We start from the raw sequence: 55,618 nt of genomic DNA, 5'->3' as shown, positions 1-55,618 counted from the left end.
AACAAGTCCTGCTCACTTCCAAAACTTGCACGGGAAAGAACCAAACCAGATCCTGGATAGAAACTCCATATTTGCAGGACCAGACCCACACCCTGAATTGGATCCTACCCAGAATCAAGAAGAACCAATAAACCAATTAGACCTACATTGATAGGTCTGCAAATCAGTCCAAGTTCTGATCTACTTCGGGCCATATTTTTGGACCTAGCAAACATTTGCTCAAATCCGGGTCAGATTCGAAACAAATATGGTATAAACTACCGCGAACCAGGTCAGAATAGGGTGATACAAATGTAATCGGTTCTGGGCCAGAGTTTATCCTTTCATAGTTTAATAGGTTTTACCCATTTCAATGTATCCAGCACTACATCATAACTGGATCAGGGGTTCCACTGTGTTAACCGGATCGGTATCCAGATCCTCACAGGACCTACTATAGTACGATCTAGACCCGGGTCCAGTATTGGGCCAATCATGATCCACCACATATCCGACCCGTTTTCAGGGTCCGTGTTCTGCAGGGTACGGAATCTACGGATAGAGCCATTGGACCGGACAAGACCTAAGATAAGATTCTGACTCTCTCTCTCTAAAATCTAATCACTGACGACTCGGATTGGCCGAGACACCCGGCGCTAATTTTTTTTGAAATTTTAAAAATAAGTTTTTTTTTTTCATTAAAGAAAGAAGGAGAAAAGGAGGAGACTGAGAAAAAAGGAGGGGAGGGAGAGCGTGGGGTTTGATTCCTAAAAAAATATTATATATATATATATATATATAATTAAAAAAAGGGGAGGTAAATATCCCGCTCAGAATCAGATCTACGAACCCTAATTCCTCCCTTCCCCCGCTCTCCCGGTTTTCCGGCGCCCGGTTTCTGGTTTTCCGGTGGGTTTCAGCCATGGGCCTCTGGGAAGCGTTCCTCAACTGGCTCCGAAGGTGCTCTCTCTCTCTCTCATCTTTTCCTTCATTTTTTTAACAATTTCCTTTTTTCCCCGTTAGTCTCGGTTGTGGTTAGGATCTCTCTTAGGGGTTATTTTAAATCTTTCTTTTTGAAGTTTTTTGGGTGTTCATGGTTGATTAATCAACGTGAATTATAAAAAAATTCTCTTGAGCTGATGTTTTGTATCTTATTTTTTAGTGTTTGTATAAATTTGTTGTTTTTGTTTCTAAATTTGCACGATACTCGATCGGTTTCATTGTAGCTAATTGAGTTCGTGAGAATTGAGGGTTACCAATGCCTCGGTTGATTCAGAGTATAAGGAAAATTGCTTTTTTTGTGTTTTTCTTTGTGCTGGAACACGGGTTTTCAGTTTTTCCCATCAGTTTGATTTACGTTGTTCTTTTCTACAAGCGTATGTTGGGGAAAATTTTGTTTTTTTTTATTGTATGGGTGATGGGTCGTAGTTAATTTTTTGTTTCTGAGAGAGAGGTTTGAGGACTCCCTTACGGATTGGCGGTTTTATTCGATCTTTTTCTGACGGGAGGAGGTGTGCGAGTTTGTGACGGTCTTCAATTGCGTGAAGTACTTCTTCTGATTGCTGTTGTTTGGTGGGTGCAGCCTATTCTTCAAGCAAGAAATGGAGCTGTCCCTTATAGGACTGCAGAATGCAGGAAAGACCTCGCTTGTGAATGTCATTGCGGTACACATTCCTGCCTATTGAATTCGGTTTTTCTCTACTTAGATGTTTTTCGAGATTTTTTGCTGTATTCTGTTTTTTCAGTAACTGAATATGGCATTGATTGACTTGGTTCTTTTTTGTTAGACTGGTGGATACAGCGAAGACATGATTCCCACTGTAGGTGATTTTTGTATTTGACAAAGTACATTAGTTGTTTTGCAGTGTTTCTATAGTTGTTTCCGTTGACATGTAAAGGTGTTGTAGCCATTCATGATTGCTGTGTAAAGGTTCTACAACCATTAGTAAATGGCTATCGTTCTTTTCATATATGGTAATCTGGTTTGGTTCATGCTATTAGATTCTGTTTGAACCCAGAGGTTGTTATCCCTTTAACTTGCAGGTTGGATTCAACATGCGGAAGGTAACTAAAGGAAATGTCACTATTAAATTGTGGGACCTTGGAGGTCAGCCGAGGTTCCGTAGCATGTGGGAGCGGTATTGTCGTGCTGTGTCTGCAATTGTGTATGTTCCGCATTGCGTCTATTTTTATTTACTTTTTATCACAGTGTGTTCAGTATTTGTGCTCTTCAAATAACTCTCCTTTTTGTTCATGTTATGTTAGGACAAGAAATAAACAAATTTCCAAATATATTGATTTATATGTATAGGGCTAGTTTAAGTGCACCCTTAAAATGTCATTTGGGTGTCATAAATGTGGGTTGACATCTGTTTTGTACCTTTAGCTCATCTAGAGTGATTGTGCTGTCTTACAATCATATGAGACTGCAAAGTTTTCAGCCATTTGGGCCTCAATTGTACGTGGGTTGCAATTAAGAAAAAGATAATTTCATCTCATGAAAGATTTCACAGGCATTGACTGGAAGTTGCATTTTGTTTCTTGACCTGGCATCATCATGTGTTAAATACATGCAGTGTATTTGTGAAGAAAAAATGATATAGCCTATCTTGAATAATGGTAAGTACATAGCATAACAAAGGGCATCCAAAGGCAAACCTCCAGAGCCACTTCCTGTATGATGATGACTTAACTGAAAAGGAGTAGAAGCTTCCACATTAGTTAAACTGTATGAACCTAACGTGCTTCTATAGTTGGCAAACATAACAGAAAAGGAACCAGTATGGACATTGAAAATGACTGATCATTCCCTGCATAATTCATTTAATGGAGTCAACAGCTATACTGTATCTCCGGACACTTCACTTAGCATGTGTATGTTGTGTTGACATGACACAATACTCAGACACTTCATGGACACAATCAAACTAGTTTCAAACATAGTCAACATTGTGTCATTAACTTTATTTATTTCCTTTTATGATCTTACTTATTTTGTATTCATCTGTGTTCTTTTTCTTTTAAAAATTGTCAACAATTACATCACATTTCAATTTCAACCTAGCTTCATTGTTTGATGTGCCTAACTACAGTGATTTAAGATTGCATTTTTATATACATACATATATCTATGTGTATGTAGCAGTTGTGTCCCCGTATCCTAATTTTTGAAAATTATCGTATTGTATCAAGAGTATCCACATCATATCTTGTTCCCGCATCCTTATCCATGTGACATAGCCTATTGCATCGTTCAGTGGTTTGAGATGATGATGGCTCATCTTCATCTTCTAAACCAGGGATCGCCTCTGACATTTTCTCTTCGCAAATATTGCACATACTCTTGCCTTTCTTTTATCATCTTCTATAAGACTAGTAAGAAGCTCAACACGAATATTAGTAGGAATGCAATGTGTACATAATTTTAGGATGGAGTTGTTATACCCTACAACATGATATTTAAATCTATACAATCCTCCATGCATTACAAAACTACAAAAGTTAAACTTCATTGTTCCTTTCAAACATATATTCAAGTCAACTGGTATACAATATTTCATTGCAGGATCCTTTGTTCTAAGACCTCCACCCTCCATCGACTTCTTAAAGCACGGATTACTAAATCTAATCGCTAAAAAGATGTAAAACAATGTTCAATTGCATACTTAGGGACCAATTTTGAGTTCTAAGGGCAAAAAAATGGGATTAAGGGTAAAAACAATTAAAAGTAAAGTAATATATTTTAAAAACATAAAAAAAGAAAGGAACTTACCCTCCTTCAACTTCAATCGTACACAAATAAAACAAAGAACACAATTTTTTACCTTATCTCACTTCCTTGAGTGAAAATTGGGTAAAAATGTACCTTTGTTTGCGCAGATATCGGCCCCCAAATTGCACTCACGACTCCTAGGGTGTGTGAATACCCCTCTAATGGTCTCTACACAAATGAGGGAGTCTGCTCTCAAGAGGTATTTAAAACCCAAAAAGAAAAAATTATGATTCGGCCTTTTTTTAAAGAGCACCGAAGGTGCATCGTACGGTACACTATGTATAGTATGATACAGTACAGTACATGGCTGTGTCGTATGATACAAATACAATATCATATCATTATTTTTCATAGTAACGGCACGTATCGTACGGTACTTACATCCTATGCCTTTGGTATATCAATTACAAACTTAGTTTTCTACTTAGATGCTTTCGGTAATTGTTTGCTTGTTTAACTACATTCATAGGCATGATAACTAGTACACCAAAGGTGTGTTTTTGAGCTGAATTTATGATGAGGATGCAATTTAAACAAGAAATATTACCATCAATAGATAAGCACCTCTTCCCTATTTATAGAGATCAGGATGTAGATTTCTGTTTTTTGTTAATGTTTCCCCATGAACCTGATCGCTATGGGCTTCTAGTTGTTGGAACTGGATGTAGGCTCAGTTATCAATTTCTATTCAAGTCTCTACAATGTTCTGTTGTGGCCTACACATAGTGACAAAAGTTTAAAATGGCAATTTATCAGCTGAATTTCTCGTGAGATTTTCAAATTTTTTATTTTTGTCGGGTTTTTATTTGCAAAAACTTGGTAAAAATTAAAACAGCAAATAAAAATAAATTTAATTATAAGAGGTATTTACAAAATTAATATTTCATGTGCAAAAAATGTATAAAATCTATTTCCACATAATATGCATATGTTCAATTAGGGATGTAAACTATATGGGTTTGGTATAAGCTTTCAGATTTGATCAAATAATTGGGTTGGATCCAGTTATAACACATAAAATCCAAACAGATTCAGATATGAATTCGGATTTTTTTGATCTCCAATCCAATTTTTGCAGCTGTTCAGCGTTAAACCTAGTGCATGGGTTTCAAGCGGAGCCCATAAAGAATAGTCAGCCATGCTTTTGAGAATTGTCGTGAAAGGGGGGTGGGCCATCTTTCTAAAACATGACACCATTAAAAGGGCAGCCAATCCAGACACTTTTTATAAATTGTAAAGGAAAAATAGGAAACTGTGTAGTTATGGAAGTGCATGTGGTGCATTCATTTTGAAAACTGTGATGGTTAAAAATATTTAATGATTTTAAAACACAAAAAGTTGCCAACTTGCCATTATGTGTACCAAATATTGACCCGATATCTTGCTTCCTTTTCAAAATATTGCAATATTATCACGTTTTTAAGTAAAAAACTATAGTATCCTGATATTTTGTAAAAGATGCGAGATTTAGAAGTTCTAAATGGCTGACCTTATTTTCGCTTTTTTATTAAAAAAAAAGACACCAATATTTGTCACACTGGGCTTATAGACCCTGTGATTTCTTTTTTGTAAAAATAGGTTTTTTTATCCTATTCTTTCACCATTTTCCTTATCTTCAGCCTTTCGAATTTTTTCTTGATGACAACTTTTTCGTTTTTTTTATAACTCCTCCTTACCCATCTTTTTCCTTTTTCAACCTTTCCTAAACAGTCTTTCCCCCTTTCCTTTCTTTTCTTTTCTTGAGAGTTACATGCTGTTCTTGCTAATCTACTGATATTTTGAATAGTTCTTTTTACTTAATAAGTTAATATTATATTTTTTTTGCATTTTTTCTTTTACTTATTTCCTTGGCAACCTTTTTCATTTCCTACCTTTTCTTCTGGCCATTGTTTTTTGGACTTTGTTTTTGCCACACTCTTTCCTCTCCCTAAAGTGTGAGATCACCTCACCCTATTTATCTCCTCTTCCACTGAATTTGAATGTATAGTACCTAAATTGAAAAATACTTCATGTTAAATACATTCCAAATTCTAGGCCTATCCTTTGATGGTCAGATCTATTCAAAGCAGAAGAAAAGTGGGTTATCATGCACTGCATTTATTTCATGATATGTTAACTCGCATATTGTGGCATTTTATAACCACAAAATTTCTATGGAATTTTCTTTCTGGATATCTAGTTTTGATAATTCATTTTGCATGTTCTTTACCCAACTCTTTGTCTACCTCAATGCAAATTGATATTTTACTTTTATCATGCAATGAAATATTGGTCTTGCATAAATACATGTTAAATAGGTTTTCATAAGTCCTTCTAGAGTTTAGTGTATGCAGGTGACAAGTAGTCACTGGGTGGAAAAGAGTTGAAAACCCATCCTTCACCGCCCCCCCCCCCCCCCCCCCAAAAAAAAATAGATAGGGTGCAATTTCTGGCTTCAAGAAAGCCCTATTACAGGAAGCATCTGAAATGATCCTGTAAAGTTACTCCATCACACTAGCTTCTCACTTCCATCATTAAGTTGCCAGCTTGAAATCCAATTCATGAAGGTTCCCCAATCACTAAATTTGTTGTTTGTAAATTTCCTTTCAAAGAGGTCATTCCAGTTCCTATTGCCAGGACAGCACTCCCAATCTTATGTTTTGGTTCCAAACATTTTCTGCCAATGGAGTATGCCCACGCCAATGGTCTTACCAAAAGAGAAGAGTTTTGCTTCATCTTGATTTGGCATTGTACTTATTTAAAATCTTTCAAAATAGAAAACCACATTTGCAATAAACCTGATCCAACCCTCCATCAAGATCTCCGAACTCCGTGGCCACTTTTTGATGTCATCATTTTTTTAAAAAGACTAGGCTAATATGCCATCTTCATGGAACATTGACTGCCACCACATGTAAGACTCTGTTCAACTCCATGCAACCGAACAACTCTCAAATCATTGTTCCTTTTTCATAAGAACATCCAAAGTACCTTTTTTGTCTTTTTCAAAATCTTAAACACAGACACAAGAGGTGAAGGGATTCTTTACAGCACATTTTTGACCAAGGTGATCGGACCAGCCAGCGGTAGGTATCTTGTGGTCCTATTGTATCTTCCTAGGAACCATATCTTTTTTAAAGGAAATTGTCAAGATTTGAACCAGCAATCCCATCTTCAATCACTGATCGGTGAAAATCTCTCAAGCGACCTTTTGAAAATGAATGTTTCCAGCTATTCATAAGAGGTCACAGTCTACAACCAAAAGATTTCAGCTGTCCTAATCTCTAGTCCCAATTTTAAAATCTAATTCAATATTTAGATTAAGACCCATGGCCATCGTAAAGGATTTTAGTATCAGTCAAGCATGACACATGCTATGTAGGAGGTCACAGTCTACAACCAAAAGATTTCAGCTGTCCTAATCTCTAGTCCCAATTTTAAAATCTAATTCAATATTTAGATTAAGACCCATGGCCATCGTAAAGGATTTTATTATCAGTCAAGCATGACACATGCTATGTGGTAGATATTAGATCTTTAAATCAAGGCCCAATTCAGTATGTTTATTATTATTTTCTTTTCTGAAAAAAAAGAACCTTGTGGACCTTGAGATGAAGATGGGACAAGATGTTACATTGGATGGATGGGTGTGCAGTCACTTGTTTTTGTGCATGCACATGCTTATGAAGTGTCAATGTGGACCGAATGCAGACTGTCATTTTTTGTTGTTGTGTTAGTTTTCTATTTTTGGCGACCACATTTTTGGATTAAAAAACCAAATCTTGGTGTTTCCAACTGCACAAAAGAGGTCGTTTGTTGGGTATTAATTAAAAGATATTTGTAACATTGGAAAAGGCATCTCTAAAAGCTTAACACTTAATTTGTGGCACCACACTATTGGATCACCTAATCTCAGACTTCATGGTGTCCAGAAATGTGCACAAAACACTTTCAGGTCATGACTGGAGGATAGAACTGTTTGACTGTCATCAAGCTATGTCTAAGAACTGAAAAACTCAAGGGATATTCTCTAGACTACTACTATTAGATTGGTGAGTCACTAGAGTTCCAAACCTAATAGAAAAGGCTCGTCTGATTTCTCATCTTGATAAGAATCACCTCATTAGCTTTCAGTTTGTACAAAATGAAACCAGATTGGGTATCTTAAAAATGGAATGAATGTGAAACTTCAGTGATGTGGCTTTTTCACATGATCCATTGATCTATTGGTTTCATTATGAAGTAAAGACAACCTTCATGTGTATCTTTTGTATTCAAATTGGGCAATCTTACAATGATTTTGGAAGGCATTATCATTTGTTTGGACGGTGTAAAATGGTTGATAACATTGTCCAAGCTCTGAAAAGATCTCTACCTCTAGAAAGATTAAGTTGATGCTTTTCCCATTGTAACTAACCACCCTGAACCTGGGGCATAAAAAGAAAAAAAAATAAAAGAAAGGAGAAGGCTTTTTCTTTTGTATTTTTGACTGGATTGTGTGAAGCTATGTCACATGGACACTTCACTTACCTCATATATTCCATTTCAGCACGTCATAACTAACACCAGATACAATACTAGAAATACCACGACACTTCATGGACAGTCAACACTTTGTCCTTAACTTTATCTATTTCTTCAGGATAACTATTCCAGATCCCTGGTCATATTGTCAGATTTTTCTTATGGAACACATGGAACTTTGGGCTCTAATTTTCTCCTTTATGCAGATATGTGGTTGATGCAGCTGACCGTGATAACTTGACTACTTCAAAAAATGAACTCCATGATCTATTGAGCAAGCCTTCATTGAGTGGGATTCCGTTACTTGTGCTTGGTAACAAAATTGACAAGTCAGAAGCACTTTCAAAGCAGGGGTTGACAGATACAATGTAAGCACTAAGCAGCTATTGCTCATCTTTGTTGTTTTCCGTAGCAACTTAAGGGTGGCTCTGTTTTAGAAAACTATACATCTTTGGATTTCACAGGAGTCATTGACACCGAAAATGGCAAAACAGAGAATAATTAGAGAAAATTCATTCCTTGCTTGAATGGTTCCTTAGAAATCTTTCAAGGCTTCTCTTTTTGTCCATATTTCCTTAGATGTGATGCATACAGAGGGGTTACTGATGATTGATAGCAAAATTCTTGATCCTCTGGAATCTCTGAAGAGTTTTGACCTTTTGCTTCTCATGCATCTCTTGATTACAGATGGTGGAAAACCAAGACATAAGATTGGTCTGTGATGCCACTTACGTAACTTTTCCCTTGCACAACAATAAATCCTATGTTGAAGAGAACCCCATATAGACATTTTGCTTTAAATTACGGGCTCATCTATCATAATTTAAAAAAGCAGGCATTCATGTCCTATGGTGAATTAATATAATATCCAGCAATGCGTACATGAATGATCTGGGGGAGGGGTAAATCTGTTGCATATGGTCATGCTTCTTGCTGAAATGACACATCTTGGCTAGTTGAACCTCTGCCAAGTAAATCTTACTTTCCATGCATTGTCCTGAGCCTTCCAGAACTGGTAATGGGTGGTAGTGGTACCATGGTGATGTTGGTGATATTCTAGCATCATGTTTTATGAATCAATCATTGGGGCCACTGGTATGGTATAGACTTGTTAAGGGGGACCCTAGATGGCTCCACAATAATCTCTGAAGTGTTTCATGGCTTTGCTATTTTACCAGTAGAATCATTCTGTTTATTCAATTAGTAAGTCTATAGTTTCTTCCTTCTGTTTTACAACAAATGTGGTCTGTGATACAGGGGACTGAAGTCTATTACAGATAGAGAAGTCTGCTGCTTCATGATCTCATGCAAGAACTCGACCAACATTGACTCTGTTATAGATTGGCTTGTGAAGCATTCAAAGTCAAAGAACTGAAAATGGAGTTTCATGCGTCCATGGGATCGGCGGCTGTGTGTGTGCCTTTAGGCAATTGCTTTCTTCATATATTGTGTGAATTCTTGGCTAACCAGGCTTCTGAATGTCTGACCTGTCTCCTGCTTGCATCAAGCAAGATTTTCATTTCTTTCCTGTTGGAGGATCTTTGGGCCGTTGTGATTTATAGGTAATATGTATTTTGAAGTTGATCTCTCTATTGGGGCTGTGGACATGGTTTGGTTTGTCAAATTTGTTACTTTTTTAGTTAAATTGTGAATAACAATTATGGGCCAATGTTTTGTGAAGAAACCGGGGCATATCACCAGTGTCTTTTATCTGTTTATGTTTTCATATTTAATTTTCTCGGTTATTGTTTGTGTGTGTGTGTGTGTGTGTGTGTGTGTGTGTGATGAGAGAGAGAGAGAGATTACGTTCTACTTTTAATACTTAATTACCTTCTGTTTTCCCCTTAAGTATTGTTCTCTTGAATCTTGTCCCCATCGTTTAAGGGTACATAGCTTGAAATCGGCCCAGGATCTTACACAACAGTCACTTTCGAGTCCAACTTCGAATATAGGCTAAATTTCTCGGCAATCACAGGCTGCACTTGGACCTGAAGCTACTTGCTTGGCTACAAACCTTATTGAGTTGGTCCAAGTAAAACTAGCCAACCAGCTCCTGTCTACATTAGGACTGTCAATGGTTCCGATACGTGTAGTGTATCCAACCCCACCTGAAGTCAAATCCTAAATATTATGAACGCAGAAGGGTAATAGGTATAAAAAATTAGACGTTTCATTACTTTTTTTAAATTGATATCGTTGCCATGCTATGTGGCAATGTCATTAAAAATTTGTTTGTTCTTCTTTATATAGTTTTAAAGAAAAAAGCAAAATCTTACATGGCATATTGTAAATTTTCAAAACTCTTGAGTTACCATATACAACTCTCTCTCTCCTTTTTTTCCTAATTGTCATGTAAAACTGATTCACTTATAAAAATATTTGTTTCTTTCTCTCACATAAAATATCTCTATAAATCACTCTCTTTTCTCATTGGCAAAAAAAAAAACTTGTGCATAAGGTTGGCCAGCCCCATGCATAACGTTCTCAACAAAATGTGTTTGAAATGCATACATTCTTCTATGTGTTTGTTAATCTTATTTATCATAAAAAATTAACATAATTTAGGCCCATCCATATGGATGGGCCATTATACTTTATAATTTAAATATATATTAAGCTATATAAAAGGGTATTTATTTTCTTTAGTTATTTAATTTTATTTTTCAAAAAAAGTTATAACGTGTTTTAAACACACATATATATATATATATATTTATGTTTTTATTTATTTATTTGTTATAAAAAAGTTAATATAAACATGATTTATCTAGGCCAAGCCATATGGGAGGGCCGTTAAATATCTAGTTTATTGTTATGGGCATAAAAGCATTGACGCCAAGATTATTGGGGACGTGTTCGGTAATTCGGGATGGTTCATGTGGACCATAATCGTCCGGTGCCCAACCCGTTGAGACCTAAGTTGTCTTGGACCAGCATTATCATCAATTAAAATCGAATCCGAATCGTACCGGTTCTTTTACCCGGATCCACAAGCAAAATCCAACAACAAAAGATCGCAAGAAGAGTCAATGAACCCTTGGAAGGGTGAAGATTCGACTCTTCGGCGATGGCATCACTCGCCAAACTGATTCAGCGCCACCCTGCCTTAGATCTGCATCGAAAGATCAAGGACCCAACATCAAAATGTGTCTTTCTGCTTGCCCAGATATCAACTTCTGCTCAGAATCTATCACCACCAACACCACCACCTCCCCAAGCTCAGGGTATGGAGTCTTACCCATTGTTGCTTAGCAATCTTTTTGGTCACCCACCTTGGTTTTCTTGCTCTTCCGCTCTTTTTCTAGTGATTGGTATTGTTGGTATTGAGTTTTAGTACCTGAGGATTGGAAGATTTTTCCCTTCTTATTCTTCTTTCATTTTTTGGTTTGTTGGGATCGATCCAGATAACAAAAAATGGAGATGGTCAAGTCTGTTTCTTTTCATTCCTGGGGCAATCACGTTTGGGCTAGGAACATGGCAGCTCTTTAGGCGCCAAGAGAAGGTTAAGTCATACTCGCCTTCATTTTTCTTAGACGTGTATTGCAATTTTGTGTAACTATTATTTTATATGCTGAAATTTATCATTTTTTTCAAGTTTATTAAACTTGAGCTGCTGTTATTTTGATGATGGTGATGTGTGTTTCTTTTAAGATTGATTTAATACCTCTTAATGTGGCTTTTAAATTTTAATTAATATAGCTTCACAGAGAAAAAAAAGTTAGATTGTCTAGTTGATTACCTTGTATTTTTCATATGTGATTTTTTATGCGTTTAGTTTTTGGTTCTCAGATGGTCAACATCTTCAGTTTATATGCGCCTACTTTTTACATGAAGTTGATTGATCATGTTTGTAACGAGATGTAGTTATGATGTATATGTAATAGTTATAGAATATTTTGTCTTTCTCTTTGTTTGCAACAGATTGTAGAACTGGAGTATAGAAAGAAGAGATTAGAGATGGAACCAATTAGCTTGAATATCATCTCTTCTCAACTACCCGGGCCTATTGGTGATGAGGACCTAGGTTCTTTGGAGTTCAGGAGGGTCTCATGTGAAGGAGTTTATGATGAGAGTAAATCAATTTTTGTTGGTCCTCGATCTAGAAACATTTCTGGTCTAATAGAGAATGGCTACTATGTTTTAACGCCATTGTTGCTGACTAAGGAATCTGGGAGGTACCTACTTTCATCCTTTCTTATGGATGTCAAGAAATCACTTGATCTTTGTTTATGTTAGCTTTAGTGAGTTGATTCTATATATTCCATGGGTTGGCTGTCTGTGATCAAGGCACGGACAATTAGACATGCATTATGCGCTTGAATTTGTTTCCATGATGACAATGTCAATATCCTAAGCTGGCAAAACTGTTTATGTAATTGATTTATCTTATTTTTAAGAAATATATGCCTTGAGTCTTGTACCATAAGCTTTCTATACTAATTCTGTTCTCTCCCTATGATAACGTATCCTCCACTTTTTTTCACTGTCGATTTTGAAAAGCAGCTTCTCAAATGCACCTATCTCCATCTATCTATCTATCTATCTATTTATTTATCATACACACATACATAATATATATAGGGCCACTAGAATATGTTAACTGGAAATACATGAACTGGAGTGTGAACTAGGCATTTCCGACACTTTTTTTGCAAATCAAACCCTGCAGCTATCTCCATTTGCTAGGAATCGACTGTTGGATCATATATTTTTGTTGAAAAAAATGTGATTTTTGGATGCTTGAATATTTACAAAAATTCTGAGCTGTTGATTTTCAAGCTTTAAAAGATCCTTCTTACGGATCATGATCGGATGATCCAAGAATCTGTTTCTCTAAAACCAATCATCCGTAAGGTGAAATTTAAGATTTTTTTAAAAAAAAAAAACCATGAAAATCTCAATTCATACTCCAGTTCACACATTTCCAATTCTCCACAATTGTAACAAATAAGTTTCTTCTTCCTATCTTCTTTTTCTTCATAAGTTCGAGTTTTTTCGAAATTGTTATTTTTGTAGAAGTGTGGAGGCTTATATGTATGGGAATTAACACCCGGTCTTCAAACGGCTAGAATATTATCCTTGGACTCCTTTGATTTGGTTTGAGATTTTAATCTCGTTTCTTCTATGCAAACTTGAGCCAAAACTTCATGAATAGGTGGAAATTCTTTTTGCTTTCTATGGAGGATGTTACTCCTCATTCATTCAAATTCAGGTCGTAGACCCCTCATAAATTGAAAAAAATGTTCATTCACAATTTATTTATTTCTTTGTTGAGCATCTTTTGGGGTTTCTCAAATAGGTTCCATTTTTGTCATTTGATCCCACAACTTTTTGAGTCACATAGTACTTTCTTACATTTTTTTCACCCTTGCTTGCAACTGTGAATTTTGTTTTGCGACTCCCATCTATACGCGGCATCACTTTGAGTATAGGTTTATTTAATAAAGAGCCAAGCTTCATCGGCTCTTTCAGATTCTAATATGGTCTCACATGTGTCCTCACTCATGCTTCCCATAAATAAAAAAATGACCTTTGCATATCCAATCTCACATTCTTTCATGACTTTCTTATAATTTAAGAGTCTTTTTTCTCTCTTCTCCTTTAAGAACCTCTTCTTTAGTAGTCTCATCCTTTTCGCTAAGAGTCTTTGTGAGAATAGGTTGTGGTTCCATTGAAGAACTACCAACATATTCCCACAAGCCTTTTCTGATTAGGATTCTTTTGATGGCGGTGACTCATAAGTTATAGTTATTTTCATCAAACTTAATAGAGATCACCGTCACCACTTCCTTGTCGGCTATTTAAGAGAGAAGAGAAACAAAAAACAAAGACGAACTCTTCTACTCTTTAAAAATCAGTCACACGAGCATCAATCTTCAAGTGAGGCTATGGGTATGCTTCCCGAGGCTCTATCCGATCTTCTCGATCTCCCACGAGTCTCTTAGGTACCTCAAAACTGTCAAAAGAGCACCAAAGCATTGATACCATGTAATGAAATACAAAGGTGTCACTTATGGACATACACAATCACAATGACCACTAATGAGTCAATTACACAATCACGAATCCATACAAATCACCCACTTAAGGGCATACAACAAACATAAAATAGGATTCGTATTCACCAAAAGCTTTTAACAAAAAGCCTTACATGATATGGGGTTTAAACCCTTTTGTATATACAAGGGAACCAAGAGAAAGTTGTTGGGGTCTCCCCAACGGCTAGAAAATATAGCCGTTGGGGATATTCCAATGGCTCTATGGTCAAAAGACCATTAAGCCCAACCCTAATTTAGGATTTGCAAAAATACAAATAAAAAGAAATATAAAAACAAGAAAAATGTACAATGTGTACAATGACCACAATACCCTTGTATTTACAAATGACTAAAATACCCCTATATACATTAACATTACTAACTGGAGGCCAGTCAATGTGCAGTCAATGATGGTTTTTTTTTCCTTTGTATTATTCAAAAAAAAAAACTTGGAGGAGGCTGATTTCTATTACCATTTCAACAAAGGGGCTGTATTTAACTCTTGCCACATCCTTACTCCAAGGCCACCTTTCTCCATGGGTCACTTCTCCAATCATCAATTGGCAAACGATAATTTTAACCTCCATCTGATCCTTTCCAGAGAAAGGTTCTGAAGTTTTGCATCGGCCACTAACTAGTCTTCTTGAGCAATAATGCCAAAATAGTTATAAATGTTTTTTTTTTTTTATCTTGGAGCTTGCAATTGATTATTACAAGCTAATAGCTTCTTTTCATAAAATGCAAATTGTTTGTGGCATGAGAATCACTGCTTTGATGTGCTAGTTTTGGATTTTAAAAAGGATGTACAGAACAAATTGTGAATTCGTATTTTGTGATAACTTTTCTGGTGGAAGTTCTGGACCACGCATCATACCATAGCATATAACTGTGATTACATGGCTAGTACTAGAGTCTGTTCTGTTCTGCTGCTTTCCTAGTTCTTGCTCCCAGGTCATTTAAGTTGGACATGTTTGTATTTGTCAAAGCAAAGAGTACTCATTACCAAAGTTACGATTCCCAGATCCTTTAGCTGATGTTTTGACATCCCAAATCTATTGATGAGTTAACAGTCTTTTTTTAACATCCATCAATACTGTCAGCTTCTGAATATCCAAAATTTGCAATGTTATGCCGTTTCACTTGGCTATCGGTTTTCACTTTTTAGTAAGAAAGTACCTTGCCAGTGTGCAGTTATCTGTTCTGGTTAATAGAGGATGGGTTCCACGTAGTTGGCGAAACAAGTTCTTGGAAGATTCTGCTGAAGTTATACAGTCCCCAAATGTAACAACAGTAGATGAGGTAGAAAATAAACATGGTCCATGGTGGAAGTTTTGGCGTAAGCAGCCTCCAGTTGCCAAGGTGCTTGTGAGTCATCAGAATCTACTGTGACCTACCTGCTCATACTTCAAGATCATCAAAGAACTGTGTCATATTCCTGAAAAGTCAAACTGGCTCTTTCCTTGCAGGATCATGAAGAACACAATACCCCACAAGTGAAAGTTGTTGCAGTAGTCCGTGGGAGTGAAAAGCCAAGCATATTTGTGCCAGCTAATGACCCCAGCACAGGACAGTGGTTTTACGTGGATGTTCCTGGGATAGTGCATGCTCTTGGGCTTCCAGAAAGTGCAATTTATGTAGAAGATGTCAATGAAAATGTCAGTGCAACTAAACCATATCCAGTCCCAAAAGATGTCAATTCTTTAATCTCTCACTCAGTCATGCCTAGGGATCATCTAAACTATGCCTTCACTTGGTATGTTTCTTTTTCGCCAGATTCTTGTCTTTTCCTCGGACTTCTTTTTAGGTGATATCATACCTTTAGATTTATTTTATTTCAATTTTGTACGCATGCAAGGCTTTTGTGAAGGATTAAAAAAATTAACTGATATCCCTTTTCTCGATTTCAAAATATTTAGTGCAACCCTAAACTAGAAAAAGTTGGCCTCATTTTCGCGTTGCAGGTACTCCTTATCAGCAGCAGTGGTTTTCATGGCAGTTAAAAGAACATTGCCCAAGAAAAACCAGAGATAGCAACTTGCAAATGTAAGATTGTTCTCTATTCATCGACAGCCATGAGAGTTGTGTATGTTTCTGCTCGTGGAGTATGCTAGCAAACTCAAATTTTAACCTCTAGACAAACAAAAGAAGGCTATTGATGGCTCGTTTAGTTCTGCTACAAGGCCAGATATTGGAGATCTATTTGGTGTCCCCTTCACTGACCCTTGGTAAAATAAATTCCAACTTCAGATCTAGTCAGTGGGCCTTCTTTCCACTTTATGGGTTGGTACGGTTTCAAGTTTGCAGGTTAAGTGTGTTGATGCCACTTCAAAGTGGTTATGCATTTCTCATGCAGCAGACTGTTTTAAAAGGATCTCCAGTTTTTTCTTTGAAAGCTACATCCTTTCACAGCATATGGAGCTAAATTATGACTGAAATACAACAACAACAACAACAACTACGCCTTCATCCCAAAACAAATTATGACTGAAATAACATAAATAAAAATAGTAGCAAACTTTTTGTAAAAGCCTAACATGTTTTTGGTTTGGAGGAAGGGAAGAATCCTGATTTAAGTGGAGTATGAGTGGCTACGCCTGGTTTGAAGGAAAATGGTGTGAGGTCAAAGCCGTTGTGCATCAATGGTAAGAACTTGTACACTGAGGAAGAGGGGTTTAGCCCTACTGCCTGGAGTCTTATATGTCAAGATCTGCCTCTGACGCCCGGGTCAGGTTCTCCATTGTTCGCTAAATTGGGGGGGATAAAGAAAAGGCAAAAAGGATGTAGGTTACCATGACCAGATGTGGAAGTATGCTTATTATCATCCTTTTTTGTTTTGTTTTGAAAAGCAATCTGGTTTAGGCAAACCCCTACCAGATATCTCTTAAGCCTCATGTAACAGTGGAATTCGAACCTGGGCCTTCAGCATGGCACAGGACCCCGCTTATTATCATCCTTGGTGCTACCCAAGGTGGATGATTCAAGGAAATTTTCTGGTTACTGCCACATTGAGTCAAGGGTGGTCAACAGCCAGCCAAACTCAAGCCGAGCCCAATATGCTGTGGTCCAACATTTTATTCTTTCAATTTCCTTAACTGATTTCTGGACAGGCCCAGCATGGCCGTTGGGTCAACCTAGCCTATCCCAGTTAGATGGTGTATCAGTTTCAAGCCTGGTCCTTACCAGGGCAGGGCTGAATTTGGCCCAAACCCAGCTCAGGCTGGGCTTGTCCCTTGGGCCACTGAGCTAACCGACCTGGTTTCCTACCTAGTAGTATGTGATTATACATGCATGTTATGGCCTATGTTGATGTTATTCCACTTTCAAGAACCTAACCGACAAGTCCCATCAGTTGGTTCAACTTGGTTTGAACCATGGCATACTTGGAAGGTCTTGCAACCATGAAACCCACTGGTTCACAGGTGGTCCAGATATTACTCTTGTCTTGGCGTCTAATGAAATATCTCGAGTTCATGACGCTCAACATCCTTATGGTTGTTCCGCTTGTCTGGTAGGAGCAGCTAGTGTGCACGTCACCTTGTGTTGGGACGTTGCAAGTTCAAATCCCAATGGTATCGTTGTATAACTGGTAGGGGTCTGCCTAACCCCAGCTTGCCTTTCAAAAAATTAAAAATATCCTTATGGTGTCTATATCATGAAAACATACGAGTTAATGGTATTGCTTTGAGAAACTTTTGGGGGTTTAAAGAACTTGGTCAGGCCCCATATGATGCGTATGAAATAAATTGGTCACACCCCATATAATGCATAACTATATCCTAATCACTATCCACATCTAAAGAGGAGAGTGCCCAACAAGGACAAAGTGATGGCTGCAGTGTAAAGATGTGCTACCCCTCATGTTAATCATGTTAACCATCACCCTTAACAGTTGCATAGTTTCAAAACACATGGTTCGTACCGGACTTGGTGTTTGCTGCTCAAACATGCATTCCTAGAATGAAACATGATAGCTATCAATAGCATGACTGCATGACTAAGGGGGGAAAGACATGGTGGTTTGAGTTCCCATGATGCATAGTCGTGAGCTCACACTCAAACCTTTTTTCGAGGAAGAGTTGCTGCAATTTGGTCAAAGATATTGAGTTCAAAACCTGTTGCTGCGCATCCCCAAATGAAGTCATAATGACAAGCTAAAAGCAAGCATGGGAAGAGAAAAGTTTGAGTGATTCACCTCAGAGAGAGAGAGAAAAGGTAAAGAGAGAAAGAGAGCAAAAAGTCCTGTCTAGGAGGGGAACTTTTTCGAAAAGATGGGTTAATGATATATATCAAGGTGAGAGGGAGTCCTTTTGAAGTTCAACAGTGAGTCCAGAGGGCCATTTGACAACCACCCTTCTCCTGGCCCCATCAATTCTTGATGCCTGATACTGACATCATGACACACATCAGCCACATACCAACATGGCCATCTCATCTTCCAACAAAAAGATGCACCATGAGATCGTGCTCCACACAACTGTAAAGGAAAAGGGGTTTTGGTGATTGGGCTCATTGATGCATTACTTCATCTTGAGCCAACCAAGTGAGCCATAATTGACTTCACCAAGGCCCTGTTTGGACAATGACCATTGGAGGTCACTAGAGTACTAAGTGTGGAATTCCCACTTCTAAAACTCTTTGCAAGCTAAAACAAAAAAAAAGGTCAAAAAGTGTTGTAAATTTTGAGTGTGAAAATGGAATTGTGGGGATTCAATTCCCAATAGTGAGACAGGCACAAAGCATGTTATGTCAGTCGCTTTATTTAAGGTAGTTTTGGTCTCTCACAATGATACAAGAAGTTTAGATATCTACCTTAAAGGATACAAGTCAGCTACCATTGTTTCTCTTTTAATCGGCTTGCATGACATTTTGAAACATAAATAAAAACACCAAGGAAGCACTTGATGAGCCTTGAATTTGACAAGATATCACAATACTTAAATATTCTCTCTACTAAGAACCCAACACAAAAGATATAATTGAAAAATATGAAGAAATGAGAGAGTTAGAGTAAAAACAAGAAACTAAGATAATTTTGGTGTGGTTTGTTATTCAGATGACCTTTTATAACGGAGCAAAGGCAAACTTGTCAACAATTACTACATTCAAGACCCACCCTTTAAAAGTAACGGTAATGGTTTCAACAGTTAACCCATTCAAATGGTCAACTCTTCCAACAAACTGAACAATTTTGACCCTCTTTGAAACTCTTATAAAGAATCATGAACGGGCATGCCTGTGCAGAGACAGTCATTATGGACATAAACACAGTGGTCAAACTTATTTGCCACAAATCCTAATAATGTAATAGCCTTATGAAACTTTAAGTACCACTGACGTGGTGATTGCTTGAGTCCGCATAGGGATTTTTTCAACCTATATACTTTATTTTCTTTTCCTTTTATTGTATAGCCTTCAGGTTGCTCCATAAAAATGGTTTTCTTAAGCTCACCATTAATAAACGTAGTTTTAACATCCATTTGATGTAGATCTAGGTCGTAGTGAGCTACTATTGCAAGAATTATCCTTATCGAGGCGAACTTTGCAATCGGCGAGTATGTATCAATATAATCCAATCCTTCTTTCTGAGAGTAACCCTTAGCAACTAATCTTGCTTTAAATTTGTCAATGCTACCATCAGATTTGAATTTCTTCTTTAATACCCATTTACAACCAATGGCTTTTCTTTCCTCAGGTAAATCAACTAATTTCCAAACTTAGTTTTTCTCAATGGACTCAATTTTTTCGTCCATGGCTTTTACCCAGTCTGTTGACTCACGTGAGTTTATTGCCTCACCATATGACAAGTTATCTTCCATGTCATCCATGTCTAAAGCATAACACAATTTCTCTGATAGATAGACATAATAGTCATCCAAGTAAAACGGAGGAACTCTAGACCTTTTTTGTCCAACCTGAGACTGTTGCGAAGAAGAAGAAGAATGAGTGATTTCAGCAGGTTCGCCATTACTTATAGGTTCTTGTAAGTCATCTGAATCATATTGTAGATCAAGAGGATCATCCTTATTTATTTATGGAATAACTTCTTCCATGTTTTGATCTTCCAAGAAGATAATATCTCTACTTTCGATTAAACCCTTATCTGAGTAATAGAATCTATAACCTTTGGATCATTTGGGATATCCGATAAAAATACATCTTATAGATCTGGTATCCAGTTTATCCCTTGATCGTTCTATAACTTTTATATGAGCTACAGAATCCCATCTACGAAGGTGGCAGATAGTAGGTTTTCTTTATGTCCAAGATTCATAAGGGGTTGTGACAAATCAATAGCTTTACATGGAACTCTATTTAATACATATGTTGTTGTATGTAAGGCTTCTCCCCAAAATACTTTAGGTAAAGAAGTGTTAGATAACATACATATAACCATATCAAGAAGCATCCTATTAAACCTTTTAGCCACACCATTTTGTTGAGGTGTGCCCGGAGTAGTAGTTTGCGGTCTGATCCTATTGGTTGTGCAATATTCAACAAATTTAATTGAGGTATATTCTCCCCCCCCCCCCCCCCCCCCGATCAGACCGTAAAACTCTAATCCTCCTACCAAGTTGATTTTCAACTTCTTGACGATATTCTTTAAATTTATCTAATGCTTCAGATTTATAAGTTATAAGATAAACATAATTATACCGGCAGAAATCGTCAATAAAGGAGATAAAGTATTGCATTTCTTTATGCTTTGGAGTCCTGAAGGGACCACATATGTCTGTGCGTATGATTTCTAATAATTGAGATGCTCTAGTGACATTTTGGGGAAAAGGTTTTCATGTCATTTTTTCATAAATACAAGGTTCACATCTATAAAATGATGATTCATCAAAGTCTGGTATTAATTGTAGTTCAACAAGTTTTTTCATCTTTTTTAAGTTAATGTGTCCAAGTTGTTGATGCCATACATTTACATCCACATTAAGGTCAATATCAATATAAGCAGAAGTCAAAGCAATTTTATTCATGTTTGAGTCACAAATTTTAAATAATCCTTGGTTCTGATCAAAGACCTCATCAAACAAGACTCGACCATGTTTTTCTATAGTAACTTTTCCTGGTAAAAAGTGAACTTCAAAGCCCTTGGCAACCAAGGTCGGGACAAACACTAGATTACGTCTCATTGACGGTACAAACAGAATATTGGACAATAAAACATTATTTTTGGCGGTTTCAATCTGTTATGTCCCAACATCCATAACATCAGAGTAGGTGTTGTTGCCCATGTACACTCGATGTTCATCAGGTTTGTAATCAATTATGTCCATCATTCCCTCCTTTGTCATAGCAATATGTCGCGACTCGCGTTGCCCCAGAGTCCACCCACCAACCTGAAAGAGCTTGGTCTGCATAAGAGCATTCCGATATCACACAGATAATATCCCGCCTCTCTTTTTGTTGATTGCTCTCATTGTTTCTGCCATTTTGATTATTTATCTGGCTCCTGCAATCTCTCTTGAAGTGTCCAGTTTTTTCACACTTGAAGCACTTCACCTGTGAGGCGTCTGACTGCGGCTTGCGGAATGTTGGACCATTTCTCTTATCAGATTTGCCATTGCTTTTAAAGTATTTCTTCTTGAATTGTGGGCGTCTTGAAGGGTTATAACTTCGAGAAGGTCCATCTTTAGCAAAGTGCAGTTCGCTCTTTCGGTCTTATTGCATGTGTTGTTGCTTAATTTTTAGTTGAGCAGGAGTTCTTCCAAAATTAGATGTTTTGAATTCAACCTAAGAGCAGTTTGTACCATTCTCCAAGAGGATGGTAAACTATGCAGAATTATAGATATCTGCATCCGGTCAAGAATCACATTTCCAACAATTGCCAGGTCTTTGGCCATAACTAGTATTTTGTTGATATGGTCAACAACATTGTCATTCTCTTGCATACAACAGGAATTGTATTGTTCCAAGAGAAGTTGAATGTGTGTTTATGAGGTTGTGTCATATTTCTTGGAGATAACGTCAAACATAGATTTGGCTGTAGGGTAATCCTCAAAAACCCTAATGAGATCGTCATCCATATTTGTTAATATGATAGTTCTAGCCAACATGTTATCTCTTTTGTATTTGGTGTATGAGGTTTTAACCTCGTCAGAAACAATAGCACCAGGGTCACTCATTTTAGTAGTAAGGGCATTTTCGATGCCCTTCAGTGTCAGAACAAGAGGAATCCTCCTCTTCCAAATATGAAAATTTGTACCATTGAGTTTATCAGTTTTAGCTAATTCAGTAGCACAAACTCTACTTGTCATTTTTCTGTTGGTTTTTGAAATATGGCATAACATGAAAGGTTTAAATCCAACAATCAACAAGCAGAATAATAAGACAATATCAGTCATGAATGCATAAAAGAACATGTTCATAATCAAAGAAAAATTCATGATCAATAGCTCGATTTCATGCAATAAAATAAAATGTATGATAATTATGTTCTTGATTGTAATTGAAATTGAGCTAATTTGCACACTTTGACAACTTTTCTGTAATTTCAGAAAAGTCAGAAGAAAGATTTTCAAGAGTAATCCTAAAAAATAGGAACTAAAAAGGAAACAAGGGTTTTCTGCAAAAAAAAAAAAAAAAGCAAAAAGCTAACCCTGTTTAGAAAATGTTCTGAAACTGAGTGCTTTTCTGAGATTACTAACAAAACAAGGACTTCTGTTGTAATTAAGGGATACCGAAGTAATAAATTATAAAGATTATAAGTCTAATGTAATTTTATAGCAGAAGGATATATCTGATAATTAATCTAAAAACATGGGTATTTATGTAAATTACCAGAAAAAGGGATATGACCAACCTTTCTGAAAAAGACCAGGGATAGAAACATAGTTTTCTCTAGAAATCAGTATATAGTCGATCCCTTTTTTTTGAAAAACTGACAGAAGCTTCGCGATGAAGCTTCTATTTTTTTTTTTTTGATTTTTCTGCAGGGGAGAACACTGCCGGACCAATTCGCCGAAAAAGGAAAAGGAAAAGGAAACCAGCGATGGAGTCGGATCTGCCCAGAGGTCGCTGGAGCAGGTGTTTTGGGAGTCGCAACGGCGAGGAAGAAACAAAAAAAATGGTAATCCCCATTTTCTAGTTTTTTTTTTTTTTCGTTTCTCAAAAGGTGAGAAAAACAACAGGCAAATCGCCAAAGGGAGAGAAAAAAAAGCCAAGGTGTTGTTCAGTCCCCGAAACAGCCTTGTCGCTGTTGCAGCGGTGAAAAAAAAAAAGATTCGAACCATTTTCGGTCTTTCACCGGAAAGAGGCAGCAGCGACGGACGGAGGGTAGATCGGTGTTTTATTTTTATTTTTTTATGTTGTGACAGTCGACGATCGCCGTCGGCTAGTTCACCCAAAAAACAAAAAATTTGATGGAACTCGGGCAACGTAGAAGCCCAGGGATCACCGAAGAGTTATTGATGGTGTGGCAACGGAGAAAAAAGTTAATCCCCTTTCCTTTTTTTTTGACAGGAAAAAAAACCCACCGATAGATCTCCGAAAAAGAAAACGTAAGATCGCCAGATGTCAGTGACCTTTTAAACGAAACCAGAGGTCGTCAGTGACTGGCGACCCAGTGAAAATTTTTTTCATTCCCCTTTTGATTTTTTTTTACTTGTTTTGCTTTCTGAGGTAGCCTGATGCCGGCAACCTCTAAAGTTTTTTTTTTGTTGAGGTCGCCTGCTGCAGGCGATCCTTTTATATATATATATATTTAAAAAAATGACCCCGATCTCTTTTGTTTTGATACAGAGGTCGGAGGATCAAACTTTTCTTAAAAAAAAAATATTTATGTATTTGCTGAGGCCGCCGAATGCCGACAACCCTTTTTTTGTTTAAAAAATGGAGTCTCTATGCCCTTGAAACCTGATGTAGATCCCTGATAGGATCTGTGTTTTTGTTTTTTTTTTTGCAAAAAAAACAATGCAAATCTCTCTTGCCTGATATCGAAAAAAAAAACTAATAATAGCTTTGACCTTTTTGTCTTTCGATCTGTTTTTATTTCTCAATGACGTCTGGAGTCGATCGCATGCACACCACCGAACCTGGCGCACCACCAAAGTTGGCCCTGCGAACAAAGGATTTGAGGTTAGTTATTGTAAACAAGCTACTTCAAAGGGGGTTTCTACTCACACATCGCATACACCATTGAGTAATCCCTTCTCCATAAAATAGAGAAGAGTTGCTGAAAGATTTACCTCCTTTTGGGTAGCCGTTTATCCTGACAACAACTTCTTGTTTCATGTGGAGCTTATCTAGAATGAGAGGATCACTCTAGATAAAGCCACACTCTCAATCGTTAGAGAAAGAGTGGGCCCTCCTCTCTTTTTAACGGTTGAAACAACTCCATGAAACATGGCCATGATTACTTATACTTTCAACCAACGGGGGGCTTCACTTATCTAGTTGGAGTAGTACACGTCACCTTGTGTTGGGTCGTTGCAGGTTCAAAACCAAATGATATAATTGTCTGTTGCCGTTAAAAAAAAGGGCATGGATCTTTTAACACATGCAATCTTCAAATTTAAAAGCTGTTGCCGATGCTTAAAGATTGTGCCTCAAACTGATCCAACTTCTCAACTTTATGGTTGATGTACATCCAAAAAAGTAATGGTAGCTATAATTAAATGTTGTAAAATTAATTGTTAAAATTATAGAATTCTAGGGATTCAATTCCCAACAGTGGGACTACTGACATGAGGCACGTTACATCAATTGTTTTCTTTTAAGGCAATTTTTGTCTTTCACAATGCTTAAATATTGTCTCTCTACTATAGATAATAAACAATATTTTCAGCAACCCAATGCAAAAAACCAGTAAGAAATGAGATAGTGGAAACAAAAAACTAAGGTAATAGTGATGTGGTTTGCCCATTTTAATGACAACAGGACTCTGCTTGTATGGTAGAAGCGGTTAGTGCATGTTACGTTGTGTTGGGGTTGTTGCAAGTTCAAAATTCAATGGCATAGCCACAAAAAAAAATTATGCTTTTTTACAGCAGACTAGGAAAAAAAATATCAATAGTGACTACATGTGGCCCTTTTGTAACTCACTTTAAAAAGCAATCATCATAAACAAATAAAAAAATAAATAAAACTTATAAAGTCCACAAAAAATCTTCTCCCTATAATTTTTAACTTGTTAAATAATTTGACGTAAGTCTCCAAAATCATAATTATGCAATAGAGCTCAAGAGAAAGACATCAAAGTCAACCAAAAATTATCACACTAAAAGACAAAAGATGAAGCTACACAATTTTTTTGAACATTTACATACCTCAAATCAAATTTAAAAACAACATAAAAAATTTTAAATATTATTTTAAAACTAATTTGACCTTTGATCTTTCAATGATCACACTGGCGACCTTTTCAGTTCATTTATGAGGATAAAAAGTAAAAAGTGCACCCAACTAAACCAAACTCTATAGGGTTCGGGTATAGTGATAAATAATATGACCTGATTAAGACCTAGGTTCAAATCGAAAGGTTCCATTAATACATGAACCTGGGTATAATTTGTGAAATTTTATGTCAGACTGAGGCCCAACCTGAGTTCTAATTAAGATCCACAAATTTTCAATGTAAAAATGATAAAAAATATTATTTTACTGGCTATAGTCTGAGTCTGGTTCATGTAGTTCTTATCGGGTCCGAGTATGGTTTCTCTTTTAATGGACTCGATTAAACCTGGGTCCAAACTCGATACCATACCCAAAAAATTGAACCCAAGTCTGATTCTACCTAAGTCCTAACCAAACCCAACCCGTTGACACCCCTAATCCCAACCAACACGAGTACATAACCATGATAGCGAGGAATTCCTAATGGATTTTAAAGAATATTCCCGAATGGCTCTAATGATTTCCTAAATCCATGACTATTACGAAATCCATAATCAGAGCCTAAAGAGGTGCTTTCCCTTTACTAGATGTCCCTATTAAAAACATTGGAATTGTCCACCGAGGTGGTATCCCATGTGGTAAGCGGGGTCTTGTGTCAAGCTGAAGGCACAGGATCGAATCCCTCCGCCACTTGGGCAGTTGCTGTTCTGGTAGGCTGTCTGCCTAACCCCAGCTTGCCTTTAAAAAAAAAAAACATAAGAATTGTCAATGGATCCTGTTCCAATCCAATATCCATTTGGGATTGATGTTGTTCACCCGTTTAGCCCCTTCTAGGTCTGATATGATATGCCGTGTGGACCTTTGGGGTGTTCATATCAGTGAACAAAGTACATAAATGAATCTGATAACTTTAACCAATAGGTTACAGATGTCATTGATATCTAATGGTCATGTCTTGGTAGGTAGGGGTGTCAACATTTCGGGTTTGGTTGGGACCCAGGTGGAACCAGACTTGAATCAGATTTTTGGGTATGGTATCAAGTCCGGACCCATGTCTAATATAAGAGAAATCATACTCAGACACTATAAGAACTACATAAACCTGACCCGAACCATACCCGGTAAAATAATACTTTTATCATTTTTACATTGAAAATTTGTGGGCCTTAATCGGGGTCAGGCTTGCATGTGGTATAAAATTTCACAAACTATACCCGGGTCGATGTATTAATCTGCCCTTCAGGTCTGAACCCGGGTCTTAATCAGGTTTGTCACCGTGGTAGCACCGTACCCTACCAGCAAGAATATCCACGATTAGAATAATGGGTGCTTGAATTAGTTTTTTTTTCTTTTCTAAACAAGATTAAAATTAAACTGTTTATCACTGGAGAAGGTACGGAGCGATTATGATTTTTTGGGATGAAACTAAGGTAAGTACCCAACGAAAACAAAATCCTAAAGAATGCATTTTTATGACTGCAACCTACATCTACACAATATATATATATATATATATATATATATATATATATATATATATATATATATATATATATATATATATATATATATATATAAAATATGTGTGTGTGTGTGGATAAGTGTTTGGTGCAAACGTGTATACAGTATTCATGACTTAGAACTCATAAATGCAAGTTGTTTTGACCAATGTTGTTAGTATCCAAATCGGACCTGTATCGTTTGGCCAACGATTAAGGTGAGTGGCTGATACTAATTCTTTAATGAGTCATTCTTAATTGGAAACAATTTAAAAAGATTGTGTGTCAATCAAAACGTGATACATGTTAAAGCCATTGAAATAATATTAAAAAAATCATTTTAAGCTAATTTTTATATTTATTAATAAATAGCTGATTCAGGTGTCATATCGATTTTCTGGTACGTATTGATTTTATAACACTGGTTTGACTTAATCTGAGCTTGCAGAAGTGATCAGCATAGTAAATTTATTAGAGATTGAGTGATCGACTTTTCGATATTGTTTTTTTAACAAAAAAAAAACATGCCTTTTTTCAAGTCATCAAAATTTAGTGTACTTACAGCCGTTGAGTTTTGAATCACCAAAAAGACCTCCAGAAACACCAGATTTTGATTATTCAAACATTGATCCCCAACAAAACACACTTAAAAAATACAAGCAATAAGATATTACCATACGTACATTTGCAAAGAGACTTATCCTCTCTCTTTATATATATATATATATATATATATATATATATATATATATATATATATATATATATATTTGCTAGTGGATAGTAGGTACAATCAACCTAGCAAATAGGGTGGAATCTCCTTGTTTGTTTGTTTTTCTCACATCTAACACCGTAGATGTGATTTACATGTTTTGTTCAATGTAAACCGGCTTTTGGATAGTCAAAATTTGACCTATATACAATCCTTTTGATGATTCAAAAATCAATGGCTATGAAGGCATTGATTTTTTTTTGACTAATAAAAATATGTTTTCAATGAAAAAATATGATCCAAGAGTCAATTACTACTAAATCGAGCATACATCTATGTCATTAAATTGTTTTAAAACAACTTGCATCATGAGATTCAAACTAAATTGTAGGTACAATCGCTTGTACTATATATATATATATATATATATATATATATATATATATATATATATAGAGAGAGAGAGAGAGAGAGAGAGAGAGAGAGAGGGAGAGGTTCCTAGTGGTAGATGGGTGTTGACATTCTAAATTTTTCATTTTTTGATAGTTTTTTTTTGGAATCTAACCTTACATGTGTGATCTACATAGTTTGTTGAGTAGGGATAAACTTTTGAATCATCTGATTATGACATGAGAAAATGTTTTTATAAGGATTCAAAATCAATGGTTTAAAATTTTTATAAATTTTGAAGCTCATAAAATCATATTTTTTTGTCGAAAAAGCTTGATCCAACAATTAATTCATAGCAAATGGATCATGATGAACATACCTGTAATGTCAGATTTATCAAACGTAGCATGAAACATTGAAAATCAGTATTGTCCATTCTTTATAGACAGTGTGGATGAACCAATTCTTCACACTGTCCAATCAAATGGAGGTCCAAAATCTACAATCCATGATAATCGACAGCATTCTTTATCTAAAGATCGAGTTTTTCATCGATCAAACTTTGCATATTAGATTTTTATCATTCATTTAGTGAGCAGACATGTTTTGGATTATGATTTTTTGATGTTCATATGTATTTTTTAAAGCACTAAAATCAACCGCTCACGATACTTTGTATTGTAAAGTTTTAAATGCATTGCGATCTGTCGATTTTTCATGTTTCGAAAAACATGTCTGTATGTCATAAAGTCTTCCAGTAAAACATATTTTTTACTAAATAAATTATAAGAAATAAATATATGAGATTTGATCCATGAGATGCTCAAGCATTAGAGAAGGAGAGTCGTCCCATAATAGTTGGTTGTAGACTTTGGATCTTTCTTTGGTTGGTAGGTCCCCTTCCCTATATATATCACATAAATGTTCTAAAAAAAACTAAAACGTCTATATCCAGCTACAGGGAAACCTCCATCAGCTTATGTGATACTCATTTCTTGGGTACTGATTTAAATTCATTCCGCTTTCCCTAATGTAATGGATTTGAATCAGTACTCAAGAAATGTTCCATGTATGCAAAGGAATGAGTTTAGACAAAGGCAATTGGGTAGCTAATTTAAAGCGTCGTTGGACCACAGATTGGCAAGACAATCTCTTTGTTTTTGTTAAATGAGATGGTTATCAACTCTTTCCCTCCTGCCTTAAGTAGTTTATCCTTTCTAAAACTTAAACCCCACTCAACTCTCTGTCCATGCATGTGATGCTTAAGATTCTAAAAAATTGATAATGTACTTTATTTTTAAAGACGTGTGTGTTTATTTTTCAAAACAGTAGATTTATTGTAATAAACATTTGAACAATGTGCAGGAGACCATCTTGGCCATGTGTGCCATGGTTCACACATATGCCAACAAGAAATGCGCATCAGCTGCATGTAAGAGGCTGCTTTCTGCAAGACATAGTGCAGGTTTTATCTCATTCTATACCTTGAGCTTGCCAACCCCTAAAAATTAGTGGATCCTAGTCTTACCCATCCTACACAAAAAAGAGAGAGAGAGAGAGAGAGAGAGAGAGAGAGAGAGAGAGAGAGAGAGAGAGAGAGCTAAGTCAGTCCACTTGCCATAGCCTTTCAGGGTTTTACGATAAGCCACCCAAGTATCATATATTTCATATAGCCGCCTAAAAGTTTGAGGAAGAAACGCTTAGCCTGATCCCTTTTACTTAATCATGATCCAAGGCTAATGTCTTATAGTTAAACAATAAAAAGAAAAGTCACTTTCACTTGTGGTTAGATCCTTTTCACTTCTCAAATTCTTGTAGCCCATCAATCTTATCAAGTACACACTTTTAAACAAGTGGTAGTTAACATCAGGGGTTTCCTTCAAATTTAATCCATTGAACATCATAAATTCCTTATAATCGAAAAAAAAAAGATTACAAGTTCCCTTCCTTAAAAGTCATAACAATCAAAGACCTGGAAAAATGTTTGTTTCATTATTCTATTTGGATATATTTGAATAAGTAGTTGCTCATGGGGTGAATCTTACATCAAATAAGATAATAAGGTGCATTAAATTCTAGCATTGGAGTCTACATTGCAGAACGAAGAAAATAAAAAAGCTCATCTGTTCTAAAGTTTAAAATGAAAATATGAGATTCATATTTCAATAGAGATGACTGTATATCTCACCTAAGAAGAGGAGGAGGATTTGGTCAGAGACACGTGCAGCTCAAATACTCGGATCACAAATTCACTTTTAGAGATCCAAGCATTCAAACTAGGGGTGGCAAAACCTGACACGACCCACTAACCCGACCCACCAACCCACCTCTTAGGCGGGTTTGGGTTTTGGCTTAAACTAACCTGTTTAATAAACGGGTCGACCTGCCTAACCCGTTTATTAAACGGGTCGGGTTCGTGTTAGAGGTATGCCAACCCGCCAACCCCGCTGACCCGTTTAATAAACGGGTTAGGTGGGCGTGTCAACCCGTTTACCTGAACCCGACCCACCAACCCGTTTACCCGACCCGCCAACCTGCCCGCTAACCCGCCAACCCGTTTACCCGACCCAACCCGTTTATTAAACGGGTTGGGTTTGTGTTTGCCACAGCCGAGCCGTTTATTAAACAGGTCGGGTTCGGGTTGAGGTATGCTGACCCACCAACCGGTTGGGTCGACCTGCCAACCCAACCAGATTGCCACCCCTAATTCAAACCCACCTACCTTCCTTCTTAATTGCATGAACAAGAGCTTTCCATGTGCATGACAGAGCAGTTGCAATGAGAGTTTTCCATGCGGTCCATGAAATGAGGCAGTTATTCGTTAGGTGGCTTAATGCAAAATCATGAAAAGTTAGGTGGGTAGTTGTAGATTACTTCTTAAGCATCCCATCTGACAAAAATTTACATTACATTGTACGTGGCCGCTTGTAGCTGTCAAGACTTGTTTTTCAAACGCACAACTGAGTTCATTAGTCCAAATTAAAAATTAGATGTGGAGAGAAGATAAAAGAATGGACAAAGAAACCCTCTTATTTTCCTTAAGTTGGTTATGGAAGCTTTAAGCAGCCATGAGATGGATTGCTGACTCGCAGGTTTTCATCCAAAAAGAGGAGAAAAAGAAAAGGAGAGAGAAAACATTGTGGTTCCAATAACAATCAATGGGTATAATTGTCTTTTGATCATAGCCATAAAATAAAGAGAAACTGTCACATGTAGCCAGTTGAAAGCAGCCAATTTTTCTACATGGAGTCATGGGTGGGAAGACTCTGCATTTGAAAACAGTAGAAAATGTCTCGGGATGTAGTTAAAAAATAAAACAGCTCAATTGGTATTACCCAAGAGACGAAGTTCTCCAAGAAAAAATTGCCAGGACTTGACATTCCACCGCTCAGTGGTGTGTCGCTGTCCTTTTCTTCTCATCTGTATTGCTATATTGTCCTCCCTGCCTTTTGCTGCCACTCATTTGTTTGTTTTTTCTCTTACTGCTATTATAATGATTTTGAGATTTCGATTTTGTTGGTTTTTCTGCTGACAACCCAAGGTGGCTTACCACTGCATCCAACATGAATTTAGAGGTATTGGTTGTGAGTTCTTTGCTTTGGTTTTGTTAGTGCTTCGGTTTTGTTAGTGCTTCTTGAACTTGGTTTTGTTGGTTACACGGTTCGGGGTTTAAGCAAATGGCAATGCGGATGTCTCCCGTCTGTCTCTTCCTCTTTTTTCTGCGTGGTCGACTACAACTTGAAGTTCCTACTTGTTCCATTTTGAAGTCTTTATGTGCAGTTTCTTATTTCTTTTGCATTTGCCAAGTTGCTTCTTTGTAAAACGAATCAGCACTCACATGATAATATCAAACACACCAAATAAACTTGCACAAGAACACAACCGATTTAACGTGGATCGGTATATACCTACGTGCACGATAAAACTTCAGCTAAGATTAGTGCTCCTTATCCTCAGACTAGTCTGAGGATAAGGAGCACTAATCTTAGCAGAAGTTTTAATAGTCTTTATCAGGTAAAACCGACTGAACATTAGACGGTTTCTGTACTCTTATCACAACAACCTTATCGTGATCTTCAGTAGATGCATTTGGCTTATCTTGATCTTCATTTGAAGACTTAGGAGTCTTTCTCTTCAGTTGGACTCTGATCGAACTGTCTGGAATAGCATTTCTAACACTTTGAAGGTTGGTTTTGATTCTTTTGACCTCAGAGAAAAATGGGTTTTCTTTGGTTGATTACTGTATATATGCATACAATTGTTCAGCTTGAATTTATTGGTTAGTGGCATTTTGAGTTTAATTTCGGGAGGCAGTTGTAGCTTTCATTTTGTCTTTGCCCATGTTGGTCTCCTGAAGTGTGCACTTGGATTCTTCATAATAGAATTTGCTTGGGGAACGAGTATTTGAAAACAGGTTGTCCAATGCCCATGCTTTCATCAGTCTTTGTTTCACCAGGAAGAAGGTTTCTTTTTCAGGGCATTGTTTGTGCATGATTACCTGAGCAGCAGCTTTCCTTTGGAAATGGTTTGAGGGGCATCACAAACTGTTGATTTGGGTAGTACATCTTGGCAGTGAAAGCTAAGAGAAATAGATATAAATCAAGCATCATGTTGTGTGCATGCTCTGGTGAGCAATTCAAATTTGAGGAGGTGGAGCCTCCTCAGTCACCAGAATCCCTGGCGACAAAAGACTTTTCTTCTGGTGGCATTTCCTCCAGGACTGTGAATTGGGAAGCCAGGTTTGAAGATAATCATGTTGAAGCGGTTGAAACTACTCTGAAGGAAGCTCTCTCATTGAACTATGAGGTCCCCTTTTTTCTTGTCCTTCATTTTCCCTTTTAACGATTTCATAGATGGTTGTGTCTTAGTATCCATTACTTGATCCCGAATTGGTATGCAGGAAGCCCGGGCACTGTTGGGACGGTTGGAATATCAGAGGGGTAACTTTGATGCTGCACTCCAGGTGTTTCGAGGGATCGACGTACAAGGTTTGACACCCAAGATGACCAAGTCTATAGCTGAAAAAGCTCGCCGCCAAAAAGTTCGTTCGAAAGGTGAGAAGATGCAGAACAATGCAATGTCAATGCACTCTGTGAGTCTCCTGCTTGAAGCTTTCTTACTTAAAGCAAGATCACTGGAACAGCTTGGTTTCGCAAAAGGTATGGCACTTAGTTTCGTTATGACCTTTTTTCTCTGTGCAAATGCTTTTCAAAAACCGTTTTAGTAATTTGATCACCATGATTACTCAGTTTTTTCTGTTGCTTCACTCCCTCCGCCATTTTGGTGTGTTATTTGGGGGGCATGATCAGTGATACCATCTTTTTCAGTTTCAGAATTGAAAATGAACTCCGAATGTAAATGGAAATTAAAGAATCGTGTAGCACATATGTTTTATTTTATGATTGAAATTGTTATTGGGGAACATCTTAGAGCAAATAGTTTTGCCCTATATCGTTTAATCTTGTCAGATCGAAGGAAGGAGTTTTTCAAACATCCAAATCTTGCGTTTTTTATAAAAGCTTGAAATTATTATCAAACATCCTAGAGTAAATAATTTTGTTCTACACTGTTTAATATTGTCAGATGGAAGGAAGGAGTTTCTCGAACATCCACGAATCTTCATTTGTTTGATATGAGCTCATCTAAATGCATTTTGCCACTTCTGCAATTCATTATTTCATCTGCAGGATTTGCTATGCTTTTTCCATTCCAGAGTTATTTTTGAACACCTAAACGACTAAACAAAGGCAGTCAAGGTCTCTAGATTGACAATTGGGCATGTTAACCACTTGATCATTATAATCTTCTAGTCAATAAAATTATGGTGAGATACTGAGATGCCATCTAGAATTGCTCACCGGGACAAGTTCATGAGAATGCATATATAAATCACTCTCTCATGCCATAGTGCTGCATACCTTCTTCTATCTAAAGCAGTATAACAAGACTACCTTGAAGTTTATAGAGAAGGCTGTTTCAGAGGTAGCAGGCCTTCCTCTAGAACTCTTTAAAAAGTTCAAGTCTACTAATAAGTCTTTCCTTCACCATCATAGTACATTGACAAGCATGATTGGTAAAGGTAGAAAGCTGTTTCAAACAATGGGCAGTCAAACTTTCTGAAAGCAGGCCCCGTAAACCTTGTCAATTCTACGATCAAGGCAAAGTTCATCGAAGTTGGTGATTATCTGTGACTTCTGTTATTAATAAAAATGTGACTGCGAGTTTGCAAATAATGTGTCATTGTTGTCGATGTGTCAAAATACATGTGTTTTTTTCTCTCAAAAAAAAGAGTTTGCAAATAATTTGTCAGCCCCTGGAATGTGGAGGATGTGCTATCAGATTGTCACTTTTTTTCTCTTCTTGAAACTTCGGCATTTTTACTCTTTTTTCCTTTAGGTAATTGATTGCACTTATTGAAAAAAACACGATCTGTGTACAAATCAGATCCATTTTCTGTTTTTGATTTGACAGAGGCTGCTAAGGAATGTAAAGTTATCCTAGATACTGTGGAATCTGCATTACCCAAGGGTATGTCTGTTGGAGTTTTTGAAGATTGCAAATTACAAGAGATGTTTCACAAAGCACTAGAATTGCTTCCTACATTGTGGAAGAAGGCTGGCTGTGTTGAAGAAGCTGTTGTTGCTTATAGGCATGCTCTGATCAAGCCCTGGAATTTAGACTTGAAGAGCTTGTCTACCATACAAAAAGACTTGGCTGCCACCTTACTTTACTGCGGTGTTGAAACTCCCCTTCCTCCTCATTTACAAATATTGGGTGCAATTACCCCAAAGAATAACATTGAGGAGACAATTTTGTTGCTGTTGATACTCATGAAGAAGTTGGTTCTTCAAGAAATAGTGTGGGATCCAGACATCATGAATCATCTCACATTTGCATTGACGATATCAGGTCACTTTGATGTTTTAGCAAATCATATTGAACTATTACTTCCAGGTATCTATCATCGAGCAGAAAGGTGGTACCTCCTAGCTCTTTGCTACAATTCAGATGGCCAAAATGAGGTTGCATTGAACCTATTAAGAAATGCTTTAGGCAGATCTGAGAAGTGCTACTCTCTTCCATCACTGCTTTTAGCAGCAAAATTATGTAACCAAAATTCAAAGAACTCAAATGAAGGAATAGACTTTGCATGCAGAGCTGTGGGGTTGGCTGATAATCACCGAGATGGTCACCTTATGGGTGTTGCAAATCATCTGCTTGGAGTAGCTTATGGACTGCGTGCTAGACTTTCTGTTTCTGACAAAGAACGAATGTTTTTGCATAATGGATCTTTAAAATGGTTAAGGCAAGCTGCCATGATCGAGAAAGAGGACCCAGAAGTGACTTTTAGTCTTGGCTTGGCCGCTGCAGTGTCTAGGGACATTAATGCAGCTTTGGAGAGTTTGAGAGGTTACTTAGACATGACAATTGGAAGTTCAGTTAGAGGATGGAAGCTCTTGACCCTTCTTGTGTCTGCAGGACAGTCTTTCAATGATGCCGAGATAGTAGTTGATCTTGCTTTAGATGAGACTGCAGAATTAGACCACATAGGCCTTTTGAGATTGAAGGGCATACTTCAAATGGCTCAGGGACAGCCCACATATGCAATTGCGACATACACCATTCTGCTTGCTTTTATCCAAGCACAAAAAAGTTCTCAAACTATGAACTCTGTGTCTGAGGTACTCTTTTGTGTGCTAAACTGTAACTTTACGAAAGGAAGCAATCTTTTCTTTCTTTCTTCGTTTTTTTAATGCCTAGTGTTCATTTATTTTCACAAGCTTCATCAGGTTAGTGTCTTTCAATGGCTTTCTTTGTCTTTTACAGGTGATACTCAGTCAAAGATTAGAGGTGGAGGCATGGCAGGATTTAGCATACATTTATACAAAACTCAAGTTATGGGGTGATGCGAATACCTGTGTTGATAAAGCCATGTCTTTTGATCCTTATTCTCCTACCAGTTGGCATGTAACAGGTTGGTGTTTTCCCTTCTGGAGCTTGTTTTCATGTCTATTTGATCATATTTCTGTTATATAGCTGAGCTTTATGTAATCGTTCTTCATCTCAAATTGCTTCTCGTATCTACTCTACTATGAATTATTTCAAGAGTACCATGTGAACTATGTAGCCAAATTCATAATAGAAATACAAGTCCAACAGGTCCTGAAGACCAAAATAGTCTAATTGAAAAATAGTAAGAAAGAAGCAAAAAGTTCAGAGATGGTTGATGTATCGTATATATGCTCGCTGTGCATTCAAGATCCAACACCATTTGCTACTTGGTAGTCTAAGATGGTGGTGACTAAAATAAAGGGAGTTTTTGTGTCTGCATATCTTTGAAACTCTCTTCTCAAAGTAGTCTTATTTTTTTAAATTTTTTTTGTTCCTTTGCAGGTTTGCTTTTTGAAGCTCATCTGCAGTATGTGGAGGCTCTCATAGCCTTCTCAGTTGCACTTACCATCGAACCGGATCATGTTCCAAGCATGGTTTCTACAGCAGCAGTGCTGAGGCAGCTGGGGGAGAAATCTTTGCCTATTGCTAGGAGCTTTCTAATGAACGCCTTGCGTCTAGATCCTGTCAATCATGAAGCGTGGTTGAACCTTGGATATATCTCCAAGATGGAAGGCTCACTATCGCATGCTGCAGACTGCTTCCAGGCAGCATTTGATCTAAAGCAGTCATCACCGGTTCAAGATTTTGTGTAGTCATGTATGCATATCCTTCTCGAATTAGCATAGTTTGAGAAGAACAAAGGCACCAAACTCTTTTGTTCACCATCAACAGTCGTGAACCGTCGTCAGGCTGGTTGGGTCTAAGGTTGCAGGATGGAAAATATTTGATTCCCTGTGAACCTGCAACATCCGACTTATTGGGCAAGCTTGAGAGAACGTGTATATACATTTTTAGTGATATGGATGAGCAATATAAAGGCATGTTTCTGTATTCATTTCAGATAGGAGGTATCTATTACATTTGATACTAACAGCTCAGAAGCTTTTAGCAAATCAGTGTCTTTCTGTACTGAATTGTTCTGTAAATGCTATTCCTCTGCAGTAGATGGTAAATCATGCTTAGTTGTGTCATGCATTTCTTGCTTGCTGTATGTGCAGAAATGCACGTGTGTGTGTGTGTGTGTGTGTGTGTGTGTGTGTGTGGAGAATGTGTTTTTGTGATTTCTTGATGCATTTTTAAATCAATAACCTATGCTGCCAAATACAAAATGTCATTGCTTCATCCATTTCCGAGAAATGCTTCCTATCTGTAATGTGCATTGGTGGCTTGATTTTTAGGCAGCGGATAGTTACTGTTGTCACTGCTTGCAAGGCAGAGAACGGGGCGTTTCAATGGACAATAATTGAGCTCTGGAGCTCAAAACATCAAAACCTGCCTAAGGCGATCCAAGTTGAATGATGTTGTGAGTTCGGCATTTGGTGTTTGCGTCCCTCACTAGAAGGCCAGAGTGATGGGTAGAAGACATTCCTGCTTCTATCATGCATCGCTGCTTGTATCCATTTCGTATCCCGGTAACTATGGTCTGGGCCCAGGGATGGTAGTGTGATCACACTGTGCTCACGTTCAATTCTTGGGACCAGCTCTGTTGGGTTTAGCCAAGCCTACCAGGCCCACTGGGCTGTGCCGCCGGACTGCGAGGACCTAAGCTTCACAACCTGACCTTGGATGCCTTGTTCACTAAGCTGACCTGATGAATTCAACCCTGGCATACTCTGCGTTTCAAATTAAACATTAGCCCCCCAGCCGGCTCAGAAAGTCCGTACCAGTTAGCAACTCTAGCGAGGAGTTGACCCAATGTCAACAGGCTAGATCATGGTCGGGCCTGATGCATATCCAGCTTAGGGATCCAAAGCTCTTTGTTCACGTTCAAGTTCCAACCCATAATAAACCCTGTCAAAGAATTCATACCAGCTCCAGGTCCAAACCAAGATCCAACCCAGCTAGACCTCTTTAAGGTATTAGTTTGGAGTTTGGACCTGCCATACCATGAAGCAAATCGTTAACTAAACCTCAAATATCGATGATATTTGTGAAAATATCGTGATTGAACAGATACAGTTTCAAAATGAAAAAAAGGTGATATTTTCCAGATATCACCTATTTGAAGATATTGTGATTTTAACATGATATTAACACAATAAAAACACTTTTCATATGTTTTATATTTAATTTTTTTTCTTTACATTATTGTACATTATTCGTTTTAAAGATTTTGGTATGTGCTGATAGTTTCCAAAGGCTATCCAAAGAAAAAAAAATATTTGAATATATCGTGCGATTTTGATTTTCCCTCTTCAAGATTTCCTGTTAAATGAATTTTGTGACATCGGATTAAACCCTATTTAGGGATGTAGATGGTTCTGATGTGGCCAATACCATATTCAACCAATCATATGTTGGCTAAACAGATTCAAATTTGGATTTGGATTCAGATGGCAACAAGCTCATACCAGATCCACTTTTTTACATGTAAACAGATCCAGATATCCATCAAATTTGGATATTTTTTGGATTTGGTAGCAAAAAATCAAAACCATATCTGCATCCGTTTATAATCGGATACTGCTTTGGCTTACCAAATGCAACTAAACGGAATAGAATTCAATTAGATAACAGACAATGCACCACCAAGTGTCTTGACCTTCAAAGGTCTGCAGACATCAGAATGTACAAGATCTAGAACGTGAGATTTTTTAGATGCAATGCTTTTATGGAAAGAAACTCTATTTTGTTTACCATGGAAGCAATGAACACAAGATTCCAAAGATGTACCTGTTGCACCCGCCAAGAGCTCTTTCTTAACTAGGACTTGCAGTCCCTTCTCGCTCGTATGCTCGAGCCTTCTATGCCATATCTCTATGGATGAGCCAGTCTCCACAACATTCACAACACTCTTGCAGATCTTCGCTTGCAAAGTGTAAAGGGAACAAGCCTTTGTTCCTCTTGCTACCATCAAGGAACCCTTGGTTAACTTCCACCTTCCATCACTGAGGGTGTTGTTGTAGCTCTCATCATCCAACTTTCTGGCAGAGATCAGATTCAGTCGGATGTCTGGTACATGCCTCACATCTTTCAGCAACAATTTGCAGCCAACGCTTGTTTCCAAGCAAATGTCGCATATGCCAACAATCTTTGACACATTTTCATTTTTCATTTGGACATTTTCGAAATCACCTTGCGAGTAGGAAGTGAAGAAATCAGCCTGTAAGGTAACATGAAATGAAGCTTCAAAGTCAATGACCCAATCAGTCTCCTGACCGATCACATTTATGCTTGTGCCATCATAGACAATTATGAGCTCTCCATCTGTGACTACGGCTGTGGCACCCTGCTTTTCTTCTAAGCTCTTCTCTTTGCTCTGCTCCTTGAACTTGAGTTTCCTGCACTCCCGCTTCATATGTCCCTTCTTGTGGCAATAATGACACTCGACATCTTTCTTTGAGCTCGAGTGTGAGTGACCGCTGAATTTGCCACGATAATGTGGAGCCTTGCTCTTACTCCTACTTCTCCTCCGGTTTTCAATTACAAGTGTCTCGAAGGTAGAAGGACCTGATGACTTTCTCCTAGTCTCTTCATTCAACAGACTGTCGGTAACTTGGCTCATCATTACCGTTCCATCAGGTGCAGAGTTACTGACTGTGACTACCAAGGTTGTCCAACTCTCAGGAAGGGAATTAAGTAGCAACAAAGCTTGCAACTCATCATCAAAAGTGATTTTCATTGTGGCCAACTGATTCACAATGCTTTTGATCTCATTTAAGTGTTCTGCAATAGAGTCGCCCTCTTTATACTTGAGGTTCACAAGCTTTCGAAATAGAAAGACCTTATTCACTGTCGTTTTTTTGTCGTAAAGGCTTTCTAGTTTGGTCCAAAGACCATGCGCCAAAGTTTTTGTGGATACATGATGAAAGACACTGTCATCTATCCACTGCCGAATGAAACCGATCGTCTTTCGGTCTAGCTTTCTCCATTCGTCTTCTTTCATCTCTTCTGGTTTGCCGCTGATACCCTCAACGGGTCCATCCAGATCTTTACAAACTAAGAGGTCTTCTATTTTAGTTTTTCAGGTCATTTAGTTTGTGTCATTCAAACTGATCATGAGACCGACGTTGTTCTCCATGACTTCACACACAGAAATAAGAACCAAAGCTCTGATACCAGATGTTGGGGTTAAAATGGACGTACCGGGTCTCCCTACAAGTGTGAATCGATGAAGGCAATACAAGGATGACAGTGGAAGAAAAAAAACCAAACCAAACCAAACCAACCGCGGAAATAAAACAATACACAACGATTTACGTGGTTCCCTCTCAACTGAGGTACATCTACGGCGACCAATAGGTCAGCAACTTCCACTATCTTTTTACAAAGATTACAAAGTGGTCAAAAAAGCATAAGTCTTACAAACACACAAGGTGTAACGAAATGAATAAAAGGATATACCTCATTGAAGAACAAAGAACGAATGATCTGAAGAACCAGCTTGACGAAGCTGTCCTGAAAGAAGTGTAGCAGCACTTCTTGCTTTGTTCTCTCCGCACCCTTTTGGTGCCCTAAAAGTGTTTCTCATACTCTCTCTCTCCAATGTTCTGCCTTTTTCGCTCACACTCTTCTTTCTCATCCATCCATTACATAGAGGATGAATCCTGCATTAAATGCAGAAGACTAAACGTCTTGCATAACTTACGATGCGCATGAAGCATCTTATCACAAATCGCTATCCAGCGATACCACAAATCGTCGTCCGGCTGAAGCGCATAATGCTAACCACAAATCGCTATCCAGTGGAAGGCACTCACCATAAATCGTCATCGACAAATCGCTGAACCTCAAACTCTGAACAATTGAATCGTCATTCAACTGAGAGGACTTCTACAAATCGCTATCCAGCGAATACTCCATATCATCCTCGAGAAGTTCAAGCGTCGTGCTTGGAATTCTGCAGCGATACTGAATGTGCATCGAACCAATGGAACCCACAAAGGAGGGAAACCCAACAGTTTCCCATGAATTTGTCAGAATCTGAGTGTTCACTAGGAATATCCTTTTATGTTGGACAACTACTGCTCCACAGGGTGATCCCAATATTTTTAATTTTCAACCAATGGTATTTGAAGGAAATAAGGTGTTCTCTTGATTGTTCAAGAATATATCTCAGTGCTCTATGATGTTAGACAAGGTGCACTATATGTTTATGATAGAGATTTACGCAGTCCACAGAATTTGAACATTGTCGTTAGTCACATTGAACATGCTGGAAGCTACTTGCAAAAGATGCATGAAAGTGTTCTCAATTAGAGAATTCTAGGAACATAAAATATTTTAGATATTTTAGTATAGGATCTGTGAAATCAAGATGCATTGATGCCAAAGGCTGTAAATATTTTAGTATAGGATCTGTGAAATCAATATGCATTGATGTCAAAGGCTTTGACTTCTAGATACTGCTAGAAAATTAGATATTTCTTTTTTTATGATCATGTAATCTGAAGAAACACTTGAGCCATAGCTTAGGATGTTACAGATTGTTGAAACTTGAAACTATTATGGGTTTAATATGTTACATGATAGAGCTGGAGTATGATTTCCTTTTCAGTGTTAAATTTAGTACTATTGTTTTTTAACAACATGCACGGTGAAATGGAGGACATCACTGTGCATATAATAAATGCAAACAAGTGCTTAAAATGTATCCTTGATATAGCTCCAATCCCACCACTCTGCTTTCTAGCTGCTTGTACATGTAACTTGTGCTAGTCAGCAAACCGATATGGTTAAGACAAATGACATTGCAGTATTTTACGTTTTGAACGCAACGAGTTCTGGGGCTTATGCTCTATAGTACAATGACATAGTGGGTTTCATGCAGACATCGTTAATAGAACTAATACTAGATGGATGACATGGAGAAACACTAGTGATGTGTTATGTCAAAGTAAGTGCTTTCTGATTAAATGAATGCTTTTGCAAGAGTGTACTGAGACCCGCATTCATATATGGTGTTGTTGGGAAGTGAAGGACAATCAATAAACAAGAATAAGAGAGAATACATGTAATTGAGTTGTGTATATTAAGGTAGATATCTAAAGTGAAAGACAGATTCGTGGATAAATACACTAGAAAAACCTTAGGAGCACTAAGAAAAAGGTTAAACTCTATTTTTTTAGTGGTTTGAGCACATGAAGACTTGAAATAATGCCAGTATAAAAGGGTGACATGATAAATTTGAAAACAAAAATTGACAAGAGGTGAGATATAGAGCTTGAGAGCTAGACAATAATTACAGTTACGGAAGACTATGCAGTGGCGGACTTTAGCTTTAGATAAGAATGATTGGAGAAATACTTGTAAAGCTCAACCCATACAGATGAAACAAGACTTGATGATAATGTTGATGGTGAAGATTATCAATTATTTGTATGCTGATGTTGCAATAAAGAAAGGTTTCTCTTTTCACCTTCACAATAATCAATAATTACTGTAGTTTTGTTAATATATTTGCTATTCTGTTTGAGACAGGCGCATAGTCGCTGGATTTCACCCATTGATAATTTGTCAAGGGCCTGAGAACACCGTGACACTAACAAAGACAACGAAGCTCTACGAAGCTTTCCACCATGTTCTAGTGAGATATGGAGTTGTAAGATCCTGGCTCTGCAATGTTGCAAAATTCCTGAATTCTCATGGCAAACCAATTGAAATGAGTTACTGTTCTTATGCCTTCAGGATGTGTGTCTGAGCAACCAGGCATCCATTGGTCATTATATTCAAGACAAGGGAATCACTTACAATGGAATCCCAACATTTGAGGACGGGGATCATAATTTTCCATCAGACAGTGGTAATTTTTGCTGCATTAGGTGAGTATAGCATCCGTTTTTTCGTTGTCTTCTTCGATTGATTGTGCAAGAAATAAACTTGACTTGCTTCTTTCCCCAGAGAAGCACATGGATTTCTTCTGCATGAGTTAGCCCCCTAGAGATTGTAAGCATTAACTCATATGAGAAAACCTCATCATTACTTGTTCGTATTTGTTACTCCGAGGCCCGATTAATTATTTAACCTTGCAGGAATCTTATTTTATTGATTCAACAAGCGAAGTAATGTTCAGATCTACTCTTCACCAGAGGGGGAAAGAAGCTATGTAGTCATTATGTATTTACTTTTAAAAGTTACATTGTCCATTGATTGGTCATTTCTTGACATTCCCTCTTCATTTTTAAGCTATGTAATCATCATTATGCATTTGTCTTTACAAGTTCTCATTGTTCATTGATTGGTCATTTCTTGATGCTCTATCTTCACTTTTCTGTTCACCTCTGCATTGTCATTATCTTTGTCAGGGAGGTGGACAGGAGCGAGGTAATAAGGAATTTATGTACAAGTTTTAAGTTTGAACAGGTGTAAAGCTTACAATAATTCAGCCATTTGTACACGCACACACACAAACCATATGGGCAGATTGCCTTAGTAACACCATGAGCATGTGACAAAGTAGTACTTCAGATGCATAATTTTTCATGGAATCCTCAGATTTTGCATATATCCCACATGTACGACTAATGAAAACGCGTGTGCTTGTTTGTTAAAATGTATCAAGAATGAAATATCATAAAAAATTTGCCCATCAAGCTACTTTGGCTTGCAAAGAACATGCCAACGTTCTGTTGCGTATATGCATGAAAGGAATATGTATCTGTGAAATAATTTGGTAAATTAGACATTCAAACCGGTTCTTAAGAGGATATATTAGACATGGTTTAAGATTCCTTCTCTAAATCTCAAGATATGATGGTAATGTACATTGATGAACGGTGAATTAGCATGGTTGCATATTTTTAAAAGTCGTCACATGCACACGGGTATGGTGTTATCCCTCCAGCTTACCTATCTCCAAAAAAGAAAAAGAAAAAGGAAAAGGTAATATGCAATTTTCATCATCATGTTGTCCAGACGCTTGTTGCAGACGATATGCTGGACAAAGAGACATTTAGACTGTTCAGAGGTGCTTTAAAGGGCAGAAACCTCTTCGGAATTGACTGGTTAGGCCAGAACAAAAATATGGTTAAAAAGTAGCCAAAATAGTTCAAATTCTAATAGATTGATTGATAGACTTTTTTTTATCCTACTAATCACATAGGCTTGGTGCTACAAAATGTACTGTTGTATTCTTTGAATTTTGCAACACTCTAGGCATCATGTGAATCTGATATTATAGATGTTGAAAAATATGCTTCACTTGGTGGGTCAAGCAACCTGAGCTTGAACCAGGTATGTTTGAAGGCACACAGGTACATGTTATCATTCAAGCTGCTACACTATGACATCCAATAGCAGAGGCATAAATTAAGCTTGCATTTTTATCTTGGCTAGAATTATTTAGTTGCTTCACTTTGGATCAAGTCCTGGGTGCAATGGGTACTCGTGCAACTATGCTCTCAAGATATAATCGAGCTTTCACTTTTTTGCAAAAAAATGATTCCTGCCCTGCACTGGGTGAGACTGATAACTTTGACACGAACCACCTTCAACATTCTCTTGACTAGGATATGAAGATCCAGTTTCGAATCAATTGGGTATGGATCTTGTATTCAAATATGAATCTGAGCTGCACATGTTCTAGATGGATCCGAACTGCAATCGATTTTGAATCTTAAGTATGGATCAAATTAAAATCGAATTTGGATCTTAAGTATGGATCTGAATTACAACTAAATCTAGATATTAGGTATAGATTCAAATTGCAACTGGATATGGATCCAATGCCCCAACCGAACACTATCAATAAAGGCCATAAAAGGCCTTGAATAGTCTCAGACGGCTGGTGGTAATTGGTCATGGTTGGCTAAAACAAGCACGGTTGGCCAAAGAGGGGTGCCAAAAAAAGATGAAAAAGGGCAAAATGAGATTCAAAATGACTTTAAGAGAGACAAGTCCATCAAAGAAAAGTCACACGGTCAAAGCAAAGGGCGGCTCTTGAACTGTTTAGACCTTTAATTCTCATGCAAGAATGTTGGGCAGGGTTCAAAAGAATCGGGATAAAAATAAAAAAGATTGAAAGAGGATTGAATGCAAAGTCAATGATAGTTATAAAGCTCGGTCAAAAATTGATTTTAGACTTAAGAATTAAATATGTTTCAAGTAATAAAAAGATAAGTCCAAGACCAAACCAAAACCAAGGTTCAAATTCAAGTCCACCAAAGTTCAACGTCAAGGTCCAAAGTCAAGGGTCGAAGGTTCAGATTCAAGGTCTGAGGTACAAGAGCTGCACAAGCCAAATATCTAATGCCCTTGAGGGCCTTACCCTTTAAGGTATCATCCCTCTATATAAGGACAAGAAAAGTTTCAATCTTTCAATATGTAATTAAACTTGTAGGAAAGACAAGAAACTCATAAACTTTGAAAAATAATAAAAATGCATAGAGAACTTATGAATAGTTTTGAGCAAAATCCAACAATACACAACGGATTCTATAGCATGTCTATACCAGAATTTGCCTCATTATAGATTTTGGTTTGTCCAAATCTCAGTTGTGGATAGTGACATGGATTTAACTTGCAGGTTGCAGTAGAAGCTTATCAATGGGTTGAAAAAAACATCTCTTATATTACCAATTGGTGAAGGGTATAAAGATAAATTATTCCAAAATCTGAGATTGGCTATATGCTCTATGATTCAAGGTTCTAAGGCATGATTTGATGCTTAGTTATATCCAGCAAAATATGGCCTAAGAAGTAGTTGTATCCAATATTTTAGGAGCTGCATCCAACACTTTCTGCTTCTCAAATATTGCTTGAGTTAACCTTCCACGGAAATATAGAGCTTGAGCAAGTAATGAACTTGTGCACTAATGCTGTGATGTTATGTAACGCTAACAAAGACTCACATGGTGCAAGCAAGAAAAGGAAGGGTGCTTGGTTGAATGTGCTCCAGCAGCAATAGCCCAACGGGTAAGGTGGTAGATGAGATTAAGACATTCTGGCTTAAGGTGCATTAGTAATGCCGTTGTCTTCTAATTATTCTGTCATGAACAAGAGACAAATATGTATGGCTGGCAAACGTGTCAGACGAACCAAACTGAGGATGTCCAAGTCTGCTCGTTCTTATGGCGAGCTGAGCCAAGTTCGAGCTCATGGCAAGCCTGAGTTAAATGAGCCGAGCTGGAGCTGGCTTGTATTAAAAAAATGCATTTTTTAATACAAGAAATAGAATTGGACTCGAAACCTACCAAAGCAAGCTCAAACTGACTCAGTTACAAAATAAATACATCATTTTAAAGCTGCAGGCAATAGGATTTATTGCTTGCGAGCCAAATGAGGACATATCAAGGGACCAAGAAAAAGTTGGGTTAAAGTGCTACCTAGCAATACAAACTAACAATGTTGCCAGTATTGTTGTGAATTGGCCTGAATTGTCTAATTCTTGTCATATCTGCCGATAATCGTCAAGAAACTAGCTGATTTGTCTTATCTTTTAAATATTTTTTACATGGGTTTAAATTTTTTTTTATTTTAATATTTGACTGAGACTTATCATCTGTTGGTTAAAAATTGGCTAGATTCAGCTCCATTCGGTTCAGAACCTGAACGGGCCGATTCTCTAAATTATTCAGGGTCCAATACTTGGTTTTTAATACAAACAAATTGCTTTCCAAATTTATGTGAAAATTATGAAAAAAATTAATAAAACTAAGTTTTGTCAAAAAACTTATTGCACATTCATTCGATAAAGCGTTTAAACTTGCCCTAAAATTAACGGAGATTTTGGCAACTTTTATATATATATATATATATATATATATATATATATATATATATATATATAGAGAGAGAGAGAGAGAGAGAGAGAGAGTCCCCCTATAAAAGGAGGCTTGAACAAGGGGTAGATGGCATCTCATTAGTTTAAGTATGAGGCCTTAAGAGAGTGAAGGTTTTGGAGGGCTGCCCTTCTCTGAGACGCCTGTGATTACCACCCATCGAGACAATAGGCCCTCTCTCTCTCTCTCTCTCTCTCTCTCTCTCTCTCTCTCTCTCTCGAGTGGCAATGATGATTTCCGTTGTGGTTCCCGGACGGACCCTTTGGTTGGTCGATGGCGAGGCAGCTTTGGATGGCTCTCCCTTTCGAGAGTCAACCGCTGCAGCCATGGCCCCCGGATGGCTTCTTCTGTGGATGCATTTGCCAATCTGAGCCCTCCCCTCTTCCTTTAGAGGGAAGAGAAATTTCCCCCTTTTCTTTTTTTTTATTTGTATTTTTTCTTTCATGTGAAAATGTTCAGGGTAATTTCTTTTTCCTTCACTTTCTTGTTAGTTTTTTCTTTTCTTTTTTTGAGAAAATTAGGGTTTAAGGGTACCAGTGCAAACTGGGATTTTAGGGCTTCTTCTTGCCGTCTCCTCGTCATCAGGCTAAATGTGATTATCATTTTGGTCTTATCTTCTTTTTGATGCATTGGGTGTTTAAGTTTTTGCTGTTTGTAGGTGTGTTTTCAGGCCAATCATGGTGTGCCCTTTTATCTGTTGCTCCTTAGAAAGATCAAAGGTCCCTTTCACCAGGAGAGTTAAAAAAAAAGAAAAAATTGTAACTAAGAATGATTTTGTTACGTATACGCGTAGATCTTTAATCGCAAAAATGAAACAAGAATTAACCCTAACTGAAATTGTCTCAGTATGTGCAGATAGATTCAGGATAAGATCCATTATAATAGCATTATGGAACAAAAATACAAGACAAAAAGGGTATTATTTTAGGTTGAGAAAGTGGGGGTAGGGTGGGGGGAAAGGGTCCATTTAACAAAATGATCAGAGGGGAATCTCCACATCTGTAAGAGGGCGTTTCATTCTTTGTTTGGTTGTGGGTAAGACTTGATTTAATATCACTAATTGGGTTTCTTCCAGGCCTCCAGCCCCTTAACATAAAATTTTTTTTTTTTGAAAGGCAAGCTGATGTTAGTTAGTCCCCACCAGTTAACCCCCCACCAGTTACTCAACGTACCACTGGGTTTTGAACCTGCAACGTCTCACCACAAGGAGACTTGCACTTGGTAGCCCCTTAACATAATTATCTGATTTTCTTGGAGCTGCCCTCTATATTTAGCTGTTAGTTGTGGAGCCCAAAAGCAGATGAAGGGCAGTCAGGTGCTACTCAAAGTGTGCTCATCACTGACTGGTTGGTACCCCCCTGCCCATCCGGGGGTACACCCTGCTTTGACCTTGCGTCCAGGGACGCCACATGAGGGTTTCAAACTTTGACGTTCCATCTTGGTGACATTCAAAAGTCATCCCTTTTTCAGACGAGCAGAGTTTTTTTGTTAGCTCAAATTATCCTGAACAGTGTTGTGAGAGGCGTACGCCTCAGAGGCGAGGCGCACGCTCAAGGTACTGAGGCGTTGCTGTGATGCGCAAATTGCCCCTCATCACAGTTCCCCGGTTACAAATTCCCCGGTGGCGAACTTTGCCGTTGGCTGCTCAGTCTTCTCCGACCACCGGACGCGGCCCCCCCTCGCTTCCGTACCAGCTGGGCGCGTGGTCCTTCTCCTACTGCCTCCCCTCCCACCGCTTCACTTCCAGTCCAGTTGTGAGAGGTGTACGCTTCAGAGGCGAAGCGCAGGCTCAACGCCTCGCTTCGCCTCATCGCATTTAACAACCTTGATCCTGAAAGCCTTGTCACAGGATATGCCATTGAGACAGCGAGTCATTGGTGGGTTTAATGTTTTTTAACAAAATTTTAATGCATTTTCATTATATTTAAATAAAAGATAAACATATGTTAAAATAGTTTAGAATTTTTCATTGATTGAAAAAGAAAATCTGTGTCAAACTCCAGTTTGGTTCATGCCCGTGCCTTTGTGACAGCCTGAAAGCTAAACCCTATAAAAAACTTTACACAGAAACTTGTTCACTTAGGGACGTCAACTGGTGGGATGTAACCCGGAATTTGATTAATGGGACTCAGTATTAATTTTACATTAAAATCCAAATCCAAATCTGACTCAGATTCAAATCCGATTAAGTAAATATTGGGTTTTAGACTAGTCAGATTTGGATTTGGTTTTACTTTTTTCCATCCAACTCCGAATCCGATTAAGTCAGATTCCGTAATGCCTAGATCCGACCAGTTGGCACCGGAGGCCACTTGTGAATTTATTGCAAATACACAAATTATAGTTTGCTTATATTTTGTAGTCAGCGGTTTCTAAAAATCATAGGGTTAAGTTGTATCGACTCAATTAGCTTCAGAGATGCGTTCAACATGGTTTATTTGTTAGAGATTGTACTTTGGATGTTGTTTTTCAATGTAAAAGCATGTTTTTAAAATTCATAAAGTTTCAGTAATCTGTGAGTTTTGAATTTGAAAGGCTTTTAGAAAACCTATATTTGAGTCACAGTTTCATGTTCGAGAAATGCAGATTTGGCTCAAATGTCTCACCAGCTCAAACCTAATTTACCGTTTAGTCTGGTTTCACAAGGCTTTTTAGGACCAGCCAGAACATAGATGGGTTGGATTTGGCCCGCATAGTTCAAAGTTTCTATATTTGAATTTGGAAAAAAATCACATCCAGTTTGACATACCAACCCATAATCTGGTTTGGTTTGGTTAGGTTTAAGGCCTTTCTCGCCTGACTGCGGATTGATTATTTATGATCCAATGAAACTTTTTGTTTTTTTTAATTCATGAATTGGCTTTATTTGCTTCTTGGGTTCTTTCTATTTGGCTATCTCATCTTTGTCTTAAAGCAGAGAGAGAGAGAGAAATCAACAAAATGTTGAACCCAACAAAATAGAAAACAAAACTAAAATATAGAAAAACAAAAGGAAAAGGAAAAGAAACTACAGCCAGCTAGCAACAAACAACAAAGCCAAGCTCAACCAGGATCCTCTGGAAAAGAAGGAACCACCGATGAGTGAACGTTGTTCAGACGGAACGAGAGGTCTCTAAGATGCATACGTAGAATCGCGTATACATCAACCAAGATTTTATGGACAAGATTGTTAAGGATGACCGGAATTTGACGGAAAGTAGCATCATTGCGTGCCATCCAAACAAACCACCAAGTGGTAAGCAACCATGTCTTCCAGATCAGTCTCCACCGCTTGCAACGTCTAATTTCAATAGGGCCTAGGAGCAGATCAAGTGCAAAAGACTCCTCTTTAACAATTACGTTCGGAGATCTCCACGTGCTATTAAATAGGGCCACGAAGAATGGGCAGGACCAGAATAAATGAAAAGTAGTTTCTTCAGCAGCTTGACACAGCACACACCAACTTGGGAACTGAAAGCCCAACTTCTTTAAATAACTGTGAGTCTGAACCCTATCATGCAAAATTAACCAAGCCAAGACCTGAGATCTTGGGGTAGGGCCCTTACCCCATAACGCACACTCAGGGAACCAATCTGCCCCTGGGGGGAGCAACGATCTATACACTTTATGGGTGTGGAACGCACCATTTGGTGCAATAGCCCAATGCAACCACTGATCATAATTACCTGTATCCCCAATTTGATCTCTGAAGGACGATAAGGCTCTCAGCCACATGCTTCGCAAGTGCGAGATCGTCAGCCCCCGGGTTCCATGACGAAAGTTAGATAAATCAGGAGCACCATATTTAGCATGAAGCAAACGAGCACAAGGAGAACCTGGTTGATGGGCCATCCAACATTGCTTGGCCACAAGAGCAATACTCCTCTGTCTTGGAGCAAAAACACCTAAGCCAGCCATACGCTTAGGTAACACCAACGTTCGCCAACCAACCAAATGGCGCTTACTCTTAAGCTGACACCCAGACCAAAGAAAATCCGTCATTAAACAACAAATCTGCTTCTCCACGCCCACCGGCATCACGAACATTGACATGAAGAATTCAGGGATAGAAGAAAGAACATGTCTGATTAAAGTCAGACGGCCAGCAATGGAGAGATAAGACGCCTGCCACGAAAAAAGCTTGTTTTTCACTTTTTGAATAGTTGGAGCCCAAGCAGCGGAAGATAGGCGCTTCACTTGTAACGGCAGGCCCAAATACGTCATCGGCAACTCAGAGATTGCACAATTGAAAATCCGTTGACCCGCTGCAAGCATAGGATACTGAACATTGAACATAGTAATAGAGCATTTGCTATCATTTAGGGAAAGCCCAAAAAGAGAAAGAAAAAACTGGAGAATAAGCTTGAATCTAAGCATTTGTTGCACGTTTGCTCGCCCAAAAATAATCATATCATCAGCATAAATAAGAATATGGTCTGAAAAATCCGGAAGATCTAGAGGATCTATCAGGCGCTTCTCCGCAGCACGCTTGAGCAACACCACGAGACCCTCAGCAATGACATTGAACAACAAAGGCGATAGAGGGCAACCTTGCCTTAGTCCACGCCCCAATTTGATCTGACCACCTCTAGTGCCGTTAATCTTAATCATGGCCTGAGCATTAGAGACCAATTCCCTCACCCACCCAGAAAACAACGACCAATGCCAAAATTGGATAACATTTGAAATAAGAAGGGCCAATGCACAGAATCAAAGGCTTTATGAAAATCTAATTTAAGAGAAAAATAGGCCTGACCACTAAGATGTAAGGAGTGAATGACTTCAGAGGCCAAGATGAATGAATGTTGAATCCTCTTATTGTGGATAAAGGCAAACTGAGAGTTAGAAAAAATTTGGTGAGCCACGACCTTCAACCTATTAGCCAACACCTTGGCAATCATCCGATAAAGGGCACTCATAACAGAAATCGGACGAAACCTAGAGATATCAGTAGCAGCATCATCTTTCGGAATTAAAGAAATAATTGCCAAGTGGGTTTGAATAGGCAATCTGGAGTTGCGATAGAACTCATCAAACATGTTAATAACATCAGGCTTCACACAAGGCCAAAAAATTATGAAGAAATCCACATGAAACCCATCATAACCTGGAGCTTTCCACCCTGACAAACCTTTGATTGCCCTAAAAATCTCATCTTCAGAGAACTTCATTTGCATAATTCTAGCTTGATCTTGCCGAATCGAACCAACAGAAACAGGACCAATGACACCATTCGCAGTAAGTGAAACAGAATATAAATCTTTGAAATACTGAGTGACAGCTGAAATAATGTGCTGATTAAGGAATGAAACATTCCCAATGGTGATTGATGGGATGACATTCCTCCTATGACGATGAGAAGCATATGAGTGAAAAAATTTAGTATTACCGTCTCCGGCCGCAAGCCATTTCACCCTTGCCCGTTGCTTCCATCTAATTTCCTCTTTGACCCTCTAGTTCTTCAAAAGCGTTGATAACTCAATAGATCTGGCCTGCAAACTTTGCAAGTGTGAATCAGATAGAGACTCCGGGGAAGACATAGTATGATACAATGCTGAAATCTCTTGCTCCCAAGCAGTCATTTGCTGAAATTTAACCACGTCTCGATTATGGAGCCAAGCTTTGATATCCTTAGCGAGACGAGACAACTTCTCATGACACCGGATAGCTGCCCACTGCTCATTGGAGGGCTTGTTCCAAGAGTCTGAAATAATAGTATGAAAATCTGGCTCCTGGAGCCACCATTGTTCAAACACAAAACTCCTGGCGGAATTAAAACCACCCCCCCAAGTAGTGATTAACTGACCATGGTCCGAGATAGAAGGAGCCAGCAAGACACATTTGACATCTGGAATGAGATCCAGCAAATTTGGAGTGACAAAAACCCTGTCAAGAACTCTGCAGCATGGGCGAATTCGCCTATTCGACCAAGAGTAACGCTCCCCACTAAAAGGGATTGGGTAAAGGTGATGCCGATGAACAAAATCTTGAAAACCTCGCATAGATGGATTTGGAAGAACGGGGTTATTAGAATCCTGAATAGACAAAAGGCAATTAAAGTCTCCCATAAGAAAATGGTACTCCCCGTTTGAGACGACGATCCTATTTAAGTCGTTCCAGAAAGCAGGCCTCATGACAGCGTGATTAGGGCCATATACAACAGTGACCACAACCCTCCTGCCACTGTCTTGCAAAGTGAAGGCAACAGGCAAAGAAAACAGACCCATGTCCAGTTGAGAAATATTTAAAGATTGCTTCCCCAAAATAAGGATGCCACCGGCATGGTTGACCGCAGGCTTAAAAAAATAGTCAGCACCCCTCCATATACTAGAGGCAACAGAGCGAGAAACTTCATCCATCTTAGTTTCACAAATAGCAATCAGGTCAGGCTTCTCCTGACTAACCCAATTCGCCAGAAACCTACGCTTAGTGGGGCAATTCAAGCCCCTGATATTCCAGCAAAGAGACTTCATGACACACAATCTGGAAAAATCCGGGGTGTGTGTGACCTCGCTGACCTTCTTGGAGACCTGCCATCGAAAGTCGTAACATTGAGTGGGTTGCTCCTCTTGCTTCTACTACCACTGCTAACTTGTCGGTGCTGAACAACCCCCATACGTTGAGTAGCCCTCGAAGGACCGGGAGAATCACCCCTTAGATCAGAGACAACATCAAGTGAAGGACCTAATGAGCCACCTAGGATAGTAGAGACTACCGAAATGGTAGATACTATATCGACAGTTATATGATGCAGCTGAGCTGAGGAGAGAGAGATATCAAGCATCCGGGCTGCCTCTTCAACCTCAACACCCAAGGGCGACAGAGGGGGGGACTGTCGAGGAACAGGTGGAGAGGAAGGGAGAGCCACACTTGGGAGAGCCTCACACCTCCAAGAACTACACACAGAATCAGTGACGGTAGATGCAGTAATAGTGGCCTCAGTAACGACCGGCGATAAAGAAAAAAGAACCGATAAACCAATAATCATGCATCTGTGAGCCTCAGTCGAACGAGCATTAAACGCCATAATGTGAACCGCCATATAATCAAAGCGCCTCAATGGAAAAATAATGAAAGACGATGACAAAATTGACCTTTTTCACCTTTAGCATGACTGTCTAACCGAGTTGCCAATCCACCTCGAGAAGGGGCGCTAGTCGTGTAAGGCACAGAGTCACTAACAGATAAACCATGATGGGCATGAGCATGTGGAATAATGATAGACTTATCACCAGTAGGATAATATTCAGAACTAGTTGCGGCAGATATCTTAGGGCTCCCCAGCAGCACGTTCGACGGCCGTTGAAAGCGAGAAGCGAGAAGTCGAGCAGACGTGTTGGGTTTGGCAACGAACGTCGAAGATGTAGATGATAAAGCCGGAACCGTATTAGAACAAGATTTCCTGGTAAGCTGCCTTGGCAGAGCATATGATAACTGGATCGGGACCCAGATAGTCCCAATCTTAATGGCATGAAAAGAAGTCAGCGGCTCCTGAAGATCTCCAATCTGCACCCATGGCGAAAAAGAAGTACGTCGCGAAGGTCGCTTAGAACTCTGACAGGCAAAGTGGGTCCCCAACACAGAAGGTTCGTTGGAGTCAAGAGGCTTCCCGGTTGAATGTTGGTGAGGAGCATTTATTCGCTTTCGCTTCCAAACAGGATGACGACGAGCAAGGAAAGATGAACCACACCTATGGCAGTCAAAGCGTTTCTGAAAATTCAAAGACAAACATGATGCGCACCACCAGTCTCCTGGTCTAGCGCGTCGCAACTGAGATCTTGTGCGAAGGGCACAAAAAGAGTGTTGCCATGAAGATTGAACCTGCTGCCAACCCCGATCAGCGACCCAATGCGGAAGCTCCCGAAAAAAGAAAGGCGGGTCAAGCAGCGCCATGACAGAACAGGCTTCGAGAGGCTCTCTCCTAACGGCACGGATAAATTTTCTGACGTTCGAGATATGAAGAGAGCCTGCATCCAAGCATGAACCAAGAACATCCGAGAGATTGAAAAATAATTGATGCTTGAGTCTGAAAGGCAGGTCAACATCGAAACCCCACCGTCGAAGGGCGAATGCTGCGCCCCAGTCATTAAGAGCATCATGAATGAAATGGAGGGCCCTCTGATTTGCTCCCAAGGAACGATCAGAAGCAAGACCCCAAAAAACACGCGGCAAGCGACTCATGAGGAAGAAAGGAGAGAGAGCACCTGGCTGGCGGAGGGACGTTGGACGGTTGCAGAGGGGGGTCGAGGCGATTGCAGCTGGTTATGTCTCTGATGCGGTGAGGGAAGACGCTGCAGAGGTCCGACGATGGTGGCTCCGATGCAGTGAGGGAGGGCGCTGCAGAGGTCCGGCGATGGTGACCCTAAGGTCGGGGCGTAGCTGTAGAGGAGGTCGAGCGATGGTGGCTCTGGCACAGCGAGGGGCGTCGTGCAGGGGAGGTCTGCCGACGGTGGCTCCTTAGCGGCGATGAGCGTCGCTGCAGAGCCCGCACGGAGAAGGTCGTCACCACCCACGATCGTTCCTCCCTTCCCACTGTTTGGGCATCTCCCACACGCAGCAGCGAAGGGAGAAGAGGGGCG

The 55,618-nt window shown here is 38.5% G+C and overlaps 3 protein-coding genes across 3 annotated transcripts; all 3 read left to right on the top strand.

The window, feature by feature from the left end:
- The first annotated feature begins 685 nt into the window (after positions 1–685).
- On the top strand, positions 686–10,005 carry LOC149847991 (ADP-ribosylation factor-like protein 8a). The gene is made up of 6 exons (XM_090010039.1): positions 686–939; positions 1,562–1,643; positions 1,767–1,799; positions 2,023–2,144; positions 8,461–8,622; positions 9,512–10,005. The coding sequence occupies exons 1-6, from the start codon at positions 902–904 to the stop codon at positions 9,627–9,629; spliced, it is 555 nt and encodes a 184-aa protein (XP_089866165.1). The 5' UTR covers positions 686–901; the 3' UTR covers positions 9,630–10,005.
- A 1,288-nt stretch (positions 10,006–11,293) lies between these two features.
- On the top strand, positions 11,294–16,714 carry LOC149847990 (surfeit locus protein 1-like). The gene is made up of 6 exons (XM_090010030.1): positions 11,294–11,478; positions 11,659–11,756; positions 12,176–12,429; positions 15,477–15,651; positions 15,759–16,045; positions 16,254–16,714. The coding sequence occupies exons 1-6, from the start codon at positions 11,322–11,324 to the stop codon at positions 16,321–16,323; spliced, it is 1,041 nt and encodes a 346-aa protein (XP_089866156.1). The 5' UTR covers positions 11,294–11,321; the 3' UTR covers positions 16,324–16,714.
- Positions 16,715–32,838: 16,124 nt separating this feature from the next.
- LOC149847989 (protein NPGR1-like) lies at positions 32,839–36,935 on the top strand. The gene is made up of 5 exons (XM_090012582.1): positions 32,839–33,036; positions 33,131–33,389; positions 34,702–35,912; positions 36,058–36,205; positions 36,625–36,935. Exons 1-5 carry the CDS (start codon positions 32,839–32,841, stop codon positions 36,933–36,935), a joined length of 2,127 nt encoding a protein of 708 aa, XP_089868708.1.
- The last annotated feature ends 18,683 nt before the right edge of the window (positions 36,936–55,618 follow it).

The sequence above is a fragment of the Nuphar pumila genome, chromosome 1 (genome assembly GCF_984573655.1).
Source record: "Nuphar pumila chromosome 1, dmNupPumi1.hap1.1, whole genome shotgun sequence".
Lineage (NCBI taxonomy): Eukaryota > Viridiplantae > Streptophyta > Magnoliopsida > Nymphaeales > Nymphaeaceae > Nuphar > Nuphar pumila.
Note: the sequence above shows the minus strand (reverse complement) of the source record. Positions and strands in the feature narration are given on the sequence as shown.

Coding starts and splice junctions, on each gene's coding strand:
- LOC149847991 (XM_090010039.1), top strand. CDS start 902: ATGGGCCTCTGGGAAGCGTTCCTCAACTGGCTCCGAAG. Junction 1,644..1,766: donor CGCTTGTGAATGTCATTGCG/GTACACATTCCT, acceptor CTTTTTTGTTAG/ACTGGTGGATACAGCGAAGA. Junction 8,623..9,511: donor CAGGGGTTGACAGATACAAT/GTAAGCACTAAG, acceptor TCTGTGATACAG/GGGACTGAAGTCTATTACAG.
- LOC149847990 (XM_090010030.1), top strand. CDS start 11,322: ATGGCATCACTCGCCAAACTGATTCAGCGCCACCCTGCCTTAGATCTG. Junction 11,757..12,175: donor TCTTTAGGCGCCAAGAGAAG/GTTAAGTCATAC, acceptor TGTTTGCAACAG/ATTGTAGAACTGGAGTATAG. Junction 15,652..15,758: donor AGCAGCCTCCAGTTGCCAAG/GTGCTTGTGAGT, acceptor CTTTCCTTGCAG/GATCATGAAGAACACAATAC.
- LOC149847989 (XM_090012582.1), top strand. CDS start 32,839: ATGTTGTGTGCATGCTCTGGTGAGCAATTCAAATTTGAGGAGGTGGAG. Junction 33,037..33,130: donor CTCTCTCATTGAACTATGAG/GTCCCCTTTTTT, acceptor ATTGGTATGCAG/GAAGCCCGGGCACTGTTGGG. Junction 33,390..34,701: donor ACAGCTTGGTTTCGCAAAAG/GTATGGCACTTA, acceptor TTGATTTGACAG/AGGCTGCTAAGGAATGTAAA.